The sequence below is a fragment of the Haliotis rufescens genome, unplaced genomic scaffold, assembly GCF_023055435.1.
Source record: "Haliotis rufescens isolate VD_foot unplaced genomic scaffold, xgHalRufe1.0.p SCAF_50, whole genome shotgun sequence".
Taxonomy (NCBI): Eukaryota; Metazoa; Mollusca; class Gastropoda; order Lepetellida; family Haliotidae; genus Haliotis; species Haliotis rufescens.
This window is the reverse complement of record NW_025964224.1, coordinates 3,062,985-3,135,073: the sequence shown is the minus strand read 5'-3', so window position 1 is coordinate 3,135,073 and position 72,089 is coordinate 3,062,985. Positions and strand designations below refer to the sequence as shown.

Below are 72,089 nucleotides of genomic sequence, written 5' to 3'. Positions count from 1 at the left end.
TGATTTGTATGGAAAGAAGCAGGTACTGCAGAAATTTGGTAAAAAGAGGGGGAAAATGGCAGCCACGTGATAGTCTCGCGCCGAAACACACCAACATGTGCAACATCACTTGGGTTATGAAAAACGTTGGGTTTTCATTTACATGCCATCACAATCTTACAGCAAGTGAACAGCGAAAACATGCCACGACTGACGGAAGCCCAACAACTTCAAACAGGAGAACCATCTTCAGCTGTAGCCAGGTTCCCATGTAGCATCAGGCGGCATTACAAGACCGTGGAACGTTATCAGACACTCGGGACAACACCTGACCTTCCCAGTTCTTGTCGACCACGTATCACGACTACAACTACGGCAATACCAGGATTGCATAGAACAACAGCCTAAACAGTGAGGAACCGTTTACGCGCTGAGGGTGTTCGCGCTAGTCGACCATTTAGAGTTGAAATTCTGACGGACCTGCATCGTCGGCTGCGATGTCAATGGTGTCAAGGTCACAGAGTATGACCACAACTGCGATGGTGACAAGTTTGGTGACTAGTCACGTTTAATGCTTCGCCGTGTGGATGGTAGACGTCGTTATTACAGGCTACGCGGGGAACGAAACTGCATACAGGAAGTGAACAGATATGGTGGTGGCAGCGTGATGATGTGTATCCCCTACAATTGTAGTTCTGGAAAATTGGTAGATTCTTCGGCCACACGTCCTTCCCATTATTCAACAAGCAGAGGTCATTTTCAAACAAGACAACGCCCGACCTAACACGGCAAGATTAACAACAGACCTTTTCAGGAATCATAACTTCCAGTCCTGCCATGGCATGTCTAGGTCTCCAGATGTCATGTCTAGGTCTCCAGATGTCATGTCTAGATCTTCAGATGTCATATCTAGGTCTCCAGATGTCATGTCTAGGTCTTAAGATGTCATGTCTAGGTCTCCAGATGTCATGTCTAGGTCTCCAGATGTCATGTCTAGGTGTCCAGATGTCATGTCTAGGTCTCCGGATGTCATGTCTAGGTCTCCGGATTTTGAACTCAACGGAACAGGGATGCACTGAATCAACGACTGCGATCACGTCAGCAACAACCACAAAACCTCCGACAGCTGGCACAAGCACTGAAGGCAGAATGGGTGAACATTACCCAGGCCACAATTCGGGATCTGATTGCTTCCATGGGACGACGATGCCATTCAGTTTTGGACTCTAATGGTGGCCATACAAGATATTGAGAACAGATTACCTTCACCTTCTACTGTTCCATGTGTGTGGAACCTGGGTCAGTGAGAACGATGTGTGCAAATTTAGAACAATCGATTACCATCTGCTGATTATTTATATGATATGTAAGATATACATGTACATCTAAACATCACTTTTGCGAGTGTTTTTTGCAGAGTATATATTCAGATTTATTGCATCAATGGAAATACATTTTGCAGACAATCTGCAAGCACCACAGGTGAACATTCCAATTCCAACTGTGACCAATCTGCCATGGCCGGTGAAGCAGAGACAAAGCGGCCACCCAGGAGACGTATTGAACTTGCAGATTTTCTGGAAGGAGGTGATAAGGTACCTTTTGGATATTTAATAACGCCCATGGCCGTGATCCTGTCCACACATCACGACTGGGGACATCTGGAAGTGAAGTGACAACATCCACTTTCCGTTGTTTGTCTGTCAGTTTCAGACTGTTCCAGAGAGGGGACACTTCAGCCTTCAGCTACATGTTAAAACTGAGGGGGACCTGGACTATTGTCTCCTGAGTGGGGTAGTTTACATAGTTGCGTCCTTACGGCGTGGATTCTAGCATCAGGGGTTTCAGGCTCAGGTTCGCTCTGATTGTTATCCCTTGTTTGTCAATATCATACCAAAGTGATACAAATCAGAGACCTATCTGTCCGACAGTTATATAATTGACATACATTTAATAACAGCGGCGAATCACTTTGGGTTTTGTTACCTTACACCCACACGTCTTAAGTATGGATAGGTGGCATAATATTTGAAAGGAAGTGAATTACAGGAATAATAAGGACTTGTGTTATCTGTCCACTTGGTGATTACAAGTGAAAATTCATAGCTCCACTATCGTGCTGTTCTTTCTGGTTTCATCCTAATGGACTCCATTTATTGCTGTAGACACGGACCCCATCCCCATGTACATACAGACCAATAGCCCCATCGAAGAGAGATCCTGGCCCCTCCTATTCAATGTCAACACATCTCCTAAAACGCTCGGTGAGTGAGGATAGAGATTGAGGTACGTGGGAATTTCAGTGAAATTGTTCCAACAGTGGAGCACTGAGTAAAAGAATGAATGGATTCGAGCCCGAGTCAGCAATAGTCTTTAACACCATGACCTTCACATGTTCGACTGAACAGACACTGACCAGACACACTAACGGTGTGTTGTATGAGCATCAACCCACGCTGGTAGGAAAAGATGTCAGGTCAGCGCACACGTTGTAACACATGACATGATCATATTGTACTTGTGAATCATGCTTCAGTGAATCACCATTGGAGACTTGGCGGGATTCAAGGAGCCAGTAGCCAGGAATCAACACGGGGAGACAATCATGGCCTCTGTCAGGCCAGGAGTCTTCACTGGTAGACACTAATGGTACGCTGGGTATCCTCCAGACAGTGGGACTTATTTTGTTCTTGGAAACCGACGGGAAGACGAACACAGGAATAACAAAGCCAACACTCCTTAATGTTAAAATTTGGTATTAATGGTTTAACTATACATTTTCACCTGTTATCTCCAACAGGAGAACAAAGAGACTTGCGTAATTACAGGAACAATGGGACTTGCGTTACCTCTCTTGGTGATTTCAGGTGAAAATGTACAACTATCGTGCTGCTTCTTTTCTGTTTCATCCTAATTGACCCCATTTATTGATAGGACGCCATGCCAGGCCCTAGTGCATACTCACCAGCAGCCCCATGGGAGAGAGACCCTGGCCCCTCCTACTCACTCGGGTCAAGGCCGCGTGATTTATCCGTGATGGTGAGTGAGTATGGGAATGGTGTATGTGAGTAAATGAATAGATCCATGCCCGAGTTCGCACCATTATTTACCACTTTGACCATCACATTTTCGATTGATGAAACAAGTGGTTTACATAATGAGCAACCATCCACGCTTGTAGGGTACGATGTCAGGCCAGCTCATACATTATAACACATGGACTCTCTGATCCCTTACTATCCTATTGTACTTAAGAATCATTCGTCGCAATTGGAGGCAATTTGCTGAATTAAGGGAGCCTATTTTAGCGTGGAATCAGCAGAGGGAGACAACCACGGGCTCTTTCTGGTCCGGATTCGCCACTGGTAGGCGCTAATAATACATTCTGTTCATCCTGCTCGGGAATACCAACAGAAACCAATCGTAGGCTGGTGAGGTTTATTCTGCTCATGAATACCAATAGGAAACAATCGTGGGCTGATTGGGTTCATTCTACTCAGGAATACCAATACGAAACAATCGTAGGCTGAAGGGGTTCATTCTACTCAGGAATACCAATAGGAAACAATCGTAGGCTGAAGGGGTTCATTCTACTCAGGAATACCAATAGGAAACACTCGTAGGCTGAAGGGGTTCATTCTACTCAGGAATACCAATAGGAAACAATCGTAGGCTGAAGGGGTTCATTCTACTCAGGAATACCAATAGGAAACAATCGTAGGCTGAAGGGGTTAATTCTACTCAGGAATACCAATAGGAAACAATCGAAGGCTGAAGGGGTTCATTCTACTCAGGAATACCAATAGGAAACAATCGTGGGCTGATTGGGTTCATTCTACTCAGGAATACCAATAGGAAACAATCGTAGGCTGGTTGTATTTATTCTACTCAGGAATACCAATGGGAAACAATCGTAGGCTGGTTGTATTTATTCTGTTCAGGAATACCAATAGGAAACACTCGTAGGCTGGTTGTATTTATTCTGTTCAGGAATACCAATAGGAAACAATCGTAGGCTGGTTGTATTTATTCTGTTCAGAAATACCAATAGGAAACAATCGTAGGCTGAAGGGGTTCATTCTACTCAGGAATACCAATAGGAAACAATCGTAGGCTGAATCGGTTCATTCTACTCAGGAATACCAATAGGAAACAATCGTAGGCTGAAGGAGTTCATTCTACTCAGGAATACCAATAGGAAACAATCGTGGGCTGATTGGGTTCATTCTACTCAGGAATACCAATAGGAAACAATCGTAGGCTGAAGGGGTTCATTCTACTCAGGAATACCAATAGGAAACAACGTGGGCTGATTGGGTTTCTTTCTACTCAGGAATACCAATAGGAAAAAATCGTGGGCTGGTAAGAGGTTTATTCTACTCAGTAATACCAAAAGGAACCAATCGTAGGCTGGTGGGATTTATTCTGCTCAGGAATACAAAAAGGAAACAATCGTAGGCTAAAGGGGTTTATTCTGCCAGGAATACCAATAGGAAACAAGTGTAGGTTGGTGGGGTTCATTCTACTCAGGAATACCAATAGGAAACAATCGTAGGCTGAAGCGGTTCATTCTACTCAGGAATACCAATAGGAAACAATCGTAGGCTGAAGGGGTTCATTCTACTCAGGAATACCAATAGGAAACACTCGTAGGCTGAAGGGGTTCATTCTACTCAGGAATACCAATAGGAAACAATCGTAGGCTGAAGGGGTTCATTCTACTCAGGAATAACAATAGGAAACAATCGTAGGCTGAAGGGGTTTATTCCGCTCAGGAATACCAATAGGAAACAATCGTAGGTTAGTGGAGTTCATTCTACTCAGGAATACCAATAGGAAACAATCGTAGGCTGAAAGAGTTTATTCTGCTCAGAAATACCAATAGGAAACAATTGTAGGCTGAAGGTGTTTATTCTGCCCATGAATATTATTAGGAAACAATCGTAGGCTGAAGGGGTTTATTCCTATCAGACATACAAATAGTTAACAATCGTAGGCTGATGGGGCTCATTCTACTCAGGAATACCAATAGGAAACAATCGTAGGCTGGTTGTATTTATTCTACTCAGGAATACCAATAGGAAACAATCGTAGGCTGGTTGTATTTATTCTTCTTAGGAATACCAATAGGAAACAATCGTAGGCTGGTTGTATTTATTCTGTTCAGGAATACCAATAGGAAACAATCGTAGGCTGGTTGTATTTATTCTGTTCAGGAATACCAATAGGAAACAATCGTAGGCTTGTTGTATTTATTCTGCTCAGGAATACCAATAGGAAAAAATCGTAGGCTGGTTGTATTTATTCTTCTTAGGAATACCAATAGGAAACACTCGTAGGCTGGTTGTATTTATTCTGTTCAGGAATACCAATAGGAAACAATCGTAGGCTGGTTGTATTTATTCTGTTCAGAAATACCAATAGGAAACAATCGTAGGCTGGTTGTATTTATTCTACTCAGGAATACCAATAGGAAACAATCGTGGGCTGGTTGTATTTATTCTCCTCAGGAATACCAATAGGAAACACTCGTAGGCTGGTTGTATTTATTCTGCTCAGGAATACCAATAGGAAACACTCGTAGGCTGGTTGTATTTATTCTGCTCAGGAATACCAATAGGAAAAAATCGTAGGCTGGTTGTATTTATTCTGCTCAGGAATACCAATAGGAAAAAATCGTAGGCTGGTTGTATTTATTCTGCTCAGGAATACCAATAGGAAACAATCGTAGGCTGGTTGTATTTATTCTGCTCAGGAATACCAATAGGAAACAATCGTAGGCTGGTTGTATTTATTCTGCTCAGGAATACCAATAGGAAACAATCGTAGGCTGGTTGTATTTATTCTGCTCAGGAATACCAATAGGAAACAATGATGGGCTGATGGGGTTTATTATACTCCGGGATCCTTCCAGGGAAACGGTCATTCGGTGGTGGAGACTTATTTTACCCCGAATCCCTACGGGCAAGAATCATGCGGTAATTGGAACCAATCTTCTCCCATTATCCACTTGGGGGACGATCATGGGAGACATGAACTGTTCTAGAATTCCTCAGGGAGATACTTTTGTCTCCTCACTGGCTCCAAAGGAGCCAGGCATGCTGCAATGAGAACCTCATTTGCCCTGGAAATCTAACGAGAAACCATTTCGGGTCAGATCTCTGTAGGAAACAGGTAACATTTATCCCCCATCTAGATGCGAGCATACCTGTTCTAGTAAACGTCCTGAGTTCCTTTCTGTCAGACAGAATATGTTGAAACCCTCCATTCCGTCCTTGTCTTTGGGACAATACCATCCTGGGCTTGTGATCCATGTGTGAAAAGCAGTTGGTTCACGCGTGGAGCTTTTTTTTCTTTGTTGTAAAATTATATTATACATTATCACTGGCGTTTTCAGTAATGTTTGGGCCGCCTCCGTGGTCTAGTGGTAGAGCGTCCGCCCGGAGAGCGGAAGGTCCGCGGTTCGATCCCCGGCCGCGTCACACCAAAAGACGTTAAAAGATGGTACTTGTTGTTACCCTGTCTGGCGCTCGGCATTAAGGGGCTAGAACAAGGACTGGTCGGCTCGGAGTCAGTATACTGTGTCTGAGTTGGGTATTCATGTTAAACTGCGACATGGTATCTCTGTGTGCTAGCACTATAAATCGGCATCAGTCCGGACTAGTACAAGCAGCCACACACACAAATACACGTGCATGCACGTCGCTATATAAGTGCAATAATCTTTGACGCGACGTTAAACCCCATTTCACCTCACCTCACCTCACCTCACCTCACCTCACCAGTAATGTTTGAGTTAAACGTTAACATTTCGGTGGCGATGTGTTTCTGTATCTTTCTTGTTCTTCGTATTCAGCGCACGCCTGGCCCGTCTGGTTATAGACCGTCATCGCCATCCTCGCTACATCCAGGACCCAAGTTCTCCATCACCTCAAGACACATGCCATCCCGCTTTGCCACCACAGTAAGTTATTTAGGGATGGACATTGTTGGACAACATTATGTAAACAAAACCAGTGTTGCCTATCCCAAACAAGGTGAAACTGACTTACATTTTTGTCACCTGATTCCGCAAACCCCATCTTTTCCACCCATCGTCAATTAGCGATAAACATACTGTGTTTTCAATGTGGAGATTAAATTTAATTTAATTTGTAACCGAGCGCACAGTTTCCACAACTGTGCATTTTGTAACTCATACCTGTACATAATTTCAAAATGCTGACCGACAATGATTGAGGAAGTAGAATTTTTTAAATATTAGCTTCCACTTTGATGCGGCCGAAAATTAGTTATTTCAATCAGAGATGGTTATTGATATTTGAAACCCCTGACTGACCAATCAGAATCGAAGAATTGACCAGTTTCCAAATTAATGATAGAAAATTGTGTAAAAAATGGCAGATAACTAAACAGTACATTGATTACTTTGAGACTTGTCAGGGATGATATGAAAGATGCAGTATACCTTCCCGAATCTGGAGGTTTTATATATATCAGTAGCAGGGCATTGACTTCTTAACACCACCCACAATCTAAAAAGTACCATAATGTTTATTGACATTGTAAAATAAAAAAATGTTATCAGAAATTTCCTGACAGTTATGAGCTCGACATGACGTCACATTACCTATCTCGGGCCAATCATTTCTCTTAAAACCCCAACGCTGTTCAAACCCTGACAAGCAATTATTTTGCTTTGAAATGTAATGCATATTATTCAATGGACCGAAACCTATTGTTTCAATTCGTTTTCTTTATAGGTTGAAGAGGAGTAAGAGTTATTTCCCATGTGTGTGCAAACTTAGCAGAGTGAGTGAGTGGGTGAGTTGGGTTTAACGCCGCTTTTAACAGTATTCCAGTTATATCGCGGCGTGTCAGCTTTATAAGTGAGGATGGCCCCAAGTGATGCAGGTCTCAGACGTTTACCACTTCAGTGAAACCGACGAGCACGGGAATGGTGCTTTCAAAACATAATCGGGGAGAACTGGGATTCGAACCCTTAATCATAGGCTTCTGGCGTGCCCAGGGGACCCAACTCTGCACAGCGAATCGCAGCACCTTAGACGACTTGGCCACCCGTGCCCCTTAAGCTGAGCGGAAGGGAGGACGCCAACAGGAGACCAACATGCACACACGTGAACAGCAAGAACATTGAAGACGAATTACAACACCAATGTATTGTCAAGATTCTTTATTGAGTAATGCAGGCCACTTGGCCCAGAGTACAATACCTTTAGGCCAAGCGTATTTGTGAGTCTTACACTTATTCAATGATATGTGACATCATACATTACATAATACAATATATATATTTTAAAACTTGAATTTGCATACATTTTGTTTTCAGATACAAAGCAAAACCTTTGATTGTTGAATGTGTTCTGAAATTTCTGACGAGAAGGATGTTTATGGTAATATTGTGACATGAGTGAACTCGTCTTCAACAACTAATTGATCACAATGGTAACAGTATATAGCAGCAGCTGGTCAATATAAGGTTTCGCCTTATTTTCACAATACCGCAGGTTTGTATTTTTAAACTAATAGATATAGTGCGAATCGTAGCTGCAACACAGATCCTCTTTATCTTAGATACCTGGTGTGATATTCTTCTCTGACGCTAGTAATGAGGTGAAATAATTATAATGTGACAGGAAATCTCAGCTTGTAATTTTTTTAAACCATTTCTGTATTTCTATATCTACACATCTCTGTTTAATAAAGCGACTAACCCTGTCCATATCCAAAGGAAATATCTGCAAACAGCAGAGTCGATTGTAAGATTCCGACTTATCATGAGCATGTGTTTATGAATCACTATCAAATAGTAATGATACCAGATTGTCGCGAAAAGTTGAGCGCATGTCCGCCCCACCGGTGGCAACCGTCACAAACACATGCAAAGGCAAGTCAATTGTTCACCCGAATGTTGCAACCTTGATCAAACAACTTCTGAGAAAGAGTCGTAAGACGCTCTTTGACATGTTGGTAGAAAGAGCATGCTCGATTGTAACTCTCAAGAAATGTAAACACAAAGGCTGGAGCTGCTAAAATATTGCTCGACATGAAGGGAAAGTTGAAGTCATCTCTCTTCTCATGCAGTCTGTTGGAGAGTGTTTTGTCACTCGGAATCTTTATGCATAGATCTAAATATAAAACAGAATGGGCGGTCTCACTGGTCTGTTTTTCGAGTTCAGGTGGGTAAATCAGTGGAAGGGAATTGGCTATTTGATTGTTATTGAACGATATCAGATCAACGATGTACCTGAAGCTTAAGGTTAAACCAATCCGAACAGAAATGCCGATATCATATGAATAAAGAAACAGATCCGCAAGAAGGGAGAACAATTGATGCCCATGGGGGATGCCTACTTCTTGCCTGAATGTCTTACCCAAAACTTTTACGTAGATGTTATCATTTTTCACAAAATGTCCTGAAAAAGATACGCAACTGTATCTGTGGTCACCACGTTTTGTAACAATAGCCAATTCTGAAGACACTAAAATTTTAGATTTGTCCATTCACCTTTCCAAAAAGTTTTTACATATCTAATTTTCTTTGGAATTCTATAACCGAGTCTGCAAGTAGGACATCCTCTGCAGAGAGCAGAAGCGTAATTGTTTCAATAACTTCACTTAAAAGATTCCCAGGTATTCACTTCCCTCTGTTTCAGACAGTAACTGATTGATGAAGGAGATTAACAAACGTGGGCTCCACATACAGCCCTGTCTTACCACCCAAAAGGTGTTATAAACATCCGACCTGCTATTGCTTATTGTCACACTTACGGAAACATATTTATACATATTTTCAAGAACTTTATACCTTGTACCATGGGTTCCTTTTTGAAAAAGTACATACAACAATTTCGATCTATCAACAAAATCAAATGTTTTGGTTTTCTGAAATATGTTTGACACAATGCCTGGCAAACAAAAGAATCATCAGTTGTTGAATTTCCTCTCTTAATGTTTTGTGTATTATGTATGCATTAGAGTGAAGGGTTAGGTTGTTATCATATTCGGTAAATAAAACATGATTATCTGAAGAATATTTATTACTTCATTTTGTGCTGACATAAATCGTACAAGTGAGGAAGTAAAGATGTGTAGAGTGAGTGAGTAAGTTTGGTTTTTCGTCGCTTTTTGCAATACTAACTCAGTATCACAGAGGGGGACACCAGAAATGGGCTTCTTGTACCCATGTGGGGATTGGAACCTAGATCTTCGGCGTGACGAGTAGACGTTTTAACAACAAGGCTACTCCACCGCCTGGAAGATGTGTAGATGTCGTAGCCAGTGGTGCAACACAGGATCAGCAGATGGAGATGTGTAGACGTCGTAGCCAGTGGTGCAGATGTGGAGGATCAGCAGATGGAGATGTGTAGACGTCGTAGCCAGTGATGCTACACGGGATCAGCAGATGGAGATGTGTAGACGTCGTAGCCAGTGGTGCAGATGTGGAGGATCAGCAGATGGAGATGTGTAGACGTCGTAGCCAGTGATGCTACACGGGATCAGCATATGGAGATGTGTAGACGTCGTAGCCAGTGGTGCTACACAGGATCAGCAGATGGAGATGTGTAGACGTCGTAGCCAGTGGTGCAGATGTGGAGGATCAGCAGATGGAGATGTGTAGACGTCGTAGCAAGTGGTGCTACACAGGATCAGCAGATGTAGATGTGTAGACGTCGTAGCCAGTGGTGCAGATGTGGAGGATCAGCAGATGGAGATGTGTAGACGTCGTAGCCAGTGGTGCAGATGCGGAGGATCCGCAGATGGAGATGTGTAGACGTCGTAGCCAGTGGTGCTACACAGGATCAGCAGATGGAGATGTGTAGACGTCGTAGCCAGTGGTGCTACACAGGATCAGCAGATGGAGATGTGTAGACGTCTTAGCCAGTGGTGCAGATGTGGAGGATCAGCAGATGGAGATGTGGAGATGTGAAACCTTTTTCCTCCTTGTGGAGCAAACACCTTTCACCCGGCGCGGTTAAAATGTTATTGAATCGAAATTATCTTTCCGAAAATGTCATTCTTTTGCAAATGTTTTCATTTGTTCAGAATTCGCCGTGAGAAGTATAATCCCACAAAATTATCAATGGTTTAGAAGTAAAAACATAATTTTTGTTCATGACCCTACTTAAAATGCGACTTTGTTTCGGATCATACATGTATGTGAACATGCAATACGTTTAGTGACCTACTCATCTTCAGGACACCAGGGCTTATCTCGTCAATCTAGAACTGCAATAATGGCGATGTGGTTTAACCTGCGGCCATATCAATTTCAGGGCACGGGTGACACAATCGTTTAAGGCGCCGCAATTCGCTGTGCACAGTTCCGCCGTGTGGGCACGCCCACAACCTATGATCCTTGGTTCGCCCCAATTATGCTTGTATGTCAGCTAGCACCATCCCCGTGCTCGTCGGTTTTTCCAAATGGCCCTGCATCACTCATTCATTCACTCACTCACTCACTCACTCACTCACTCACTCACTCACTAACTCACTCACTAACTCACTCCGTGTCATATACAACAAAACATATGCCCTGAAATAACTGACGGTGCAATCTGTGCTATTCTAGGTATTTCATCGTCCTTTGTTGAATGTATATGGTATACATTTGTTTTGTTTTTGTTTTGTATAACTTTAAATAGTCACGATATGGCCAAAATTGTGACTTTATAAAAACATTCACTCAATAAAAGAGCTGGAAATAATTCAATGCAAGTGAGAAAAGGTTCCAGATTTTATTTCTATTGCTTGTTTATAATACATGTTAATTGCCCTCGGGTTTTTCCTTATCTTTTCAGCAGTAAATAATAGAACATTTGAGCCTTTGTTGTATATAAAACAAAATCCTAAAGCCTTATCATGATAGTTCAATTACTTATGGCATTAAAAATATACTAATCAGTGGTATCGGTTTAATTGCATGCACGTCAGTGTGTGTGTGTGTGTGTGTGTGCGTGCGTGCGTGTGTGCGTGCGTGCGTGCGTGCGTGTGTGTGTGTGTGTGTGTGTGTGTGTGTGTGTGTGTGTGTGTGTAAGTGGCTGCTTGTACTAGCCCGGACTGATGCCGATTTATAGTGCTAGCCCACTCAGATACCATGCCGCAGTTTAACATGAATACCCAACTCAGACACAATATACTGACTCGAAGCCGACCAGTCCTTGTTTTAGCCCCTTAATGCCGAGCGCCAGACAGGGTAACAACAAGTACCATCTTATGACGCAGCTCGGGATCGAACCCCGGACCTTCCGCTCTCAGGGCGGACACTCTACGACTAGACCTGGGAGGCGGTCGTAAGACGCTAGACGAACTCACACTGTGTGAGGGCAACTGTTAACAGATTACTTTAATCATTGATGCTTTAGCTTGGTTATTATTGGCTAGTGCAAATAAATACTTAAAATAACATTGGTTTATCTTCGTCAATGCGCCCTGATGCAACCGGTCTGTCTATTTAATTATGTTGCTCCTTCGTGTGTGTGAATTTAGGTACGCTTAAAACTATTTGACAGTTACGAGTCGGCACCTTTATGTGTGAGGAGTTACTTCAGCGTGGGCAGCAGCATCTCTAGTTAAGCACCGTGTACGCAAGAAACACAACATGTGTACTAGTGACCTAACATGATGCTAAAGTGAACTATTCAACAGCGTCGCTATCATACTGATGCTGATGATGCTGATGATGATGCTGCTGATGATGATTATGATGCTGATGCTGATGATGATGATTATGATCATCATGATCATCATCATCATCATCATGATAGCGACGCTGTTGAATAGTTCACTTTAGAGCCAACCATTTGCTCTTTGATATTTTAAATTTTTATTTATTAAAACTATCAGGCCTCCCAGACGGAATAAATAGTTTGTTATCAAGATCACGTTAACAAAACATATCTTTTAATGAAATCCTTTTTTGCTTTACTGGTTGGCTACCAGTCCCAGTGCAGAATAAATACTGCGAAGTTCTTGATTTGGAGGACATCGGTAGCTGATGCAGGGATCGTGTTTACTTTATATCCACCCTTGAATTAAGAGTTTCATCTATCCGCGACTTAGCAAGATGAAATTGTTACTTATTTTGTTGCTCTTTGCCCCAGATGTGGTAGCAAAGATGCCCGAAGTTCAAACCCATCTGTTTCAAAGAGTCTTTTCTCTGGATAACATAAATGTTCTAGAGATCCCCTCCAGTTTTAGTCAGTGTGACGATTTCCTGGAATGCGGGTCAATCTGTTCACGGGACGATCTGTGTGTCGCTATGGTGCACTATGATGGCGAGTGCTACACCTATGCTTCATCCGTTTCGCCATCTGGCATCGCAAAACCTGGCGCCAGAGCTTACACCAAGCGCAGAGGTGAGATACGTATTACAAGCCTTATGTTTAATGCTAACTTCACATGTCTAATGCATCAATCTATTTCATAAATGTATTGCAGTCATTACACTTCATTGCTTTAATCCAAATGTGATTGTTAAGCACCATTATCATTATCATTATCATTGTGTACATCACCATCCATCTTGCTAGCTTAAATACTCAGCAGTTGGTCGCACAGGAGGGCGACGTTCACTTATACACCTCTAGTGACGTCAACCTGTTGTTTCACGGGAGTTAGTGTGTGAGTGAGTTATTTGAGCCATATAGCGACGGCAAATGCTGATACAGTATCAACAAGACACCAGCGTTATCAGTATCCAACGCCATGGAGTACATGAGAATTTTCTTTTGAATTTAGTGAATATAAAATACATGTATAACAAAACGCCTGAAGAAGAGATCGGCACTGTTGTCTCTTTCTGCCATCAGAAAAAATGATTAAATTTAAAATTAATTCTTACAAAAGGCCCTTCTCTGGAACAAAATAATTCATGGCAGTAAATTCTCGAACTCTGTCTTGGGTATGTCTTAGATAAGCTATTCCAGTAGTTTCTGAGAAAACTTGTCCCCATTGCAGAGACTATGCACTTTGTAAAAAAGCATGGCTCAAAAGGCCGCCGTGACTGTGTATGCTCAAAATCTAAAAACATGTAGTAGGGGAGAAGAAACTCTGGGAAGAAAATAATTTATGGAACTAATTTTCGAACACAGTCTTTTCAAGTATCTCGTAGATAAGCGCGCAAAGTTTCATTCATGTAGCGTCAGTAGTTTCTGAGAAAATATGTCCCCTTTGCAGTCACTACGCGCGGAATAGAAAAGCATGGAGCAAGGGCCATAACTCTGTAAAAAAAACTTTAGGGCACCAATTGTGTGTGCAGTACTTTCCTGCAAAACTTTTAAGATTTACAGTAAATGCTTTAAAGTTATATTGAAAGTATTCAAGACAAATATAAAAAAGCACTTAGTTAATGACATATATGTATATTTCAAACTTAGATACCCGCTCACGCGGGAAAATAGATTTTTCAAGTATGTTGCTGGATAATGTGAATCCCTTGAATTTGAAAAGTCCACACAGTCAACAATATATACCGAACCGCAAAAGAAACGTCACCCCAAGTAAAATTGCTTGAAAATTGTCATTTAAATATATGGGTATTTTTTGTCAAAGTTTCTAAAATTTAACATTACCTTTTCTGGAAAAATGAAATTTGATGATAAAAAATATTTAACATTACCTTGATAAAAAAAAACAAAGCAGAAAACAATAAACCGATCGCCCAAACGCATCACTGAATCGTCCATGGTAACCCGATGCACGTGGAAATTGAAATGCACATACGTTCCCCCATTCCTTGCCTTATAAAAATCCACCCAGATCGGATAGCATTCAAGCGTTATTGAATTGCTACCACATGCCAAGATTGACAAGAAATCAGCAACACCAAGCCCTTGGACGATTGCAAGCTGGACAAACCGCCCGGCAAGTAGCCAATGCATTTCAAGTCCACGTAAGGACCATATACAGGCTCCAGCAACGGTACCAGACCACCAACACTACAGATGACCGACCACGTAGATTGTGCGACAGCATCTTCAAGATCGCTTTGTTACTGCTGCGGAAACTGCTCGACAGACCATGGGGGCAAAGCGGGGACACACCTACGACACATAAGTGCATACACCGTGCGTCGACGATTGACGAGACACCTCCACTGTCACAGGCCACACCGAGGACCCATTCTGACACCAAGTCATCGCCGGGACCGTCTTCAGTGGGCAACACAGCACCAGCATTGGCGCCACCAACAGTGGAGAAGAGTCCTCTTCTCAGACGAGAGCCGTTACTGTATCTCAACAGCAGATGGCAGAGAGAGAGAGAGTCTGGCAACGCCGTGGGGAACGTTATTCGGATGCTTGTGTTGTTGAGAGAGACTCGTGGGGTGGTCCGAGCATCATGGTGTTGGATGGAATTGGTCTTGCACAGAGGGTCGGCCCTGTGGTCTTCCAGAACATCGGCCCAGGGAGAGGCAATGGTGTCACAGCAGCTCGGTACATTGATCAAGTCTTGGGACCACGCGCCATACCTCATTTGGCACGTCGCCGCAACCACGTGTTTCAGCATGATAACGCCCGTGTCCACACTGCGAGAGCAACAACAGACTTCCTCCAGCAGAATGGCATCAGAACCATTCAGTGACCTGCCCTCAGTCCCGATTTAAATCCAATTGAGCACCTGTGGGACGCGATTCAAAGACGGCTGGATGACGTCTGACCAAGGCCGACATTGCAGTTGAACTGCGTGAGGCGTTCCTCAGGGGTTTGGTTCAAGTGCCTATGGCCTTCATCAACCGCCTCAACCATTCCATGTATCGACGTTGCACGGCAGTCATCAATGCACATGGCGGACACATGAGATACTGACTTGTGATGCCATTTTCTCAGAGACTAGAGTGTTTCACTTTCAGAACATTTGACACTTTAATTTCAACCTTCATGATCAGTTTTGCCACGTTTCATCTTTTAGTATGTCTCAAAGTATGTTTACAGTGTTTGGACAAATACGGTTTCTGATGCATATATCCATGGTGACGTTTCTTTTTCGGTTCAGTGTATGTTTGACGGTGAACCATTCCTCACAAGGGATAGACCTATGAGATCTGTCCTCATTTAGATTAGCAGATATTCGTGACTAAACTGACTGTGGCCAATACATCGTCGCAAAATGACCTCATCATGTCTTGTCTGACAACCAATTGTTGGTTTCAATTCATAAAGTTTATTGATTCGTACTTGGTTGTCCCACCTTCTTTGCATGAGATCCCGAGTATAACTTTTGATGGTTGGCTTGAAATTACGAGACAAGGAGTAGAGATCCAGCATCTGCTTTGCAGTCACCTGCTATGCCTATATGACATGGCTACAAGCAAATTGGCCAACAGAAAGATCCTTATGAAGTTCTAAAATGTCTTGGATAAAAGGATGATTCGAGGACACAGTTTTAAGTGCCTGAAGACAAGACAAGGAAAATATTGTACATTGCATTTGTTGCTGAATATAGGTCAAAGTTGTTAAGATAGCTTTGGCTTCAGCAGCGAAGATTAAACCTTTATCTGGGCTTCTTGTGGAAACAGTTACATGGGTCCAATGACAGTCACACTCGCCACTTTGCTACTATCTGCAACCGCGGATACAGTGACTTAGCTTTGGAACTGCTGGGTGACCTAGCCCGTTGTGGCTGGTAGGTTTTGCCTCGTGCCTCCAGTCAGATGACTACCAATGGTACTTTGCCACAGTTGGCAACTGCTGGGTCCACCTTCTCTATGTTGTGCTCAAGTATGGGCAGATGTGCTCATTTAGATCGAGACCGACCAAGAGAACCGACCAACTGGAGGAACTCTGTTGAAACTTTCTCGCTTCGTCGTCCATGTAGACGTATCACCAGAGAGTGGTTATCAAAAGTGGATGAATTGGATGAATGATTTGACGCATGTACATGTCACCTGTCACATTCCCCTTTACAGTGACAACAGGCAACAATGATCAAGACAATAGTTCATCATAATATGAAATGGTACTTTCATTTGGCGTGGTCAGTGCTTTTTCACAAATCGCGAGTGCTGTTTATGTCATCTCACATAGGTGTTAGTCACAGAATGATTGACTTAATATCATTTATACAGGTCCAAAAGTCACCAATCTTTAATGATGTGTACCATCTGAAAATTTCAAAAGTGATTTCCCAACAAAAGACATATTCAGTTTAGGTGCGAATATACCAAGGATTTGTAGTATTCCCCAGCTACTGGTAAGTTGTTTTAGACACTTGGGTCAGATATATTGGTAGGCAAAGCATTAACACCACTAAGATATTCTTTCCAACCTAGGTATTGCAACATACAATACTTCAATACTTACAAATTCAACAAAAGTTAAGTTGGTGGTTATTCTCATTTTCTCGATCATAATGGTGGATTTCTAAGTCATAAGTAGCGGCTCCAGCCGTGGGGTACATGACCCTCATTTCTGCAATTGCTGCTGCTCAAATTAACATTTAAGATTAAGATAGCTCCCATAGCTATTAAAATACACTACCGGGCAAAAGAAAGTTCCCACTTTAAAAAATAGTTGTATAAAAAGCAAAAAAGCTGGTACAGGTTTGAACCCCCGCAGAAAACATTCGCCCAAATGCAACATGACCACAACCACAACGCAGATTTTCGAACGCAGCTTTCCAAATCATGCATTGTTGAAAACGTGCAAAACGTGATTTTGAGACATTGGTCCAAATGCACGTGCGTGATTGTGGCATAAATACCGACGTTGGACAGAGGAGGCATTCAGTAAGCACAAAAACACCAAGAATATGCCCAGACTTACACAAGCGCAACGAGACAGAGCGATCGGTATGCCTAATATGGGGGCTACTCAACGTCAGATAGCCAGAACCTTCAACTGCTCCCAGACCACCATCAGCAAGTTGATAATCCGCTACCAACAGACAGGACAGACTCAAGACCGGCCAAGATCGGGAAGACCGAGAGGGACAACACCGGCCGAAGACCGCTACATCCGGCAGATTCACCTCCGAAACAGATGTGTGACGGCGACGTCAACGGCGGCAACAGCACTAGGGCATGCCATCAGCGGACGAACAGTCCTTCGACGACTTCTTACTGCTGGTATACGAGCCTACCGACCCTTCCGTGGAATGGCCTTGACCCGCCTACACCGTCAACGCAGATTGCAATGGGCACGAAGGGTACGTCGGTGGCAGCGACGTGACTGGGCGAGAGGGCTCTTTACAGATGAAAGTCGGTTCTGTCTGTTCAGGAACGATGGCAGAGTTCGAGTTTTTCGACGAAGGGGAGAGCGACTGATGCCAAACTGCATTAGAGACGTTCACCCGTTTGGAGGTGGAGGCGTCATGGTATGGGGTGGCATTTGTGGCTGGTTATCATCCGAGGAAACCTGAATGCTCAGAGATACAGGGATGAAGTGTTGAGACCTGTTGTGGTGTTCTTTATTCAACATCAGCCAAGAGGATTAATTTTGCAACAAGACAACACAAGGCCTCACAAAGCCCGAATTGTTCAAGACAACCTGAACAACGTTAACGTCAACGTATTGCCCTGGCCACCTTGTTCTCCAGACATGAACCCCATTGAACATCTCTGGGATCATCTTGATCGTCAGCTGAACAGACTCTGTTGAACTTATGGAACAGGATTCCTGTTGGCGTTATCCGCCGACTGACGACGTCAAAGAGGAGGCGTGTGTTGGCGTGCATGGATGCCCAGGGTGGTCACACTCGCTATTGATGACGTGTTACCTGACTACTGTGTCATTAATGGACTCTTCATGCACTTTTTCAATGAACTCGGATTTGTGAAATTTTATATTTGGACCCGCTGACTCTTTCTTTGTGTATTTCGGAGAATGAAATATCGGCATTACATAGAGAATCTCACCCGAGTGTCTTTTGATATCAAATATATCAACACGAGTTCATAAAAGTGGGAAAACTCCGAGGCTTGCCGAGCACCATTCCGATTTTCAAGCCTTTTTAACTAGAACCAGCATGAGATGTGTCTGGACCTTAATCGAACGTAGCAAAGTGTGTTTCCATCGGGCACGTGGTCTCACAAATAAGTGTTGTGATTCAACTGTTGATAACGAAAGGATTGTCGAAGACGTGGAAAGTTTGTATAATGTTACGTGAGTTTATATCCTCGTCGCCATTGTGGCATTCCACTAGACTTTGCTTCATACAATAGCTGGACACTGTTCACTGGACAGTGTTCACTGGACACTGAAACACTGGACACTGGACACTGGACACTGTTCACTGTTCACCGTTCACTGGACACTGTTCACTGGACACTGGACACTGCACACTGGACACTGGACACTGTTCACTGGAAAATGTTCACTGGACACTGGACACCGGACACTGTTCACTGGACACTGGACACTGGACACTGTTCACTGGACACTGGACACTGGACACTGGAAACTGGACACTGTTCACTGGAAACTGGACACTGTTCACTGGACACTGTTCACTGGACACTGGACACTGGACACTGCACACTGGACACTGTTCACTGGACACTGGACACTGTTTACTGGACACTGGACACTGCACACTGCACACTGGACACTGTTCACTGGAAACAGGACACTGTTCACTGGACACTGTTCACTGTTCACTGGACACTGGACACTGGACACTGAAACACTGGACACTGGACACTGAAACACTGGACACTGGACACTGTTCACTGTTCACCGTTCACTGGACACTGTTCACTGGACACTGGACACTGGACACTGCACACTGGAAACTGTTCACTGGACACCGGACACTGTTCACTGGACACTGAACACTGGACACTGGACACTGTTCACTGGACACTGGACACTGGACACTGGAAACTGGACACTGTTCACTGGAAACTGGACACTGTTCACTGGACACTGTTCACTGGACACTGGACACTGTTCACTGGACACTGCACACTGGACACTGGACACTGTTCACTGGACACTGGACACTGGACACTGTTTACTGGACACTGGACACTGCACACTGGACACTGGACACTGTTCACTGGAAACAGGACACTGTTCACTGGACACTGTTCACTGTTCACTGGACACTTGACAGTGGACACTGAAACACTGGACACTGGACACTGGACACTGAAACACTGGACACTGGACACTGTTTACTGGACACTGGACACTGCACACTGGACACTGGACACTGGACACTAGACACTGTTCACTGTTCACTGTTCACTGTTCACTGTTCACTGGACACTGTTCACTGGACACTGTTCACTGGACACTGGACACTGGACACTGGACACTGTTCACTGGACACTTGACACTGGACACTGGACACTGTTCACTGGAAACTGGACACTGTTCACTGGACACTGTTCATTGTTCACTGGACACTGGACACTGGACACTGAAACACTGGACACTGTTTACTGGACACTGGACACTGGACACTGGACACTGTTCACTGGACACTTGACACTGGACACTGGACACTGTTCACTGGAAACTGGACACTGTTCACTGGACACTGTTCATTGTTCACTGGACACTGGACACTGGACACTGAAACACTGGACACTGTTTACTGGACACTGGACACTGGACACTGAAACACTGGACACTGGACACTGAAACACTGGACACTGGACACTGGACACTGAAACACTGGACACTGGACACTGGACACTTGACACTACACACTGGACACCGGACACTGGACACTGGACACCGGACACCGGACACTGGACACTTGACACTGCAACACTGAAACACTGGACACTGGACACTGGACACTGGACACTGAAACACTGGACACTGGACACTGAAACACTGGACACTGAAACACTGGACACTGGACACTGCAACACTGAAACACTGGACACTGGACACTGGACACTGAAACACTGGACACTGGACACTGGACACTGGACACTGAAACACTGGACACTGGACACTGAAACACTGGACACTGAAACACTGGACAATGGACACTGAAACACTGGACACTTGACACTGGACACCGGACACTGGACACTGGACACTGGACACTGGACACCGGACACTGGACACTGGACACTGGACACTGGACACTGCAACACTGAAATACTGGACACTGGACACTGAAACACTGGACACTGGACACTGAAACACTGGACACTGGACACTGTTCACTGGACACTGGACACTGAAACACTGGACACTGGACACTGAAACACTGGACACTGGACACTGAAACACTGACACACTGGACACTGGACACTGGACACTGGACACTGAAACACTGGACACTGGACACTGGACACTGGACACTGGACACTGAAACACTGGACACTGGACACTGGACACTACACACTGGACACCGGACACTGGACACTGGACACCGGACACTGGACACTGGACACTGCAACACTGAAACACTGGACACTGGACACTGGACACTGAAACACTGGACACTGGACACTGAAACACTGGACACTGAAACACTGGACACTGAAACACTGGACACTGGACACTGGACACTGGACACTGAAACACTGGACATTGGACACTGGACACTGAAACACTGGACACTGAAACACTGGACACTGGACACTGAAACACTGGACACTGAAACACTGAAACACTGGACACTGGACACTGGACACTGAAACACTGGACACTGAAACACTGAAACACTGGACACTGGACACTGGACACTGAAACACTGGACACTGGACACTGCAACACTGAAACACTGGACACTGGACACTGAAACACTGGACAATGGACACTGGACACTGAAACACTGGACACTGGACACTGGACACTGAAACACTGAAACACTGGACACTGGACACTGAAACACTGGACACTGAAACACTGGACACTGGACACTGGACACTGAAACACTGGACACTGCAACACTGAAACACTGGACAATGGACACTGGACACTGGACACTGAAACACTGGACAATGGACACTGGACACTGAAACACTGGACACTCGACACTGGACACTGAATAGAGACACAAAGACAGGAGTGAAACAAATGAAATAAGTCGATGATGATAGATGTTTTCTCTGTAAATTTGTCACTGAAAATTAGGTATGCCTAAATTCTAACTCTGTAAATGCCCCTTCAAGGGGATGGACGAGCACTGGTCTACAGACGTCGGGGAGAATATTACGCCGGAACTGCGTACAGGAAGTGGACAGGTTTGGTGGGGGTAGCGTTATGTCGGCGGCTATCTCTTATCACGAAAAACTAATGTTCACCTTGAAAATAACATTATGTTCGATAGCAGTACAATCATGGTAAATTACTTAATCATATTTTGCCAATTATTACGAGATCTATACATATCTAGCAATGAGGGCACGATATTGTCATTAGATCTGTTGTCAGTAGCCGCAAAGTCACCTATAATGAAATATTTATTTCAAAGAAAAACATTAACATTACGTTTGAAAACGCAAGCGACAAAAAACATTTCCGTCATCATAATAATCATAAGCATGTGTTTGGGCATCAAAGCCAAATAGTGATGATACCTGGTGTTCGCGAAAAGGTGAGATTCCCCACCCCAACTGGTGGCATAAACATGTGCAAATGTGAGTCAACTGTTCACATGAACAGAAACACGGGAACATATGGTCAATGTCAAAATAGGGGACTACAAGGACAGGAAATACCTGAAACAGGAATTTTAATGCTTGGATGCAAGAGCGATGATGGGCATTCCATGCTATAATAACGAATATGGAAAGCTGAATTGTCAAAGATCGAAATGATGTATAATATTGTGCATTTCAGCCAAGACATGCCCACCCGACTTCCATCAAGACAAAGAAGCACGGCTGTGCGTGAAGATCGTTGCGAATCCTTACGGAACCTTCAATGAGAAGAGATGCACCGAACAGTCCAAAGATGCCCGTCCTGCCCAGATTCAAACAGCACGGAAACATCGAGCAGTGGTGATCTATGTGGATAAAAAAGGTTATGGATTATATACTAGCCACATAAAGAAACTGTGCACGGAGAAAATATATTCTGGATTGAAATACAACACAGCAAGAACAAAATGATGCAGACGCTGTAGCAGCTGAATGATCGGACCATAAGAAAATGTCAACGGGACCTGAACAACATCTGTTACGATGACGTCAGAAGATCAAAATGGAGTAGGGGGTCAAACGACAAAGTCACAAAGTCAATAACGGGTATGACCACCCTGTGCGTGAATCACAGCAGTGCATCGGCGACGCATGGAGTCCACCAAATGGGCATGGAAGGCCTGGGGAATGGCCTGCCATATCCTCCTCAAATCCTGTGCCAAGTCACGGACGTTATCTGGAGGATGTGAAGACGACGCAGACGGCGCTCCATTTCCTCCCACACATGCTCTATTGGGGAGAGATCTGGAGAAATTGCAGGCCCTGGCAGTAACATGACATTGTTATGGTGAAGGAAATCCATTGCGACCCTAGCCGTGTGAGGACGAGCGTTGTCCTGAACAACCACCAAAGGGGTTCGGTGCCGTGCTGTTATCCCACCCCAAATCATCACAGAGCCACCTCCAAAACGATTCCTCTCCACAATACAGTTGCATGCATAACGTTCTCCCAAACGCCGGTAGACACGTTGGCGCCCGTCACCGTAGGAAATGTTGAACCTCGATTCATCTGTAAAGACTACATTTCTCCACCATATTCGAGGTTGGCGAAAATGATTTCGACACCATCTTAGACGGTTGACTCGATGACGGTGTGTCAGTATGGGACGTATGGCAGGGCGTCGTGGTCGAATCCCGTACTGACGTAAACGATTCCTGACAGTGTTGGGATGGATACGGCGCAGTCCAGGAATTGTCTGGGACGTCGTTACTGCCGTTTGGAACCTGTGTCGGAGATGTGTAACTCGAATCCATCTGTCCTGTCTTGGCGTCGTTACTCGGGGACGTCCTGAACGTGGGTGGTCGGCAACGTCATTTGTGTTCTGATAACGCCTCACCAATGCCGATATCGTGTTACGATGGCATTGGAAATGTGTTGCCACCTGTTGTTGCCTCATTCCCGCTCGGATCATTCCAATGGCTTCATGACACTGTGCAGCTGTCAATCTTGGCATGATTTGCTTGTGATATGCTTGAGTCTGCGCCTGAGAAGTTTTGAGTTTTTGAATGACCACAGATCATGCTTTCCAAAGTGGCAGCGAATTTTGAGTTGCACATGCTGTGTACAGCTGCACAGGATGCACGTGCAGTAACACACTGCACGTCCATAAGCCCCCGTCAATGACGTCATATCGCATGGCACGTGCATGAGCGTTTGAATGTCTCCAATAATTGCTGTGTTCAAATCTATATTTCATATATGGACGGTGTGCCCTTATATCTATATTTTCTCCGTGCACAGTTTCTTAATGTGGCTAGTATATATCAGTTGTATGTAACAAACTGCCTATGGTTTCAATTAACTTAGAAACTGTAATTATGATTGAAGGTCGCTATTTCTTGAAAATAACAATACAGCCTCTATGTGAACAATATGGCACGACCAGTATAAATCAACTGACAGGTGAGTAATATGAGAAACTGTATTATTGATTCTATGAGCCAGGGAATATAAATGTAACTTATTTGATTTTAGGAACCATGTCAAACGTCTTCGTTGGTGGCAGAACAAACGCCAAGGGAGCCTATTCCTGGTTGGATGGCACTGCGATCAGGAGCAATATGTGGTGTCTGGGTAGTTCTTTTGGCCAGAAATGTGTTCAACTTTGGACAAAGGGGGGATTTTGCCTGAAAGATTGTGATTGCTATTCTTCTAAAGAAATATTGTGTGAAGTGCCCCTGAATGAGTAGCAGGAAAGTTGCACTGTACACTTTTATTTGACTATTGTGAGAGCGTCCCGAATCCAAAATATATCCTTCACGTACCTATTAAACTCTCATTAGGTGATATTGTGTTGCGGACATTTTAGTCCATTTACCAAATTTAAAAATTTGTTGGTAACAAACCAAGATATAGCTAATGATTCATTACAGACATTATCATAAGAAATTTTCAAACATTAGATTAATACAATATGTGCTGTGCTGAAATATTACAATTTGTGAAGTCGACATTATATATATTGTAACAACTGATGACTGAATTTTCTCTGGTCATTCATAGGTTTTCAAGGTATTCAGGGATCATATTAAAAATTAACAAGCTTAGCTGAGTTTAGACATGTGTACTAAATGATGTTGTATATTTAAGAAATTATCTTGGATATGACTTTGTCAGATATTACTCTAGGGAATACATGTTATATCTGTAATCAGCCATGACAGCTGGCACTCACATATCCACTTTCAATAACTAGCGCTTCGAAAATGATGATTGACTTACATGTATGCTTATTTGGCATATTAACGATCGGATTTGTGTGGCTGGATTATTAATATCAAAACTAGGACAGACCAAGGAAAAAATATTTACAATGTATGGCTGTTATATTGTTGAGTAAATATCTACTTCTGTAAGTAGCCCCTACAGACACACCTCTGTGTTTTGTTAGATCCGTGTCACATACCTTTATTACATTAGCAAGAGACCCGTGAAGATTCCGGGGTAGAATAGGTCTTCAGCAACCCATGCTTGCCGTAAAAGGCGACTATGCTTGTCGTAAAAGGCGACTAACGGGATCGAGTGGTCAGGCTCGCTGACTTGGTTGATGCATGTCATCGATCCCAATTGCGTGGGTCGATGCTCATGATGTCAAACATTGGATTGTCTGGTCCAGACTCGATTATTTACAGAGCGCCGTCATATAGCTGGAATATTGCTGAATGCGGCGTTAAAAAACAACAAACAAACAAAACATTAGCAAGAGATAACTGAAATAATACAGGCTGTTTGAAAAAGTCAATACCTCAATAAACAACAAAATGATGGTTGGTACACCACAAATATTACTCGCACGTATATGGAAGATTCAAACGAATAATTTCGGTATTTGTAAAAGAAAACTCGCATTTAAACATACATTAAAATACAATCTCCTCCTACCGGGTACCCACTCACTGCTGGGTGAACAGTGGCACATTTCAAACAAAGTCACTTGCCTAATGAGACACCACACGTGGTACATGTGCTTCAGTGTTGGGCAGGACCGAAACCCTAGAAACTCTCCGGAGTCAAGCTGCGTAACGTGGTCACCTATCCAACTACTTACTCTCCGAGACCTACGTTGCTTAACTTTACCTGGTTTGTGTGTGACCTGTGCTCTGTGCAAAGGATCACGTGCCACCACAGGGTTAATTAGAAACTTAATGTAATAATTATAAGCGTTTCGAACTGACCCCAGTGACTATGCTATTCGTATACACTTTATATAGGGAAATAACAATACCAATGTTGTTGTATTTTGTCTCTCCGGTACATATTTCGTACTGTGCTACATGTCTTTACTTGAGTTTGTAACATTGGTATTGCTCGTATATTTTCTTAAAATCTGTAATTTCTACGAGCTTGGAAGATTGGATGGGCCATCCTGTCTATTATGTCGTCTCTTGCGACAGGCAAAGATTACTTTGGGATATCGACGGCGTTTGAATATTACAATGGTCATATGCTGCTGTTGGTAACTAAATAACTATGTATTTAGAAATGCGCCTATACTCTAGACATGGTAGATAAACTGTGTATACTAACTGCGAACGCTACCCGTGAAAGGATAAATGCGGTCATGAAATAAATAAATTGCCGTTTCAAGTAAGGGAACGACAAAATCGAAACTGCACCTCTTAGATGAATATGTATAATGAATTTGTTGTTGACATATTAATCTGAAACCCACCTTCATCTTGTAAATGTTCATCTAATCTTATTTAAAAATTAATAATAAAAAAATAAAAATGAACAGCTGAGAAGAATGCGTTGAACTGCTTGCCAATTATGCATTTTGACAAAAAGATATAATTTTAGTAGTAGTTTATTCAGAAGTAATATAAGCCCCAGACCCAGGTTCCACATGGACTATAGAGATTGTCTCACAAACTGTAGAAGCATATTAAATGTGTGGCTTGCACCACATGCACCACAGAGGTTGACACAGAGGAATTAATTCCCAGCTGCTAGATGTACGCCTAATGACTGATTTAATATCATCCGGCAATTGCATGTATTTCATTACTATAATGGCGTTTATTTAAACAGAAATGCAGAAAGTCAGTCCTGGTCCTGTGAAAAACCATTGTGAAAAGAGCGCATGTGAGGAAAATGTTGTCTCAGACGAGGAAGAGTTCATGTTTGTTTCTGAAATATGAAAGTTTTATTTCCCTCATCGTGTATAAGAATACTCTTCTTGAATAATGCCAATAAAATAAAGTGTTCTGGCAGTAGCGTTTCTTGTACAAGTAGTTACTTTTAGTACAAGATTATGTAAAGGACGTGGTTGTCACTACTCACATCAGATATTATTCATCATTAACAATATAAAACAAAATTAAGGAGCACTCCAAGGAACTACTTCAGGACCCCGCGCCGGAATTGTCTCCAGTATCAGGCTTGTCGCTTCAAACTCAACGGCACCGGACGTTAACACAACTATCAACCGCTGACGGTTCATTGAACTACATACCATAAGACCTTTTTGCTTCAAACAACAAAAGTTACGGTCTAGTGCTCAGGGCGGTCGGTGTTTTCGTTTTTGGGTTGTCAGTGTCGGTGGTGTACAGAGTTGCAAAATCAAATATTTTGATAGAATTGAACTTGGTTCTATCTGTGATTTTGAAAGCCCAAGCACGGGTACAGCACGGGTACGGTGCTGACAAACCAAGAAACATAATCAGGGTGAAATCCACCAACATGGGGACGGTGCTGACAGACCAAGAAAGATAGTCAGGGTGAAACTGAAACCCATAATCATTTGTGTCTGGCATGCTTAAATGACAACAGTGTGTTTCAATGACACAAGTCTGTTTAAATGACACCAGTGTGCTTGAATGACAAGTGTGCTTAAATGGCACCAGTATGCTTGAATGACACCAGTTAGCTTGAATAACACAAGTGTGCTTTTTGACACCCAGTGTGCTTGAATGACACCAGAGTGCTTGAATGACACCAGTGTGCTTGAATGGCACAAGTGTGCTTAAATGACACCAGTGTGCTTGAATGACAAGTGTGCTTAAATGACACCAGTGTGCTTGAATGACAAGTGTGCTTAAATGACACCAGTGTGCTTATATGACACAAGTGTGCTTGAATAGCACCAGTGTGCTTGAATGACACAAGTGTGCTTGAAAAGCAAAGTGTGCTTGAATGGCAACAGTGTGCTTGAATGACTCAAGTGTGCTTCAATGACACAAGTGTGATTAAATGAGACCAGTGTGCTAGAATGACACCGTTGTGATTGAGTGACACCAGTGTGTTTGAATGACACAAGTATATTTAAATGACAACAGTGTGCTGAAATGATCCAGTGTGTTTGAATGACAACTGTGTGCTTAAATGACACCAGTGTGCTTAAATGACACCAGTGTGCTTATATGACACATGTGTGCTTGAATGGCACCAGTGTGCTTGAATGACACAAGTGTGCTTAAATGACACCAGTGTGCTTATATGACACAAGTGTGCTTGAATGGCACCAGAGTGCTTCAATGACACCAGTGTGCTTCAATGACACAAGTGTGATTGAATGACACAAGTGTGCTTAAATAACACAAGTGTGCTTCAATGACACCAGTGTGCTTCAATGACACAAGTGTGATTGAATGACACCAGTGTGTTTCAATGACACAAGTGTGCTTCAATGACACAAGTGTGCTTCAATGACACCAGTGTGCTTCAATGACACCAGTGTGCTTGAATGGCACCAGAGTGCTTGAATGACACAAGTGTGCTTCAATGACACAAGTGTGATTGAATGACACCAGTGTGCTTTAATGACACCAGTGTGCTTCAATGACACAAGTGTGATTGAATGACACAAGTGTGATTGAATGACACAAGTGTGCAGAGTTGCAGCACTTTAGACCACGTCCATGTCCCAGCTGCATGAAGGGATCATAACATTCATGTTAACCACCTCAACACTCCAGTGCCATGAAATGAATGTTTATTGTTTTTATTTTCACAACTTTGACATTCACAGAAAAAACATACTTTGTGCAAATAATACAAAGAAAATGAAACTGTGCTAGCTGATATTTCCTTCTCATGTACATATTTATGTGTTTTACATTTACTTCAGGAACAGTAACTGAGGTATCCCATACCTTGTTTGTGTCTCATACAGTCAGAGCAACACCAAACATCTTCAATACCACGGATTCAATATCAACAGATTTTCAACAACGTCAGCTTTTTTCCCAACAGAGGAAGATCAGCATGTCTGTGTTATTCTTGTACCAACTCTACTCAAACAGTAATAGTCATCAACCTGGCTGCATGCCAGTAAGTCGGAAAGTCTTGACAACAGAACTGATTTTTAAAATGTTTGCAAGCAAAGTCTTTCTTTCATCGTCACACATGGGAGTAGACTGCAGACTGACTAGGACCATAATTAACATCCTCATGTGTCAGGGGAATCAGAGCACTTCTTCTTCCGCCCTTTCACTGGGAGTTTTGCATGATCGTCAAACAAGGTATTCTTCTCTAGAACCGTGTCCTCTGTGATTCTGATCTCTGAAGTATAGAAAATATATGTCACCTCATTAATTGTTTATTTACTTGTTGTTTAACGCCGCACGCACTCAGCTATTAAAGCTACATGACGGTGGTCTGTAAATAATCAAGTCTGGACCAGACAATCCAGGGATTAACATCATGATCCACGCAATTGGGATACGATGACATGTATCAACCAAGACAGCGAGCCTGACCACCCTGATCACGTTAGTTGCCTCTTACGACAAGTATTGTAAGTGAGTGAGTGAATGAGTGAGAGGGTTAACATGGCTTTGAACGATATTTCAGTAATATCACATGTCAGTTTGTGGGAGGAAAGCTCAATGTCATGAACGTTTTAAATATTTACCAATTTGTCAAAATCCATGGCATAAGCAAGGGATGCTACTTTGCCCAGTGGAAGAGACAACTGACCACCCATTCCCCAAAATGAAACCACAGAAATATATGCCACGGGGTCACAACTGTTTACACAGTCATGTATCAGTGATTTGTATGCAAACTCCACTCTTGTTTCATTAGGGTGCAGACCCGTGATGATCCGAGTAAGAATTGATCTACAGCAACACATGCTTGCGTGATTCCGTGACTAACGGGATCGGGTGGTCAGGCTCACTGACTTGGTTGATGCTTGTCATCGTATTCCAATTGTGTAGATCGATGATCGTGATGTCAATCACTGGATTGTCTAGTCCAGACTCGATTATTTACACACTGTCATTCTATAGCTGGAATATTGCTGGGTGCGGCGTTAAAGAATAAACATACAAACAACATCATGACATCTTCCGGGGGCAAGAGAGTTAACTGACTTTAACAGTCCAGTTTCAACCCTTGCCGAACTAGGCAACCCGGACTTTGGATGTGACAAGCGAATGCCTTAACCACAAGGCTACCCCATTGCCCCTCTTAGGTATCAGCAGACACAAATTAATATGCTGAGAATAAATATGCCATGATACAATTTCGGTCCAGTAAACTCAAATGTCTTTGGCACAGACTGAAATGTGGGTCTCATTCCCAGTGCTTGATTGGTATTATTAATAGGCTAGCGTGGTGAAGGTGGAATATTGCCGACAACAAACTTCACAGCTAGCATCTCGTACCGTATGTTCCGTCCTCCCGAGCCTTTCCCTGCACAACCGTCTTCTTCAGTAGTTTCTCCGAGTCCTCTGCTACAGTGATCAACTGAAATATATAGAGGCAGAGACTGCAAGCATATACATGTTCTGAATCATAGACAAACTACCGTATCTGCCAAAGTAGCGCCAAGGTAGAATATCTTGTCAATTATTGGTTACGCGTGGCCTGCCACTCCGAGGATGGTCTCTGACTGCATTCGTCTGTTGCCAACGTTGCCATAAACACCAAATGGTGTTTCTGTGGACGTTAAATTGTCTTGCAACATCACACTGACTCGATCCTACTTCAAGCATACCAATGGCTCGCAGACACTCATTTACGGACAGGCGTGGCATTTCATAAAGTTAAATAATTGAGTAATTTTGTTGTTTTTCTGAATGGTTGTTGTCAGAACGATGCTAAACAATGCATATGGAATCCCGTTAACTCACATGTTTTTATACCCATTCTTGGGTAGTGAAATGCATGGGGCTTACATAAAATTCAACTTTTGCATGGAATGCATGCTTTTCTGTAGCAGTTAAGTTTTTGTGACTTGACTCCATACATGTACTACAATATTGAAAACCAAACATTACTTGTTTGAAAAATACACTAAAATATTGGTTTCACAGGAACTTTTGTTGTTGAGTATAGGAATAGTGGTCCATATAGGATTAGCAGGCCAATACGAGCAGACTACCAATTGCAGGGAGAGTTGATCAATAGAAATGTCATTGTGTGGGTTGTCATTGTGTGGGTGTATTCATATTGACCTGGAATGGGTCATTACGCATGATCTGTCCCAAGTGAACTACTTTTGTAAGACCCGAATCTTGGTCATTCTGACTTGCAAGTTAAACAAACAAACAAACAAACAAACAACCTCTGTTCCTTTTCAGAAAATGTAGATAAATGTGCAGTGCCTGATGATATCTACACAGATGGTCTATTGTTGGATCACATGCTAACAACAAACAGAACCTTACAACTTGATCCAATTTAGTGGCCTCCCAGGACAAGCAATTGTGTGTGGACCTGCTATAACAACCCTCCTCAGCTTGTGTCAAATTATACGTATTTTTACCTCCTTGATTTTGTTTGCATCTGTCTCCTGTGTGTGTTTCCGGAACTCATCATTAATCTTTGATCTTCCAACTGAAGGCGAAGAAGAAACCATACACAATATTAACCATAACACACAGTTAATGTGCAACACATACTTCATGATTACTTTCTGTAAGAAATATGTTCCTTTTTGTTTGATATGGAGGTGAGGTGAGATGGGGTTTAGCGTCGTGTTCAAGATTATTTCACTTATATAGAAATGTGCATGCACACGTGTGTGTGTGTGTTTGTGTGTGTGTGGCTGCTTGCAAGAGTCAGGACTTATCTTGATTTTATACTGCTAGCCCACTGTGACACCATGCTGCATTTTAATATGAATAAGACCTTAATATGAATAAGACCGCTTCTGTGGTCTAGTGGTAGAGCGTCCGCCCGGAGAGCGGAAGGTCCGCGGTTCGATCCCCGACCGCGTCATACCAAAAGACGTTAAAAGATGGTACTTGTTGTTACCCTGTCTGGCGCTCAGCATTAAGGGGCTAAAACAAGGACTGGTCGGCTCGGAGTCAGTATACTGTGTCTGAGTTGGGTATTCATGTTAAACTGTGGCATGGTATCTCAGTGGGCTAGCACTATAAATCCGCATCAGTCCGGACTAGTACAAGCAGCCACACAAACACACACACCTACATGCACGTTGCTATATAAGTGATATAATCTTGGACGCGACGTTAAACCCCATTTCACCTCACCTTTAATATGAATACCCCTCCCAGACGCAGTATACTGACTCCGAGCCAACCAGTCCTTGTTTTAGCCCCTTTATGCCGAGCGCCAAACAGGATAACAACAAGTACTATTTATTCCCATCTTTTGGTATGATGTGGCTGGGGATCAAACCCCCTCCCTTTCACTCCTTCAGGAAGATGCTCCACCACTCCACCATAGAGGCATGATTGACATGCAAGTGTGTATGTTTTAAGATTTGACCTTTCGGCATCACTACATCATCTTACAGCATGATTAGAATCCCATGACACAGCTAAGTTGTTCAGAAACCACAGACCATTACTAGCAGGCATCCTTAAACAATAAGAATTTGTAGTGCACAAGAAAAACTATTTCTACTACCTATATATATCCTATGAGGCCAAAAGATTATAAAAAGACATATATTTTTTTAGTGTAAACAGCTACATATTCCTGTGCTCAAACAGACATAAGATGCTCTTTCTTGAAGGTTCTTGATGCATATGTGTGTCTGAGAACAAAGAGCTACATCTCTTTTAAGCTAAGGAATACTCAGAGCTACAGATAAAGATTATTTGTGTAAAATACCAAAAAATATATATTCAAAACCAAATTACTCTCAATTAACTTGCATAGAGAAATGCATGCATTAAATGAAAAACTCAAATGTATAAAAACAGCACGCATAAATATCCAATGATGATTTTTCAGCATGCATACAAAGGAGCTAATTTGCAAAACAAAATTTAGAGCTAATTTACTTTCCGAGTCAATTAAGCCTATATGTTTAGAACAGTTATCATGGTTACATACATCTAAAACATTATTTCATTTTTTTAAATCTTAAAATGTTCACTCTTTGGGGGAAAGAAACAAAAAATATGAATAGATGAGTGAAAAAATATTGGTTACCCAAAGGAAAATGTAAAAACCCAATTAAACTAGAAACCCTACTGTAAAAACTCAATTGCTCAAAAAGTTATCTGGAGCTCTGATACTTATGTTGGTGTGATTGATAGTAATGCAATAAAAAATCCAAATAGGCCATGTTGGCTGGACCTGCAAGAGCGACTCCATCGCCCTGGAACACCTTCTTCCTGGCTCGGTGTAAAGACCGGAACACTGACAGTACCTGAAAAAATACGAGAATCTAAATATACAATAAAATTTCAGAAAACAAAATTTCGAAAATACATGACATAATATGAAAACAGGGCATGATTAACTGATGGCCCGTTAGCCTATGGCCAGTTAAAATTACGAAAGCCTTGCTGAAACAAAGTAGATGGCCCGTCTACCTTGTCAAAATTTCACCTCTTCTCTGTGTATGCTTATTAATTGCACGCTGCTCATGAATCACGTAATTTCACTGAGAAAATATTTAGGGGGGATAAGGTTGTATGATTGGTTAACTCAAAGATCATCCTGGGAGAATGACACAACCGGCGTCATTTAATAACGTTGTGTACAACAACATCTTTATTTGCTCATAAAATCTACACAAAAGGAGGCAAATGTTGGTAAAAAATTAATCTCAGAGTGCATGAAATGACGTTTTAGAGGTGAGGTGTTCGAAAAAGATTTAAGAGCCCTCTGGGTAACCCTTTCCTGGCCTCCAACATTTAGGTTTGGAGCTGACAGTTTGGAGAAGAACCAGTAACTTTTGAAAGGAACAGGCCCTGCTGACTACATACAAATTTGTTGTTACACTTGACCCCTGTGACAACTTTATACATATAAGGTGTATTCATTGCCTTCTACAAACATTACTGAAGATACTTTTAACATCAATGTAAACAAGTGAATAATGAATATCTAGAAAAACAAAGTAAGAACCAGAATACAATTAGTTTCAATCCAAAAGGAACACATACCAACATTTAGTGTTTATTGAAAATTACCTTCTCAGGATAAATTACATGAATCAAAGCTTGGCAAATACCAAATGATATAGAACATTAAATTTTAGTGTTAATGCTATTGTTGCAGTGTCCAAACCAATTGAACAGCAAATGTGAATTTGTTTTAACTGCTTTCTGTTCACAAAATAAGTGACTATTTTGAAAATGTCTACATTTGCGCAAAGCGTGCGTAAAATGGTCTTAATCAACCCTATCAACAAAACCGGATTTGTATTAGCCTGTACACTTGTAGGAATGTATGAGTTTGGACAAATACAGCTACATCAAATGTTTCAATTCCACGTAATTGTCAGTATTAACTAACCCTGGGGTATATCACCAAATGTGGGCGTGGGTCTTGTAGTGGAAATATATAGGTTCGGATTTCACTGTTATTTAGCTATGAACAGTTACGCAGTTTCGACCTTATCAGTCCAATTTAGCATGCGTTGATGTAAATTACAATTAGAACATCTGGAATATTTCACTGTAATGCAGAAAACGGGTAGACATCCCGTTGTTTATGAAATTTCTAAATATCACCTTGGCCCTCGACATGTGAATATGTTTACACTCTTCTTCGCTTGAAGGAAGAAAAGACAGCATTTGTGTCAAGTCATTACGCACAAGAGCGTCTGCTTCGTCCTTTATGATGTATGGAATTATATTATTTTATCGGCACTATCATCCTAACATATAGTATACATAAATGCAAAAATCTAAAAATTCTTCAATATATTAGAAAATAAGGATACTGTAACCTATTTTACATAATATTTATTTTTATTGGTGACGTTATTGTGATAGTTATAAGTGCAAGGTAGCTTGAGCTATTTTGTACAAAACTAGAATATTTAGAAACGGAAAAGAAATTATTAATGAAAACATACAGTGTAATTGCGCACTGAATAAACATGGATTATGTACACAAGTATTGTTTGTAGAAGCTAGATTATGTTGGAATCTACGTGAGTGGTTTCATCTACTCGTATTGCAAAACGTAAACACACCGGTAAATACTATTTGCTAATCCGACTTTTTTATTCAACCAGCTTCCCTAGAAACGAAAACAGGATGGAAAGTATGCCACTTTTTTACGTTAATTATCCCGTAGAAAGTGCTTTTATTGTAATTATTTTTGTACTTTAGTTCATATAAATGTCCAGAAAGTGTTTGCATTGAAACAAATACGAATTTTAAAGATATTCTGATCAGGGACTGTGATATTCACGGAATGTGAACTGTGATGTCAGACAGATTCAGTGATTGACAACAATCCAATGCTAAGAAATACTATTTGCCGTCACACAGAGGCGAATAAGTAACCGATCATGGTTAATGTGAAATTTCTTAATATGGTTAAAATATGCCTTGTTAATTTTTTTTAATAAATCTGTCTGATATGAAAAAATAAGAAATTTTCGCAGACTTGCGAATATTGGCATGAAACAGATGAGCTCTGTGGGTGGGCTCCAATAGGTTTAACTGACCATGTTGTTGCCATTCATTATGGCACTTCTATTTTTATGTCAGTTTTTATGGTCTTGCTTAATTACTAATGTTAATGAATTGCCTTGATATTTTCCAGAAAAAATTGAACATTATGACCCTAACAATACGTATCGTCCAGTAACATATTTTCGAACGACACCTATTTTCAAACAGCCGTATTTGATATTGATTTGTCACTATAAGAAGAGGTTTGACATCATCAAAGCTGTCGCCTAGAGAGTGCACGTGTTCGGCCTCTCAACATTGGGTTCATATGAAGTACTGTACACCTGTCAGAACATTCCCTTGTCAGTCAGAATTTTGGTGCCTGTGGCATGATAAAAGTAAGAGTAAAACCTTTGTGAACACTATAATTTGACAAACATTCATATTTTGTGAATAGGTTTCAAACTTTCAATTACTTTTGAGTTTTAAGGCCGACCTGCACAAATAATGTTGAGAACTGTGCACAAAAACATGCCTGTTCATTCATGGAAATCCCGTAAAGTACGAAACCAGTCAGGTGTTCGAAAATAGGTGACAGTCTGGTGCAGCAGATGTTTACAGACGAGGTAATAGAATCAAACCTTTCGTCAAGGATTTGTTTTCTTTCAGAACGTAGCTGAAGACATCACCTACTGGTTTGAAGCAGATTTTTTTTTTTTTCACTCATCCCTCATAATATCAGCAATGTCATCCTAACTTTTCAAAATTAGGGTATGTCAAGACATATTTGTCAAGTATCAGTCCATGCTGTTACCTGTCAGTATATAGTAGCAACAGCAAACAAATGTGGCGGATAGAATGTATTTTCATGTATACAATACCCATATTGAAATGTACCTCACCCCCTGTGGCCCTATTGAATTATTCCTCAAACTAAGTCAAATGGCACCCATGTTCTTACTATGACTGACCAGACTGACCAGACTGACCTGTTTAAGGAGTCTGCCAATGAGCCCTGGAGGATTTAAAGTACACCTTTACTAGTCCAAATGGTCACAAATCATGAAATATTTCTTAATAGTTCATGGTTTTACCTATGACTTACAAAAGGGGGGTCCCCGTAATATTAATTTTGAGAGTCCCAGCTGGCAATATGAAGGTCCTGTGAAGTGATGAAATGGTGTAGTGTCGGTACATTTAGATCATTTGTGTAGAGCCTGGAATGAATCAATGATCATGTGGACAGTGGTCATGATTGATGGATGAAATTACGGACACCCATAACTGCTCTTGATATGCTGTAGGTACAATGGATATTATTGTGCATCTTTTTGCTATCGCTAAGTAAAGATCTGAGGATATCCCATTACGGGTCACGTCAGAACGACCTTTCATCTGACCAATCAAAGCGTCTCTTACCAGATCATGAAAGTGACAGTCGGAATGTGTTTTCGAATCATGCAACCTCGAAAACGTTAACACGGGTTATTCCGAACGACAGTTACGGCTGGTACGACTGATTCCGTCAAAATTATCGTCTGTCTCTCACTTCCGTGGGATAAACGTTTGAATGGAGGAGGCTTTGCACAGTACGTGGGAAGCACTGCCATTCAATCTCAACCATATATGAGACATTCCAGAATGTTCGTTTGTTCAGTTTTCAAAATTTTAATCAAGAAATGTGTCAATATATTTTTCAAGCGTAGTCTGAAATGGAAGTCGCCAGGTTGAAACGAGTGCTGTAAAGCTCGAGAAAGCTGCTTTCTAATTGGCCGATGTGGACTTCTTGTTAGTCATTTCAGTGGTCGGTCAAAGGTCGTTCTGAAGTGACCCGTAATGGGATGTCCTCAGATCTATGTTTTGCGGCAGCTAGAACTTAGATCTGATTTTAATGAGATTGATTCATTTACTGCGTCCAATCTCAACATTTGCGTGTACTGGACGCACCTTTGTGCGTCGCATAAAACCCGGTAGTGAAACCTCATTCTACCAAAAAGTGGGTTTGTGTTCAATGTCTGTTGCAGCACTCAGCAATTTTCTTGCTTTTTGATGGCAGCCTATAAATAATTGCATCTGGACTGTTTATGCATTAACAACTTATCTCCAAATGAGCAATCTTTATTTCACCAAACGTGCATATAAACATTGATTCCTAAGTGAAAAAAGAAACTGGTTTCATGGGGCCACCATCTTGTTTACCGTATCTGCATCTGGTTTTCATTTTGAATGGTTTGTCTCTCTGTCAAATTATTGAATCTGAATATTATATGTAATAATATACTAGTGAATGATAATCCCAGGCAGCATTGGTAATTCTACCATGAATTTGGAAATTACTCTTTCTGATTGGTTAATCAGAGGCTATTAAATCACAATAAACCCCCACTGATTGAAAGAGCTGGTTTGACGTCGGCATCACCATGGGAGCTAACGTTCATAGAATAGTACTTTTCAGTCATTGTCGGTAGATAATTATATCTACAATTAGAGGTTATAAAATGCAATGTTGCGGTTACAACAACACTCATAGGATGTGTGGCAATACATTTAATGAAGAAAACACGAAAGAAATCTTCAAAGAGAATGTATTTTAGGTTTTGGGGACAACAGAGAGCTTGGAATTTTGCGCTTCTCTGTATACAACTGTGACATCATATATTTTGCATCCCAATGAGCGATATGACTGCATAATGGTGAATGTGGTGTACAACGAAAGCTTTGCAAAGCTTGCTTAGTTTTGTTAGCTGATGTTAACTGACCAAGTTGCCGTGCCTGACGCTGAGTGTTCAATTTAGCGTGGTTAAATCTACATTGAAAACATAGCATGTTTATCTGCAAAAAGTAATTCAATATACAGATGCTGACTTTTAGAGCTTACAAGATTTGCATTGTTCGGACACTTGACCTCTTTTGCTTATAAATGATGATCGATCCGTGTTTTCTAATTAACACCACAAAGTAACAGTGTTACCTTTCCAACAGGTGGAGGTACCTAAGCCTGGCTTCAGTGTGACACCAGCTTGGGATCAAGATGCCAATCACAAAGTAACAGTTTTACCTTTCCAACAGGTGGAGGTACCTAAGCCTGGCTTCAGTGTGACACCAGCCTGGGATCAAGATGCCAATCACAAAGTTGCCAGTTGTCCACAAGTTCGGCATCATCTCCCACAGCCAGCGCGTAGAGCTGCAGGAGCGCCTCCTCAAACAGACCTACCTACAGAGCATCAAGAGCAGGAAGGCCATTGCATCTACAAGGTGAGTCAGGTGTGACGTCTACAAGGTGAGTCGGATGTAACATCTACAAGGTGAGTCGGATGTAACATCTACAAGGTGAGTCGGATGTAACATCTACAAGGTGAGTCGGATGTAACATCTACAAGGTGAGTCGGGTGTAACACAAACTGTAAATGTCCCTTGTACGTGAAGTTGAAAGTCTGTGTACTGTGTATCTCCAGTGCCTCCTGTAGGGTGTGTGTATGAGCCAACTGAAGCAAACAAAACAATACACTTCGATGTCATTGGTACTAGACCTGTATGGACTTCGATATTTAAGTTGATGCCTAGACCTGTGGATTCAACTGCACCAAGTCAAAAGTGACGTGCCCTTGTACAAACTTTTCACTTGATACACCTACGGGGTATGTACTATTGATCAGACAAGGCTGGGCTCCTTGACAGTAGACTTGTGACTGTACTGTATCAGGCTAAACAGGAACAGGTGTGAGAACAATATTCATTAGCAGCGCCTTGCCCTTATTTGTGCAACTATACCCCGATATCACCATAAGGTACTGTCACTCATCAGGGACGGTTTCCACGGTGATAATATTCCACTGGGTCCTGATTGTCTGTGATGAGTGTGTTTTGTTTGTAGAAACCCACTGGAAATATCCGAGGACTTTGTGCAGCTGTACAATGCTACTGAGAACATCACTGACAGAGAGAGACTGGATGAAACCGCCAGGAAGATCTTAGAGAGGTCAAAGGTGAGACTTGACCCATTTTGTGTTTTGACATTCTTCAGCCAACACTTATTAAATTTCATTTTCACTTCAGGGATTCCACATACAGGAGCCGAAAACCACAATCATATGTGACTTAACATAAATATCTATATTTGATTGAGTAGAAAAATAAATGATACAGCTCCAAAACTATAAGAAGGAGTAAATGTTAATGACTAAATGTTTGAGATAATATTTGTTCAATAAATGTTTACAGGCCACTACAAAGCCCCCGTTAAACAGAACAAACCCATATTAGCAGTACATACATGCATCTTGCTGTAAGAATATAAAACATTCTACTTTAAACCATGTGAATCATTATTAACATATATTTTCCCCCACAAAACAAACTGATCCAAATTTGACCTATCTGAACTAATCGTTTCCCTTAAACTTCTGTAAACACAGAACAAGTACTGTGTGGCCCTGCTGCTGTAGTGGTAATCCAGCTAGTGAGTGAGTTACAATGGGTTTTTAACGCCACTTTTAACAGTATTCCAGTTATATAGCGGCGTGTCAGCTTAATGTGGGAGGAAAGCTCGAAGTGATGCAGGTCTCAGGTGTGTACCACTTTGGTGAAACCCACGTTGTCGGGTATGGTGCTGTCAAACCTAGGAACAAGGTCGGGGCAACTAGGATTTGAACCCACAATCATAGGTTTCTGGCGTTCCCAAGGTACACAACTCTGCATAGCGGAGTGCGGTGCCTTAAATGACTGGTCCACCTGTGACCCCATTATTCAAGATATAGTCTTTATGAATGTTGTCGTTTATGTGAACAAGGTGTCACTGTATTCTCTCATTGGTCTACTTGGACATTTATCTGAAGGTTATAGTGATGATGTCCACAGCTCACACATTTTTCATGTTCATATATGTATTTAGATTCACCATCCTCGGCTGCCATCAGCACCCAGCACCTCATGTTTGTTATAACTGAACTGAGGATTGGGTGGTCAGTATTACCATGACAACATGATTATCTTTCATCATGGTTGAGGGTAGTCAAAACAAGGCATGGCAAGTCACTGTGCAGAGTTGTTTCCCTTCTACCAGGATCTGACGAGCATGGGTTCAAATCCCTGATTTGCTGTGATTACAATTTTTGGTTTCTCAGCACCATGCATACCTGTTATTGGGTGTTTCACCAAAGTGTTTGGCATCTTTGCTGTGTCACCACCATGCATACCTGTGTATCTTTGGTTTGTCAACACCATGCATACCTGTGTATCTTTGGTTTGTCAACACCATGCATACCTGTGTATCTTTGGTTTGTCAACACCATGCATACCTGTGCATCTTTAGTTTGTCAACACCGGCTAACCTGTGTGTCATCATAACCCAGTTTGAAATTCATTGTTTTCTTTGCTTCAGAATCAATGACAGTTTCACAACCAACCTGATGTATCTGTCGTATTACCTCAGCCTCCACGTGTACACACCTTATTAGTGGTATTTACTTTTCAGCGTCGAGCTGGCGTGAAGGACCAAGGTGAAGGTCAACATGTAAATCTTCCAATGGCATGGACGGAAATGGCACAACTTGCACAGTGCAAGGGACGCTTTCAAGAAGGTGAGCAATATCGGGATTGAAAGATTGATTAAACTATTTATACATCACAGTTGTCCATAGTCAAATGGCATTACAATTAAATTATCAATAGTTAAATCGCAGACATAACAAATACCGTATTCGACGTAATAAGCGCCCCGCTCTAATAAGCGCCCACGGCGATATTTGCTAATAAATTGGCAAGTGAACAATCCCAATTAGCACCCCTTCCGATTGATCAATGTACACAAGTACACATTTATTCGTGTAAAATACACGTGTGTTATATGCACCCTTAATTATGGGCAATTAAATTCAGGAAAAATATATCTGTCATATATAAACAGTCAGGCCGTTAGCATAAACCATGAAATTTATCTTTCAACTCTGTTTTTTCCACCAAAATAACATTCTAGTAAGAGCCCCCTATTTCTAATTCTGAGAGCGCCCTGGGCGCTTATTACGTAGAATACGGTATGTGAGATGGCGAACAGTGTGGTCCGCAGTACACATGGAAGTGCTTCACACTAATTGGTGGTCAATCACCATCACAGGCCTAGTCAAGTGCTATCTCAGCGAGGGTGGCTTAAGCTCTATATACACTGTCTCAATGTGATGTCTCTATATACACTGTCTCAATGTGATGTCTCTATATACACTGTCTCAATGTGATGTCTCTATATACACTGTCTCAATGTGATGTCTCTATATACACTGTCTCAATGTGATGTCTCTATATACACTGTTTCAATGTGATGTCTCTATATACACTGTCTCAATGTGATGTCTCTATATACACTGTCTCCATGTGATGTCTCTATATACACTGTGTCAATGTGATGTCTCTATATACACTGTCTCAATGTGATGTCTCTATATACACTGTGTCAATGTGATGTCTCCATATACACTGTCTCAATGTGATGTCTCTATATGCACTGTCTCAATGTGATGTCTCTATATACACTGTCTCAATGTGATGTCTCTATATACACTGTCTCAATGTGATGTCTCTATATACACTGTCTCAATGTGATGTCTCTATATACACTGTTTCAATGTGATGTCTCTATATACACTGTCTCAATGTGATGTCTCTATATACACTGTCTCAACATGATGTCTCTATATACACTGTCTCAATGTGATGTCTCTATATACACTGTCTCAATGTGATGTCTTTATATACACTGTCTCCATGTGATGTCTCTATATACACTGTCTCAATGTGATGTCTCTATATGCACTGTCTCAATGTGATGTCTCTATATACACTGTCTCCATGTGATGTCTCTATATACACTGTCTCAATTTTATGTCTCTATATACACTGTCTCAATGTGATGTCTCTATATACACTGTCTCAATGTGATGTCTCTATATACACTGTCTCAACATGATGTCTCTATATACACTGTCTCAATGTGATGTCTCTATATACACTGTCTCAATGTGATGTCTTTATATACACTGTCTCCATGTGATGTCTCTATATACACTGTCTCAATGTGATGTCTCTATATGCACTGTCTCAATGTGATGTCTCTATATACACTGTCTCCATGTGATGTCTCTATATACACTGTCTCAATTTTATGTCTCTATATACACTGTCTCAATGTGATGTCTCTATATACACTGTCTCAATGTGATGTCTCTATATACACTGTCTCAATGTGATGTCTGTATGTACACTGTCTCAATGTGATGTCTCTATATACACTGTCTCAATGTGATGTCTCTATATACACTGTCTCAATGTGATGTCTCTATATACACTGTCTCAATGTGATGTCTCTATATACACTGTCTCAATGTGATGTCTCTTCCTCCTGTACAGAGTGCCTCGACATCCTGATCACTTCTCTGGATGTGTCCCCCTTGGAGAAGTACCACATTCCAGCCCTCTTCTTCCTGGCAGAGACCATGTTGTACTGGCTGCGGACAGAGGCCGTACATCAACCTTTCCTCCGCACCGCCGAAATCAAACTCCTCAGGGTATTATTCCAGCGTCACGTGTTATCCCCTTGCTGTTATAGGAGTGTGTTAGCTCACATCACATATCACTGAGTTTGAGTCCTCTATCAGCACCAGCGTCAAGTGTTATCCCCTTGCTGTTATAGGAGTGTGTTAGCTCACATCACATATCACTGAGTTTGAGTCCTCTATCAGCACCAGCGTCACGTGTTATCCTCTTGCTGTTATAGGAGTGTGTTAGCTCACATCACATATCACTGAGTTTGAGTCCTCTATCAGCACCAGCGTCAAGTGTTATCCCCTTGCTGTTATAGGAGAGTGTTAGCTCACATCACATATCACTGAGTTTGAGTCCTCTATCAGCACCAGCGTCAAGTGTTATCCCCTTGCTGTTATAGGAGTGTGTTAGCTCACATCACATATCACTGAGTTTGAGTCCTCTATCAGCACCAGCGTCACGTGTTATCCCCTTGCTGTTATAGGAGTGTGTTAGCTCACATCACATATCACTGAGTTTGAGTCCTCTATCAGCACCAGCGTCAAGTGTTATCCCCTTGCTGTTATAGGAGTGTGTTAGCTCACATCACATATCACTGAGTTTGAGTCCTCTATCAGCACCAGCGTCACGTGTTATCCTCTTGCTGTTATAGGAGTGTGTTAGCTCACATCACATATCACTGAGTTTGAGTCCTCTATCAGCACCAGCGTCAAGTGTTATCCCCTTGCTGTTATAGGAGAGTGTTAGCTCACATCACATATCACTGAGTTTGAGTCCTCTATCAGCACCAGCGTCAAGTGTTATCCCCTTGCTGTTATAGGAGTGTGTTAGCTCACATCACATATCACTGAGTTTGAGTCCTCTATCAGCACCAGCGTCACGTGTTATCCCCTTGCTGTTATAGGAGTGTGTTAGCTCACATCACATATCACTGAGTTTGAGTCCTCTATCAGCACCAGCGTCAAGTGTTATCCCCTTGCTGTTATAGGAGTGTGTTAGCTCACATCACATATCACTGAGTTTGAGTCCTCTATCAGCACCAGCGTCACGTGTTATCCCCTTGCTGTTATAGGAGAGTGTTAGCTCACATCACATATCACTGAGTTTGAGTCCTCTATCAGCACCAGCGTCACGTGTTATCCCCTTGCTGTTATAGGAGTGTGTTAGCTCACATCACATATCACTGAGTTTGAGTCCTCTATCAGCACCAGCGTCACGTGTTATCCCCTTGCTGTTATAGGAGTGTGTTAGCTCACATCACATATCACTGAGTTTGAGTCCTCTATCAGCACCAGCGTCACGTGTTATCCCCTTGCTGTTATAGGAGTGTGTTAGCTCACATCACATATCACTGAATTTGAGTCCTCTATCAGCACCAGCGTCACGTGTTATCCCCTTGCTGTTATAGGAGTGTGTTAGCTCACATCACATATCACTGAGTTTGAGTCCTCTATCAGCACCAGCGTCAAGTGTTATCCCCTTGCTGTTATAGGAGTGTGTTAGCTCACATCACATATCACTGAGTTTGAGTCTTCTATCAGCACCAGCGTCACGTGTTATCCCCTTGCTGTTATAGGAGAGTGTTAGCTCACATCACATATCACTGAGTTTGAGTCCTCTATCAGCACCAGCGTCACGTGTTATCCCCTTGCTGTTATAGGAGAGTGTTAGCTCACATCACATATCACTGAGTTTGAGTCCTCTATCAGCACCAGCGTCACGTGTTATCCCCTTGCTGTTATAGGAGTGTGTTAGCTCACATCACATATCACTGAGTTTGAGTCCTCTATCAGCACCAGCGTCACATGTTATCCCCTTGCTGTTATAGGAGAGTGTTAGCTCACATCACATATCACTGAGTTTGAGTCCTCTATCAGCACCAGCGTCACGTGTTATCCCCTTGCTGTTATAGGAGTGTGTTAGCTCACATCACATATCACTGAGTTTGAGTCCTCTATCAGCACCAGCGTCAAGTGTTATCCCCTTGCTGTTATAGGAGTGTGTTAGCTCACATCACATATCACTGAGTTTGAGTCTTCTATCAGCACCAGCGTCACGTGTTATCCCCTTGCTGTTATAGGAGTGTGTTAGCTCACATCACATATCACTGAGTTTGAGTCCTCTATCAGCACCAGCGTCAAGTGTTATCCCCTTGCTGTTATAGGAGTGTGTTAGCTCACATCACATATCACTGATTATGAGTCCTCTATCAGCACCAGCGTCACGTGTTATCCCCTTGCTGTTATAGGAGTGTGTTAGCTCACATCACATATCACTGAGTTTGAGTCTTCTATCAGCACCAGCGTCAAGTGTTATCCCCTTGCTGTTATGGGAGAGTGTTAGCTCACATCACATATCACTGAGTTTGAGTCCTCTATCAGCACCAGCGTCAAGTGTTATCCCCTTGCTGTTATGGGAGAGTGTTAGCTCACATCACATATCACTGAGTTTGAGTCCTCTGACAGACTATGAATGGCATAATGTGTGCAAAAAGTTGAAATATTATGAGAAAGTGAAATTTAATTTGAAAAAGTCATTTTTTAAGTGTGTTTAAAAATGTAAAAATAATTTATTGGGGTGGGGGTTTTAATAGTTTGGAATTACATGAATCAAACTTACTAATTGTCCTGATTTCTGTACCCCTGTTTTAAGTGTGTTTTGTTGACCTATTCTTTGCCTTTGACCAGATGGGCCAGTTGGTGTTCACGCGTCTGTTCTACCACCACATGGCCGGACAGCTCCAGGGTCACACAGACTTCAAGAACAGACTCTTCACATACCTGGATGGTGAGTCGTTGCTGCGCTGTCCATCACTTTACATTTCAGTCTTCTCTGAGACCACATTTTCACTCAACTCAAACATATTGGGTAGATTTGATTCAGTCGCAAAAACATTGGCTTGTGACATCTTGCACGTACAATCAGAAACCAATATTTTCATATGTTCATACATTTAATGTTACCCATTATGTATGCACTAGTAGGCCTGGTATCTATACGATACTTGTATTGTGGTACAGAGCTCAAGTATCACGATACATTGAATTTTCAGCGTATCCCTATGGCGCTCATATCTTGAGAGACGTTCACTGTTTCCAGTAGGATGGTATGGAAGGAGAATAACTTGTTTATTGTGTTAATCAGCAACTTGTTATTCTGTCATGTGAATTGAGAGTTATCCCCCTTGATGACACTTCAGTCATGGTTCAGAGTGTGTGAGTGAGTTGGTTTTATAGCAGCTCAGAGAAGTCTATGTTATTCTGTCATATGAACTGAGAGTTACCCCCCTTGCTGTGTCGCTGCAGGACTACAAGACTGTCAGGAAGCCTACAGCCCATACCCCAACGCTCTGTTGTCAATCCGCTACATCATCGAGGTGGGAAAGATCGTCCTGGCGGACGCCATCATTGAACCAGGGGAGGTGAAGGAGGGGGATCGGATGCCCCCCAAACACAACATGGAGGCGCTCCACTCAGTAGGTGGTAACTCGTGTGTGAATGTAAATGTTCATGATCAGTTTAGGGGACAAAGAAGGTTTCATGCACACTCTTCTTGTCATCAGATCTGACCGACATAGGGACTGAATGGCAACAATGGGTGGTTAGTATGGTTATTCTTCAACTGTAAACCACCTGGCTGTCACTGTAGTCGTCCAATGTGATTTCTTTCAGTGAGTGAATAATAGATCAGATCGATAATCAAGATCTATATTGGAAAAAAACAGGTCTTACTTTGCGAAGTGCGTCAAATCACATGAGCACCTTCATTAGAAACATGAAAAGATTTGGAAAATATTTGTTGACGCCGAGTTGGCAGTACACATGCTTACAAATCCTTCAATCGACCAAAATCTGCACAGTAGTTGACGAACCTGATGTCGATTTCGTTATGTGATTTTCATCTTGTTAGTTCAGCCAAACTGTAACTCCATAATTCCTGCCTAGTTCAGTAAGGGTGGAAACTGGACTTTTACAGTCAGTTAACTCTCTTGCCTTGGGAAGATGTTTAAAGGGAATACAGTGGAGTGCATGTGGAGTTCATACTCATATACTCACTTCTTTCTGCGTCTGGGGGCACGGGTGGCCCAGTCATCTAAGGCGCCGCAATTCGCAGTGCAGAGTTGCATCCCTTGGGCACGCCAGAAACCTATGATTGTGGGTTCCAATCCCGGTTCGCCATGATTATGTTTCTAGGTTTGTCAGCACCATACCCGTGCTCACCAAAGTGGTTAACATCTCAGACCTTCGGGCTTTCCTCCCACATTAAGCTGACACGCCGGGATAAAACTGGAATACAGTTAAAAGCATCGTTAAACCTAACTCACACTCTTTCTGCGTCTACAACAACTTTATGTTTTTGAAATAAATTGACACATCGATGGAAATAACTGATTAGGGTTTTACAAATTCCTCAAATAAGAAACACTTTATTCTGACTACAGGCAACACGAGAGCTGTATGAGAAGCGTAGCCGTGACGACAGCCACTCCATGCATAGTGCAGCTATCAGCAGTAGCGTGCACGACCTGAGCCCCACCCTGTGGCACGCCCTGGACGTGTGGCGCTGCACCAACCACTTGGGTGGGGGCTTCCACGAGGCTCTGAAGGCCCTGGGTCACTGTGGGCTGGGGCTGGCTGATGAAAGCTGGTAGGGAGAAGTGATTAATTGTTTCATGTCAAAGTGTGGCATCTCTGATGTGTGTCTTTGTTCACTCATAACTAGGTTCATTTCAAGGCATCAAATATCCAGTCAGAATAGGTCTTCAGCAACCCATGCTTGCTGTAAAAGGCGACTGCGCTTGCCGTAAGAGGTGACTAACATGATCGGGTGGTCAGGCTCGCTGACTTGGTTGATGTATGTCATCGTATCCAAAAAGCTTGGATTGATGCTCATGAGGTCAATCACTGGATTGTCTTGTCCAGACTCGATTGTTTACAGACCGCCGTCATTGAAGTCAATGAAGTTGATATAAAATGTAGTGCCAGAAATACACTGAACTTTTCTTTAGCCAGATGTCATAACTGGACATTCTGACATACTTCAGTTCGGATTTGTCAACATGCCTATTCTGGTGTCACCCGCTAGAGGTAATGCTCTTACTTTGTGGGGGGTTGTATGTCGCTATTCATGGTTGTATAAATAAGCTACAAAGTTGTGCTTTATTTACTCAATGCTCTGTTGTATATAAGCATGTTCTCTGTTCAAACAACATTTAGTATGTGAAAACACCTCCAATGTTGATAAGATAAAATAAGATCACCAATGGCTAAAGTTTGATCAAGGGATATTTCATAGATCATGAAGATTTTGGAAGATATTTAGTTATTTCGCTGCTGAAGATTATTTCTTTTTTTACAACCGGCTCCAAAAAAAAATTCTATTCATGTCCATCCATGAAAAAACAATTAAATGCCTATGAATAATTTCAAAATACTGATATTCTACCTTGTTTATATTTTGTGATCTGTTATCAAGAAAACAATTCACTCACAATATGTAACTGTGTGCAGTGGATTTCAAGCTACAAATGACTATACAGTGACACCTTGTTACAGTCCAGTACTGGTCACAAGTATATGGTTATTGGTCATGTCCGTTTACTACCAACACATGTCCTCCACAGTAAATATTAGGAATACAGGATTTCCGGATTAACGTTTTTCGGATGAATGAGGTTTCAGTGTACAAGGTATTCCAACTTCTAAAACTTTCATCAGAAACACATTTTTTCTTTACATTGTGCACATTGAGTACATTGTAGTTGCATGTCAATCCACAAATCCCATCAGTGATGGCAAATGAAACCATTTCACTATCTATACATTACATAACTAAGTTTTACAAGCTTTTGGGGATTATTTAATGTCATAATGTCAGATGTCAAAATGCTAACATACAGTCAACTACATTTATTACGATCACACTTATAATGAACTGACATATTATAATAAACTGTATTTTTGGTCCCAGTCATTTACTGTATATTTTATCATATATAATTGATGGGTATAGCGAACACTTGTCAGATATCGTCAACTCACTTTGTAGCCCTGTGTGTACTCCTTCGACGACAATGTTTATGTATATTACAAACTGTCAGTCTCTGAGTGGCTCTCGTGTCACCAGTCAGCCTATCAAAACATCCACGGCAATCTGCTCCTGTTTCAGGCGGCAGATAGCAATTGAAGGCAAGTGATTAACTGGATTAAGTCCTGACACCTTGTCCTCAATGAACAATTGTAAAACTGTGATTAGACTATATCCTTTCAAGAGGCTATTTGAAGTTATTTATTAAGAAACATATAGTGGTCGCGTGACTTGATCCAATATGTCTGACAGTCGAAATGCTTATAATGAAGTACAGTTTTAACGAACTAAAACTAGTGGTCCCTTTGAGTTTGTTATAACCGTGGTTTACTGTACTTGAAACCCCCAGGGTTGACGGGATGATGGCCCTGAACGTAGACTAGTGGTCCCTTTGAGTTTGTTATAACCGTGGTTTACTGTACTTGAAACCCCCAGGGTTGATGGGATGATTGCCCTGAAGGTAGACTAGTGGTCCCTTTGAGTTCGTTATAACCGCGGTTTACTGTACTTGAAACCCCCAGGGTTGACGGGATGATGGCCCTGAACGTAGACTAGTGGTCCCTTTGAGTTCGTTATAACCGTGGTTTACTGTACTTAAAACAACCCCCAGGGTTGATGGGATGATGGCCCTGAACGTAGACTAGTGGTCCCTTTGAGTTTGTTATAACCGTGGTTTACTGTACTTGAAACCCCCAGGGTTGATGGGATGATGGCCCTGAACGTAGACTAGTGGTCCCTTTGAGTTTGTTATAACCGTGGTTTACTGTACTTGAAACCCCCAGGGTTGACGGGATGATGGCCCTGAACGTAGACTAGTGGTCCCTTTGAGTTTGTTATAACCGTGGTTTACTGTACTTGAAACCCCCAGGGTTGACGGGATGATGGCCCTGAACTTAGACTAGTGGTCCCTTTGAGTTCGTTATAACCGTGGTTTACTGTACTTGAAACCCCCAGGGTTGATGGGATGATGGCCCTGAACGTAGACTAGTGGTCCCTTTGAGTTTGTTATAACCGTGGTTTACTGTACTTGAAACCCCCAGGGTTGATGGGATGATGGCCCTGAACGTAGACTAGTGGTCCCTTTGAGTTCGTTATAACCGTAGTTTACTGTACTTGAAACCCCCAGGGTTGATGGGATGATGGCCCTGAACGTAGACTAGTGGTCCCTTTGAGTTTGTTATAACCGTGGTTTACTGTACTTCAAACCCCCAGGGTTGACGGGATGATGGCCCTGAACGTAGACTAGTGGTCCCTTTGAGTTCGTTATAACCGTGGTTTACTGTACTTGAAACCCCCAGGGTTGACGGGATGATTGCCCTGAACTAAACTAGTGGTCCCTTTGAGTTTGTTATAACCGTAGTTTACTGTACTTGAAACCCCCAGGGTTGACGGGATGATGGCCCTGAACGTAGACTAGTGGTCCCTTTGAGTTTGTTATAACTGTAGTTTACTGTACTTGAAATCCCCAGGGTTGACGGGATGATTGCCCTGAACATCGTAGCCGAGGCGGCTAAGTCCAACAAGACGGCCATGAAAGTGCTGCATCGCCTGGCCCAGGGGCTGAGGCCAACTGATGAAGCTCTCACGCCACCCCTCAGCTCTCGATCAGGCAGCTCAGGTATGGGCGACTTTTATTATGCTTCATGTAAACATATTGCCTCCCTTAGTTGTGCCAGGATCCGCAAAACATAGGTTTCAATCCCAGATTCTCCCTAATTATGATGTTTGGTCTGTGAACACCGAACCCTGTGATCTTGGGTTTCTTGAAAGTGGTAACCTTGTGCCACTTGCATCACTTCAGGCTTTCCTCCAAGGCTGTGATGTTTTTGTTTGTTTTGTTCTTGTTGTTTAATGCCGCACTCAGCAATATTCCAGCTATATGATGGCGGTCTGCAAATAATCAAGTCTGGACCAGACAATCTACTGATTGATATCATGAGCATCGATCTAAACAATTGGAATACGATGACATGCATCAACCAAGTCTGCGAACCTGACAACAAGCATGGTTTGCTGAAGAGCAATTCTAACATGGCCCTTCACGGGTTTGCTGTGATGTAACTGAAATTCTGTTGACAACTGTGTTGACATCCACCCAATTGGGATACAATGACATACATCAACCAAGTCAACGAGCCTGACCACCCGATTACGTTAGTCGCCTCTTACGACAAGCATGGGGTGCTGAAGACCTTTTCTACCCTGGATCTTCACGGGTCCCTTTGTTTGAAATATCTTTTAAAATATCAAACTTAATATGATAGAAGTATTTAAGAGGCATTCAGAAGTTGAAAGTAATAATAACTTATTTTTAACTTTTTTGAGTGTCCCAAAAAATACACATATGAACAATAAAAAGATAAGAGCTTTTTGTTCAAAATATGTTTTTCTCTACAGAAATGTTCACAATCTCAAGTGAGGATGATACAAAATCATCAAAGTCCAAAACAAGCATCAGTTCCAAACAGTCACTGAGCGACATCTACGAACGCAGCGAGGAAAGTGGGATTGAAAAGAGGCGCCACCATTCTGACCAATCACCTCACAGCACTGACAAGTCACAAGCCATGCCACCAGATCCCCGATCCACAAGCAGTCCGGCTGCCGAACACCAACCCTCAAGGCCGGCCCTTAAGAACACTGCCGACATGAGGCTTCAGTCACGCGAGGTGTCCTTCGATGATGTGGTCATCCACCGGACTGACCAGGTCACAGAAGAGAAGCTGCCTACAACCAGTTTCTCCAGCGGGTCCAAACTGACCCGAGCTACTCTGCACAGCAATCAGAGCTCCATGGCGGCCACCATGGGAACAGGGTGGCGGGCGGAAGTGGGGTCCAACCTACCAAGTGCCAGGATGTCGGAGGCAAGCTCAGTACCGACGTACACCAATTTTGCTGTAAGTGTAGTGAGTGCGTGAGTGAGTTGGGTTTAACGCCGCTTTTAACATTATTCCAGTTATATCACGGCGTGTCAGCTTAATGTTGGAGGAAAGCCAGAAGTGATGCAGGTCTCAGACGGTTACCACTTCGGTGAAACCCTCAAGCACGGGTATGGTGCTGTCAAACCTAGAAACATAATTAGGGTGAACTGGGATTCGAACCCACAATCATAGGTTTCTGGCATGCCCAAGGGAAGCGACTCTGCACAGCAAATCGCAGTGCCTTAGACAACTGGGCCACCCAGGTCCCCTGTAAGTGTAGACTCTATTTTGATGTGTTGCATGAGAAACCAATCTATGGGCAGATAACTAAATATTTTGACACATGCTCTCTGTTTAGCTTTCCGAAGCAAATTGCTCAGTGCAAAAGTAATAAAAAATTGCTAACAGTAATTTGAGTTTACTGTAGGATATAATGGCTTTAACTTTAATGTTTGCATGAAGTTAAGCATTTATGTTTTTATAACTTGTGGTAGAAGTATTTTCAAGTAGGTATCGTCAATTGTCAATTAAAATAAACAAATGACTGCAACTAGGGCTGGGACGGGTAACTCGGGTATCCGGATCAGGTGGGTACTGAGTACGACCCTGGTACCCACAGGACTACGTGATATATTGGTTAATGACAAAAATTATCTAGAACTCTATGGTTACACTACAAGTCACTAATGTTCGCATTCCTTCTGATTTTTCATATGGTTGAATAAAGATATAACTTAATTCAGCTTCAGTGTATGAATGACCAGATTGTTTATACATGTATCTAAATACGTTTTGCCAGGGCTATGCTAAAAATGTTCCCAATCAGACATTTTGAGACATCTCCTGAGACCTTCAGTGGGTCCTGAGGTAGGGTAGGGTAATAGGCCGTTGGGTACCGGGTAGTAAATTTGGACTCATCCCAGCCCTAACTGCAACTCCTCAATTGTGACCGACTGATGGACACTTGATGTTGTTCCCGTCTTGTCATGACAGATGCCGGAGATGTCTGGCCTCCATGGCTGGCACTGGGAGGTCGCCACGACCTACACTGACGTGTTGGCTGATATCTGCATCCATGGCGCCAGCGCCAGCATTCAGCGCATGGCAATGGCTGGCACCAACAAGGACCTTTTGGAGCCCATGAGAAGAGGGTACACCACAGTGCCGTTGCCTAGCGCTGGCCTGATTGACTTGGTGTTCTTCAAGCCCTTGCATGAGATCAGGGATGGAGGTTTGTAAAGTCTTCTGAACAGAAACATTTCTGCTCTTCATTCAATGTGATAGTGATGAGATCTTAAACAATAAACAAAGAGTGGTTGGAGTTTATTATACAGTAAAACACTGCAGGGAGAATAAACCATTTTAAACCGTTATATTGTATGTCACGGCTACTCATAAGAATAATCGTTAACTTTTTTACATGGAATTATCCCTACCTACATTTGAAATTGGTTAGAATAGAATCAATTTGTTTGAGCGATGTCCCTTGACCCAACCTAGGTCCTATGTATACTGATTATGCATAATCCCAAACAGGAAGTGATGTAAACCACATAATCGATACCGCGATAATATAGTTTCCCGCCCTTGAGTCGCTAATGACAGGTGCATGTACTTTGTTTACCGAGCTTAGTAAAGAATATCAGCATCAATCAACCCTAACTGATGTGTCATAAAAGTTGGACAAAGAACAAGAAACATTTTAATAGGGTGAAATATTTAATAGGTTAGTTAGTGTTCGCCATTACAATCAATTATAAATAAATTATTGCGATAATATGGCTGAAAGATAACATGTCACCCCAGCTCCTGTGTTGTAAAGCTTTGACAAAATCTTAGTTTCTGATGCCTGATGTCATGTAATTCTCCTGTCAGGTCCAAATGATTGGAGCTGGAGGATTCGGTACGGTGCCATCCAGTCTTTAGTCAAGATTTGCCGATGTCTGGCCAAAGACCAGAACCGGGAAGGACTCCGGAATGCTGCGTGGAACACTCTCATCAAGGCACACTCGTATGAGAAGGACGATCGTGTCCTGGAGGCTCTCAAAGTGGGACAGGTGATAGGAATTGACCTTGACATTACTGACATCTTCTATGGACCTCTTCGTCACAGCCTTCCAAATTGTACTTACCGTATTCGACGTAATAAGCGCCATGCTCTTATAAGCCCCCACGGCGATATTTGCTAATATATTGGCTCGTGAACAATCCCAATTAGCACCCTTTCCGATTGATCAATGTATACAATACTTATTTATTCGCGTAAAATACGCACTCGTGTGTTATATGCACCCTTAATTATGGGCAATTAAATTCTGGAAAAATATATCTTTCGTACATAAACATTTCAGGCTGTCAGCATAAACCACGGAAACTGTTTTTTTCGACAAAGTAATATTCTAATAAGAGCCCCCTATTTCTAATTTTGAGAGCGCCCTTGGTGCTTATTACGTTGAATATGGTATTAGGAATATGAGGAGAATACTAACTATATGAAACCTGCAACTTATTAAGTCTTTGAAAGGCATTCAGAAGTGAAACACATAAGGAAGAGAATTTATGGATGTCAACTTCTTTATTATGAGGAACACAACGTTTCAAAGTATATACTTACTCCTTCATCTGTTGAATGGATGCTATGAGGCAGAGAACATACATATGTACCTGTGAGAACAACAACAGTAATAATATAACAAAGGTGGAAACTTAACAAGGGAAGCCAACAGGCACTAATAGGTGATTAGCAATGGACAAATGGAAGCCAACACTTGACAGTAAATTAGAGCTGATAGATGATAGCAATGGACAACTGCAAGTTATTATAGTCTCTCAGAATGTACAGACAAGATAACCAAATATTTCTGTCTGGAACTAACATTTCAATTTACTTGACAAAATATATGTGTCACATCATATCATGTGTGCTTTACAGTGAACAATTTCTGTCTTTATGGGATACCCTCATTTCTTGATTTGTTTCACTCTCTTCTGATAAAAGACAATCTGAGACAAACTGGACTGACTTTGCCCTTGTGTTAATGCTTACCCTACCTGAATGTTAGAATGATTGTGAAAGAAAGAATGAATATTTCAGCCAGCACATTTTACAGGAAGATCTATGTTCTGATAGAGACAAAGGAAAATGTTAAAAATGTACAGAGTTAGTAGTGTCTGATAGTTAATGAGCCTCTTCCAACCTCTGTCTTTCCTTCAAATTTGTTGGAATATTTTTAAAGACAAAGGAGTTGCCTCCTTTAACTGTGCCAGGATCAGCTGTCCTCTTTATCCCCATTGGCCCACTCACTTGAAGATGTCTGATCCAGGTCCACACAGACATAGAGAGCATCCTCAGCAAGCAGCTGCATGTCCAGCCCTCCTCCATCGGGACCCGCATTGCCCGGGGGTTGTCTGTCGTATACCTGCCTCCCCTCCCCCCACCAGGGGAGCACAGGCCACTCAAGAAGTCCCCCCCTAGAAGGAAGGTCCCCCTCAGACATGAGATTGGGCCCAAGACGTCACGGCAACCTTTGAGGACTTCTCTCAAGTAAGCAATCTTCCTGGCTTGTTTTAGAGTTAATGCTTAAAGGTCTTCATAAAGCGCTACAGTTAGTCTTCCAGATCTAAGGTATCATGTGGCATAAATACATCATGATGGAAGATCTTTTCTTGCATATGACACTTACCTGTCAGAATGGCTCCGAGACATTACGGTGTACAATTACAGTCAAACACTGTTGTGTCGAACTTTGATGTGTCGAAATTATGTTTGTCTCAAAGTGAAATTTGGTCCCTGCGTATTCCTTCTTTTATTTACGTAGGTTGCTTCTACTTCGACACACCAGTGTTTGACTGTGTGTCAAACTAAAATATTTTTGTTCATGTATATGACATTTTCTTACCATTTTCCAAGTAACAAATCCACACGATTTCTAAACCTCCAAATATATGTTCTTATATGAACATTATGCTATACTGAACCACAAAAGAAAAGTAACTTCATGAAAATATTTCATGAGAGTTTCCCATTGAAATATGATTGCTTTTTGGGCAGGTTTCTTGTTATTGACATTTGTCTGTATCCAATTTTTAAGTTTACGGCCCAAAAGTGACATAAATATGAATATAATGGGTCCCAAAACACAGCTCAACAAACCAGATCTTGTATGCAATATGCAGTCAAGACCTGCATCTGTATTGACATTTTGACCATGGACGAATGTCTCTCTCTCAGGACCCTCACAAAAACTGTATATGTTTTTGTGTAATTCTTTGTGTAATATTTTCCTGTCTGGATTGTGTCATGCCTTTTCCCAAATTTCCCTGGAGATTCCCTCCTTGACAGAAGGAACTACTCGATCCTACTGGATGTTTTGTGGTGTGGAATGTGGGTGGGTATTTCCCAGGTGTTGAACTGTGTCTTGTGTATTCTTTGACAGGCAGGAGATAATGTTGGCTACTGCCTTGTACGAGCCAGCTGTCAACTTCAACACCCGCACTGACTTTGACCTGCGGAGGATCGTGGAGGACCAGGTGAGCTTTACTCCAGGAATCTCATTGTAATCTCAGTACCTGTGAAGATCCAGGGTAGAACAGGTCTTCAGCAACCCATGTTTGCCATAAAAGGCGACCATGCTTTTTGTAATAGGCGACTAACGGAATCAGGTGGTCAGGCTTGCTGACTTGGTTGATGCATGTCATCATATCCCAGTTGCGTGGATCGATGCTCATGATGTCAAAGGCTGGATTGTCTGGTCCAGACTCGATTATTTACAGATGCCGTCATACAGCTGGAATATTGCTGAGTGTGGTGTTAAACAACAAACAGAAACAAACACAATGTATCCGAAATGTATTCCAGGATAGAATTGGTTCCCACAACAAAATTGGAGAAGGGTTAGGCTCAGTGAATTTTGTGTCATTGAACCTTGATTTTATGGGACGATGCTCATGTCATCCACTTGTGTTTCTGGCACAGCTAGATAATGTCCAGGCCGCCATGATATAGCTGTAACATTGCTGGTGATGAAACTCACTCACTCACTCACTCACTCACTCACTCACTTGCCCATCCACCCACCCACCCACTCACTCACTCACTCACTCACTCACTCACTCACTCACTCACTCACTCACTCACTCACTCACTCACTCACTCACTCATTCATGTTCCACAGTGGCGGAAGGATCTCCAGACCCAGCTGGAGGAGGAGGAGGTGGAACGTCAGAGACATCTTACAGAGCAGCAGGAGGAGGCCGAGCAACATCAGCGACAGAAAGCAGACCGGAAGTTCCAGAAGCTGCACAAACTGGACGAGGCGTCTCCCAGCTCCTCCGACACCTCCCTGGCTTCACAGACCTAGTGGGGGCTGGTGTCTGGGGTGGGGCTGGTTCCTGGGGGTCAGGTCACATATGACTGGCGACTTGGGTTCAAAGGACAACTTATCATATTGGGCTCTTGTCCTGAGCAGCGCCGTTTACTTGCACTCCTTGATGATTAGGCATGGATTGTTATATCCATAATTGTTATACCGAACGTTGTTATGTTTATGATTATTTTGTATGTATGTTCAGTAGGTTCAACTGAAGGAATGACATTGTAATAAGTCATTTTGAAACTTTTCCTATCTCACGCTATACATTTCACATTCTTTGTGGAAATCACGTGTTCAGTGCATGTATATCAATCAGCATGAAAAGCATGCATGACCAGACTGATGGGTCTGACCACGGTGATGCTAGGTGTGTTCGGGTAAATTATTTTTTTTAGAAGCTGGAAACCTTTGTTTAGGTACGTTTCCACTTAGGATTGAAAGAAGAATGAGAAATGCATAGCGTGAGATAGGAAAAGTATCATAAATGTACAATTTATAGTAAATGTACAAAATTCTGGAAGGCAATATGCTTAATCGTGATGAATCAAAGTATTTGTCTCAGCATGTTCAGGACTGTTATTATTACAAGTGAAAAGCTATGTGATACTTTTTATTTACGGTTTGCTGTTGCGTATATATTTTTTTCTGGTTTGACTCAGTAATGTGTGCTTAGTCTTGCATTTTACATCCATTTTTACTTACGATGTATCTCAACTGCGTGGATCGGTGCTCATGATATCAATCACTGGATTCGTTACAGACCGCCGTCATATAGCTGGAATATTGCTGAGTGCGGTGTTAAACAACAAACAAACAAACAATGTATGTGATCCTAAATGTATAATAAATGCATTCACTAATTCGTATATCTTTGAGTGCATACTAGGTAAATGATTTGAAGTTATCATTACACATGTATTGAAATTGTATGCCTTTTTAACTATCCAACATACACGGAGGGGGCAACAAGAAGTAAAATATTTCTAATTAATCACCTCTTTGGATCAAGTCTAATTATTGGTGTCACGTGTTATAGTTCTCAGTGTGGCCTCGGCTCTGTTCCATAAAGTGATCACAGCGCTATAACGATTATATTTACCGGTATTTGCTTCGCCTAACCGCAGTCAAAGCACCAACACCACTTTGGGGGGCAGGGCCCTCGCAGGTAGTTTATTCTGCACAGTGATCTTATATGAAGTATAGATGTGTTTCTATTTGTCTTAGCATTTTAACCTGAAGTGGAAAGGTACTTATATGTTGGTGTAATATTTGACTGATTTACTTTTCTGACATTCTAGTCCAACAATTATGAATAATAAATAATGTGTATCTGACAATCTGTATAATTGTTCTTGTTTGTAATAATAGCCGATCACATTATTCATATTTGTTTCCTGTAGATGAGATCACATGATTGTCAGTATTGTGTTTCTTCCAATAAAATCCTTTCCAATGCCAAATTGTTTACAAGAATATATTGTCATAACTTTTCTGAACAATTTTTGCAGTTTTTCCCTTGTGTGATTCTATCTGTGATACCGTATCTCCTATATTGGAGGAAAGTGAAGCTTTAACAAGGTTGAAATAAACACCTGGTACAGTCATAAAGTTGGGTTTTTTATGTAAAAAACAGACAAAGACAGTTTGAGGACTTACTTAATACAAATGCAGATGAACCAAGTCTGGGATTTTATCCCCCCAAAAATTATTTTCACAAAAATTCTTGAAAAGAATAATTATGCTTCTTTTCGTTCGAAGACAAAAATATATCTTTTACAAAAGATTTACCTTGTTGCAATGTGTATTTAAGAAAAAAAATGTCCCTAGGCTCACAGTTTTAATGAAAAATACATCTGGTTTTGCAGCTGTTCCTGAAACGATATCTTGGCCGTTCCATACAGGGATCTTAGCACTGTGTGTCCGTGTTAAAGTATGGGAGTTGCAATCATCTCAGTGCTAAGATTGTTTTGTGGAATGGGCCCTTGTCTCAATACAAAATCCCAGGGTCCCCCTCCCATCCCCATCCCCACCCCCGCCCCCAGTATATCAAATTAGTGGTCCCTTACTTCATCTGAGGTCTAAGTTATATTGTCTGGTTCAAAATTATTGAGAATTTTAATGTCATATTCAAGGAAGCATACATAAATATCAATATTGACAGGTGTGTATGGTCAAAGGGAAGCAACTCTTCTTCAATTTAAGAAGGTGCAAAATTAGAGTTATCTCCCTTGATTATGGAGCAGACGACTTTTCCTGATATATGTCAGAAATGAGTTCAGAGGAGAAAAGAAGGTTGATTCCACAGCTCCATGGTGAAGGCATCACTGATGCTGCTACATAAGCAAAGAGCACAGATACTCCTCTTTCTACAGTGTATAGAGTTAAGAAGAATATTGAAAATGGTTCAGGAATTGAGCACAGAAAAGGAGCGGGGAGACCTCGAAAACTGGTGTTTGGTGATCGTGTGAGACTGGGTATTTTTAGCTTCTATAAACAGAAGGGCGAGTATCTCAAATATCCAAAGTGAAATGGTAAATAGAGGGACAGTAAATGTATCCAAATCTACAGTAAGAAGAAATTTGAATGAACTTGGATGGGAAAAAAAGAAAGGAATTGCCTCTCCGCTCTTGAAACAAGAACACAAGGATAGACGTGTAGAGTGGTGTTTGGCGCATGAAAACTTTGACCGGAACTGTGTTATGTTCACAGATGAGAGCTCTGTATTGGTGTATCCTAACAATGTTAAAATGTGGACAAAATGCCTTCCGTTCCATTGTACCAGAGACCAAAGTACAGTCCGAAGTTTCACGTTTGGGGAGGGATATCTCCACTTGGAACGACGCCCATGTGTGTCTTTGAGGGAAATTTAACCAGTGGAAGGTATACAGACATTTTGGAAGCTCACCTGATCCCAAATGCAGATGTTTTTATGGAAATACTTGGATTTTGCAACAGGATAATGACCCCAAACACTCCGCAAGACATGCGCGGCAGTGGCTTGTGGACAACAATGTGACCGTTTTGGACTGGCCTAGCTACAGCCCGGACTTAAATCCTATAGAAAATGTGTGGGGACTCATGAAGGAGTCGGTCAACCAAAAGGGATTGACAAAAGTTGATGACATGAAGCGCGAGGTGGGGCGATATTGGGACTCTCTCACCCACGAGACTCTAACCTTTCTCATAGGAAGTATGCCCAAACGTATAAAACTGTGTTTGGAAGCAAATGGTGGTCTGATAAAATATTGATTGTTACTGTGATGTGATTAAAGAAGGTTTGCTCACTTAAAATATGTTGTTGTTTTTGTTTTTTTTGGTTTTTGTTGTTTTTGTTTGTTTGTTTGTTGTTGGGGGGGGGGGGGGGGGGGGGGGGGGGTCATATTTACAGTTTTAAAGATTTTTCGATTCTCAATAATTATGACTCATACTGTGTTATATTCAGTTTGGGATTAAGAGGAGAATAAGTCCCCAGTAAATCGTTATGGGTTGGTAGTTCAACAGCACTTGGTTGAAGGTGCACGTCATCAGAACCCAATGCTTGACTCGTTGCTCATGCTCTCAGTCACTGGTTTCTTTGGTCCAGACTCCATTATTTACAGGCTCCCTGATATAATTTCAATATTTCTGCCTGCGCCGTTGAACACTATTCTCTTACTAACATGTGATATTAAGTGTGGAGGCCAGAGACATGGTAACATTTCTGTATCATACACATGTTTACAAAGTTTACGTCAGGAGTCCTGCATTTCCCTCGATCGCACTGAGAATACAAAACACTCGTTTCGTAATCGCACGCACGCATGCACACATATTGAAATAAGAACTGATAACATTTCTGTAAAAATCCCTTTGTTTAAAGTTAAAATGATTTGCATAAAACACTAAATTCAAGCTCCAGTTTGACAACAGTGTGCATAATACTTCGTGGTCGGGAAGACGCATTGAGGTTTTTATATGTATCTGGCGTGTTAAGATACAATGAGCTCCCAATATCCGGCAACAGCTTGGTATTTGTCCATGGTCTCGTGTATTTATGAGTTTCAATTGTATAGCACTGTAATGTCAAGTCGCCTCGAGATACACTGGTAACATTGATCAAAATTCAATATAATGGCTTCATGTTGGAGAGACGCCTACGTCATGGATTAAGGCATCTAAGGATGTAACTACCCCGTGTTGAGAGACGCTGGTCTAACTAATCATCACTAATTGGGGATTATAACATTCACAGATCAAGGATTTGGTGAGTCAACAAGATAGGTAATATATGTGTCTATATATCATTGTGTAAAGCATTTGATCTTAGTTTTACTCGCCATTTGGTAAATAGCATCTGGCTTCATTCAACATGGCATCCCGACCAAGGAGTTAGCTGTTAATATCAGTGAACTCTGTTGTATGTCTGCCAGGTACATATATGCACGTTTTATACACCCAAAATTGAAAACTTTGATAACACTTCTTTCCAAATGATATTAGTTTGACCATAGTTGGGCAATGTCAAAATCCGTGTAGCCTTTTGATGGGGGAACAGCTAAATGGACATGGAAGTCAGACAAATGATGTTAATCCGGATTAGAGAGCGTCAATTGAGCGTCAGTCCGGAATCCAGAATGAAGGAAGACACTAAAATATTCTGTTATTATTGGTTAGTCTCGCCACTCACTTAGACGTGTGATATTTCACGAAAATAATAATTTGAATGTCAGGAAGAATTTTTTTAAGAAATTGCATAATAATGTATTTGTTTAAATTGATAATATTTTATTGAATTAACTGTATCATGTTTCCAGAAAATGGCTAAATCGGTGTCAGGGTATGAGCCTATGGATGGTAAGTTTGTTTGTTTGTTTGTTTGTTGTTTAACGCCGCACTCAGCAATAGTCCAGCTATATGACGGCGGTCTGTAAATAATCGAGTCTGAACCAGACAATCCAGTGATTGATGTCATGAGCATCGATCCACCCCATTGGCGAGTCTGACCACCCGATCCCCTCAGTCGCCTCTTACGACAAGCATAGTCGCCTCTTACGACAAGCACGGATTGCTGAAGACCTATTCTACCCCAGATGGTGAGTACACGACACAGCTGAATACTACTCAACATTTGACAGGGACACTGTGGTATTTGATAGTGTTACCACAAAGGGGACATCAGCGTATTGAATGTGTACTGGGGGTTAATTAGGTTGAAATGTAGCGTCACACGCTGAAGCTCCTTGTCGAGACTGTATACTATTTGTGTGACATCCCTCTGTCATCATTGACATTCAGTCTCCAACACTGCACTCAGAGTGTCCCAATCAAACGTTAAACAGTACATCTTCATACAGTATACATCCAGGTCTCTCTGCACATAATGTGCACGTGCATTTATTGCGTGTGCCGTTATGACGTGACGGTGTAATGCTATTATTAAAGTGTATCTCATTAATGCCACTAATCACCTTTGTCATTCGCATTCATTTCTTGTCCTCTGGTATGTGTACTTCTTAATATAGGTGTCAATGGCCTACGTGAAAGATTCACGGTGTCTAACTTTTGTCTAAATTCTTTTCGACCATAATATATGTTTGATAATAAATGTAATAAAACGCCAAAACTAATGTCGAACAATTGAGGTGAGGTGAGGTGAGGTGAAATGGGGTTTAACGTCGCGTCCAAGATTATTGCACTTATATAGCGACGTGCATGCACGTGTATGTGTGTGTGTGTGGCTGCTTGTACTAGTCCGGACTCATGCCGATTTATAATGCTAGCTCACTGAGATACCATGCCGCAGTTAAACATGAATACCCCACTCAGACACAGTATACTGACTCCGAGCCGACCAGTCCTTGTTTTAGCCCCTTAATACCGAGCGACAGACAGGGTAACAACAAGTACCATCTTTTAACGTCTTTTGATATGACGCGCCTGGGGATCGAACCCCGGACCTTCCGCTCTCCAGGCGGAGGCTCTACCATTGGACCACGGAGGCGGTCTCGAACATTGGGAATTATATGACATACATGATCATATGAAAACGAAGGTTCTATCCGAATTTCGCCATTCACAGTGTAACGAGAATATATGTGCATCTAGAAATTATCCCAGCTATATCACGGCACAGCAAAGTTAGAGAGCTCTTGAAAACATAGATGTTGGATAAAAGTCTGAGTCCTTTAGCTTGGGGCAACTTGAGTGAGTGAGTAAGTGAGTATGGTTTTGCGCCGCTTTTAGCAATATTCCAGCAATATCACGGCGTGGGACACCAGAAATTGGCGTCACACAATGTACCAATGTCGGGAATCGAACCCGGGTCTTCGGCGTGACGAGCGAACGCTTTAACCACGAGGCTACCCTCCCGCCCCTGTGATTATATGACCGTCCATTTGACTACTGTAGGATATAAATAACATTCACATTTGGTAGTATTTGATATCATTGTTTCCTATGTGCCTCTCTCATATAAAAAGATATCAACGAATCAGATATTGTTGGAACCAATGAAATATCTCTATCTTGAATGGATGGATGAAGTATGAAAAGAACCCAATTTGGCCTGGTAAAGTTATGGCAGTTTTAACTTTTGTTAATAATGTTCGTATGACTGAGAGAGAGAGAGAGAGAGAGTCACCTGCAAGTGTTGGACCGTGACATCACCATGCCCTCCATAGGGATGAGAGTTAACAACGTAGGCAACAACGTTATCGGTTCCATTATATGACGTAATTATTCAGACATCATCGCCGTTAGCCTGATTCGAAACACAAATATCGCCTACATACTAACCCAAAAAGGTAACTATATATGTTTAATATCAAGAATCAATTAAAAAAATTTTTTCTAACTTTAGAGATTGCATTAATACATAACTCATGAAGAAATCTCCTCGACTTTGAGGTCGTGATTCACAGTTAGCACTTGCATATTAATGCACGGCGCACAATTTGGATGTTTGCGTGTTTGTTGGGAGCCTGATGCAACACGATGGTCAGGTGCTCATAACGCTCACATAATTTCTCTTCATGCGAATTCTTTACATGAGTGTGTAGAAGAGAACAAACCTGTCAATATGAATTCTGAGATGAAAAGTTCTAGAAACTATCATTGTTTCCAATTACAGATACAGTAAAATACGGTTATAACGAACTCAAGGGGACCACTAGTTCGTTATAAGCATATGTACAACATAAATTTATATACAGCAAATGGGCTAGACCAAGTAATAGTTCGTTACATCCGCCAGTTCGTTGTAAGCGTGTTCGTTATAAACGTAGTTTACTATCTATGTTTCGGGGGCAATTGGCTAAGATCTATAGGACAAGTTATTGAAATGGTCTGGCCTTAGACTGAAGCACATGACATCTCTGGATATGCTTTGTGTCTGACAGTTTCTTGTTGTTACAGAGGGTGAGGTGACGCAGTCCGAGGCAAAGGATGGTGAGATTCATCAGTCAATGTATTATTTCTCCTTTTTGTCCAGCAATTCTAATTTTGATTTTTCACCCTCGCTAAGATATGAGCCAGATGCGAAACTTCGTAAAAATGGGGACAGATTTTTGTTTGATATATGATTTGATATATGTTGCTAAAACTTTAGGATGAAACTGTCCGTTTCTAAGACATACTAACATCTCGCTACCATCTGAGGCATATACAGGTATCACATCGAAATATGCCTGTCCTTGCACGTAATGTATAGATGAGAAACAAACATCCTGAGTATAACTCATGACAGAGATAGTGCTCACATGTGTTCTTCAATACTAAATGTATGACAGTCAGAGCGTGGGGCGCCTCTTGGCTCAAGGGATCCGTATCGCGGTTTCCGATCTCAAATTGACCTGGCCTTGATTTCTCGAAACTTAAGTTAAAAAACGGACTTAAGTCTGAGTTTTTTCTCAAATTTGAGAAAACTCAGCTGAACTTTAGCTGAGTTTGATTCGAGAAATGCAGTTTGAGATTTGAGTAAAAACTTAAGTTTGTTATCTGCCAGCACCAACACAGGAATCACCGTTTCACTTGACTACAACCAAACGTGATGATTTCGATAAGAATCGATAAATAGTTATGCCCCTGATACAAAATGTTTCTTTCCAGTGTTCCTCAACGTCATCAGCACCTTGGGCATCATGCTGTTCACTGGGATGATAGTTGTCGGTAGGTCACAACTTGTCTCATGATGCACTGGACCCGTGAAGATCCGGGGTAGAATAGGTCTTCAGCAGCCCATGCTTGCCGTAAAAGGCGACTATGCTCGTCGTAAGAGGCGACTAACTTGATCGGGTGGTCAGGCTCGCTGACTTTGTTGATGCAGGTCATCGTATCCCAATTGCGTGGATCGATGCTCATGATGTCATCCACTGGATTGTCTGGTTCAGACTCGAATATTTACAGACCGCCGTCATATAGCTGTAATATTGCTGAGTGCGGCATTAAACAACAAACCAACAAACCAACCAAAAAAGCCTACTAGATATGCCGGACGGAAACCTTTAAAACTAAATGCACAATACATAGCAAGCTGACCAGAGAAACTAAAGCAGAAAGACAAAAGAAACTTGTGCAGAGTGCAAGCGTAGGGTCAGAGCCTGGCGGGCCCACTGAGGTGGGCGAGTTGGAGAGAGAGTGTTGGGGCTTTTACGTGCGCTTTCCGACTTTATACGTATTTCGCACACGGTAACCAGGTGCAGGGCTAGGCTTATTGGATTGTATTGTATTGTATTGAGTGAGTGAGGTTTTACGCCGCTTTTAGCAATATTCCAGCAATATCACGGCGGGAGACACCAGAAATGGGCTTCACACATTGTACCCATGTCGGGAATCGAACCCGGGTCTTTGGCGTGACGAGCTAACGCTTTAACCACTAGGCTACCCGACCGCCCCTTGTATTGTATTGAGGGCTTGTATAACTCTGAGGGTTTGTAGTGTACTGTCTGTAAAGTTAAAAGCTGAAATGAAATATCTAAAATATCTAACTAATATGTACAAATACTTAAAACTTGACTTGGCCACATGTTAAATCCATCTCCCTCTTCCAAGCCGCGTTATTCTTTTGAAGAAAAAATAATGTTAATACAAGTACAAGTAAACTCGGTATATACAAGATTTTTAAAGATTTCTTTGCTGTGATATCAAAGTCAAGATATGTATGCCCCGGAGTTACCGTCCTGCCTTTGCCAAATTTAGAAATTCAGACGTGGAATCGTAGCTGGCAGATATCTCAAGTTTTTAACTTAAATGTTAAAGAGTGTGTTTTAACTGTAATGTTCATTTTGAAGATGAAGAACAAGTTTTATTTCAATGTCCATTATACGATGACCTAAGATCTGCATTATTTACGTTATAAAGGCTAAAATGTCCAATATATTGTATGTTAATATTGAAACGCAGAAAGAGTTTGTTATCTGTATATATATCATTTAGATTTGTATCGTCTCCCATAACTGGGCGGTGGGGTAGCCTAGTAGTTAAAGCGTTCGCTCGTAACGCCGAAGTCCCGGGGTCGATTACCCACAAGGGAACAATGTGTGGAGCCGTGATATTGCTGGAAAATAAAAGCGGCGAAAATCATACTCACTCACCAACTCTCTCATAACGTATATACACTCTACATGTACATATTCTCATAACACAACACATGTGAGTGGGGCTGTCCTATTTTTTACTTCCTTTACTCCTATTTTATGCACGTGTTTTATGATGTACAGCGGTGTGACGAAAATATAATATCTATATGTCTGTCCCCCTCGTCCCAGCTGTGATATTCTTCAACGAGTGCCCGACCCAGCCGTACCTCGCCATCTATATGATAGTCCAGGGATCTGTGTCCATCACGATGCCCATACTGTTCCTCGTCAAGTACCGACTCGGCGTTGGCATCAAGCGACTCAACTTCCTCACCTATGTCGTCACTGTCGCCGTCCTCTCCTTCGGTTGGTTCTGCGCAGGTAATCATATATCTCCTTATGTCGAACTCCTGAATCTCGAAGGCATGCATAATTCGAATCATGTTTCTGAACTCCGTTTTCAGTAAACAATGAAGGACGTTTGTGGTGTTTCTTTTTCTTTACTCGAACACCAATGGTGATTATTCATGGTTGAGATTCGTTATAAGCGAAGTCGTTATGTCCGAAGTTGACTGTATATGCAGCGTTGAAATTGTTCGAATGTTGTGATATCTCGAAGTTCGGCGTAAACCAAATGTCTAATTTGAGGAGATAGTTAGAGAGGGTTTGGAAGCTGGATTTGTAGAATTTATGGCAATGAACTAATGTGTGCGTGCATGTGTGCGTGTGTCTGTGCGCGTGTGTGTGCTTGCATGTGTGCGTGTGTTCCAAAACATTTCGTAACCCAACTCCATATGCTATTTATATTCGCTTCTATTTGGTCAAGTTAATTTCATGAAATACCACCAGAGCTTTAAAACATGTCGAGTTAAAACGACCCACACCTATCCACGAAATCGACTTAAATGCGTATCAGTGCAGCCACTAATCTTTACTGAGTAACTTATATGTCACCGTGCTTGCAGCGTGAGACTATCTACTTACGCCATGATCTAATTAGATGACGGACCCATGAAGATCCGTGGTAGAACAGGGCCCACTTGCACAAAGCGATCTTATCGCTAAGATGATCGTAACTCCCATGCTTTAACATAGGTTTACGATAGTCTTAGCACTAAGATCGCTTTGTGCAAGTCGGCCCTGGTCTTCAGCAACCCATGCTTGTTGTAAGAGGCGGCTAACAGGACCGGGTGGTCAGGCTCGCTGACTTGGTTGATGCATGTCACCGTAGCGATCCCAACTGCGTGGATTAATGCTCATGACATCACTCGATTATTTACAGACCGTCAACAAACAGGTGGAATATTGCTGAGTGCGGCGTTAAACAACAAACAAACATAATTAGATGAGGACCTTATTACACACACACACACACACACACACACACACTTCCCCCCCCCCCCCCCCCCCCCCCTCATTCTGCACATTACAGGTAATTCGGACATTGCTTGACCTTGCAGGGACCTACTGGCTGATGACAGCGGGATGTCCGAGTACCTTCCTGTACCGGTCAGCGATTGGCTTCCTGGTGCCAGTGTGGATCATCGCCATCATGTGCATCGTCACCTTCACGTGGGCGTGCTGCAGAAAGCAAGAGTAACACTGGAAACGTCCTGACTCGGGAATATATGTCAATTATTACCTGCCTACTTATTTAGATTCAACACACGTTAATGTGGATGTAAACCTCAGCCCTTGCACTGCTGCTTATACAGTAAACTACGGTTATAACGAACCCAAATGGATCACTAATTGTATTTCGTTATAACCGTAGTTCGTAAAACACATATGCACAACATATATACAGCAAATGGCCGGGACCAAAATCTAAATTTGTTATATCCGTCAGTTCGTTATAGGCGTGTTCGTTACAAACGTAGTTTACTGTATGCGTTTAATTATCTTTATATTTGAGACGATACTACATTACCGCAAGTCCAATTGTAACAGTGATACGGTATGCCAAGTTGACGGTGAAATGAACGTCCAAAAATGCCCGGGCTTTATTTTGGTTGGTTTTAATTTAACATCTGCCCACAGCGTGTTACGAACGTGCATTCATTACCCAGAAACGTGTTGGTTGAGGAAATCAATAACGTTTTATGTCCATTCTGTGACACCGTGGCCATTTATAGTTTTACAGAGTATGTGAAGGCTGTAGAACAAATCTGCCAGGTTTACGTATCGTAAATAAAGTATCTACATGGGCGTGGTGTACACATATTGTTCACAAGCAGATGTAGACGTTATTACTGTATATGGACGTTAATGTGAATGGCGCTCAAAGGGAAGCATGTGAACCCTGGGCAAGTCTTCATGATAATGCCCTTCTGTATATTTTGGTATTCTCTTGCTTAAAGCAGTATTAAAGTAATTAAATACATGGATTTTTACAACCGGATCTATTTGAGTTCCACTGAACTGGTACACACAGTTATTATATACAGTTATCTTTGTAGATATACGTGCCAGGTACTGATGCTGTAATCTGACGATAACAAGGATGTATTGAGATGTCATTACAAGTGATGCTGTATAAAATACTGCTCAAAAGAAGTTAGACAACACCCGACTCTGCTGTTCTCTAACTTCTTTTGAGTAGTATATAATTGATTCGGAATAGGTTTTATAGCTGTACATAGATGCGCCTGTCTTATAGACTTGATCATTGTTTCGTTTAATGTATGTTATTCAGTTGGGCTTCTACTACTAATGTGTTTTATTCTGCGTGTTTGTTAATAAATATTATTACTATGCTATTGTGTTATATTTGGCAATCTAACCGGAACACACCAAGGGAGATAATCATTGATTTATCAGATCTAAACGTTTCTTTCATTTATGTAACCATGTGGCAATAAATGCAACGAATGCATATCATCTGTAGCATTGTGTTTATTTACACAAAGTGAAAGATTTGTGATTTTATGAACTTGTGAACCTCGCAGTCATTTGCAGAAGACGAGCATTCAGCACTACACAGGGCTACAATGGGGATCAGTTGGCTCCTGAGAGTTTCTAGGGCTTCGGTCCTGCCCCAAACTGAAGCACATGTACCACATGTGACGTCTTCTTGGGCAAGTGACTTCGTTCGTAATGTGCCTCGGTTCACCCAGCAATGAATGGGTACCCGGTAGGATGTGATGGCAATGTGGTTGTTAACCTTCTAGCGCCTAATAGGCAGCTTGGGTTGTATACTCCCTAGGGAGCTGAGAAGGATTCTTGAGTGCACACTGATCCAGAGACCAAGGTAATAATAGCACGATTGGTGTGGAAATATGCACAATAGAACTATTATTATCATATTATGTTACCGGTAAGCACATCCAACTATTGGCCCGGTCCCAGCGGGGAGACACAGATGTTTACTGACCCGTGACGGTTAGAGAGGGCTGTACCAATAATGCATTAATATCGCTTTTCATTTTTTTCTGCTAAACTATTGATGGTATTAACTATACCTTGCACATAGTCTGTGATTTTTGTTTTGTTTGTTTGTTGTTTAACGCCGCACTCGGCAATAGTCCAGCTATATGACGACGGTCTGTAAATAATCGAGTCTGGACCAGACAATCCAGTGAATGACATCATGAACATCTATTCACGCAATTGGGATACGACGACATGCATCAACCAAGTCAGCGAGCCTGACCACCCGATCCCGTTAGTCACCTCTTACGACAAGTATAGTCGCCTTTTACGGCAAGCATGGGTTGTTGAAGACCTATTCTACCCCGGATCTTCAAATAATATGTAAACAGCTACAAAATTGGTATTACAGGAATCCAGATAATTAACTGGATCCAGTATCTACTCACATTGTCACATTGGAAGTCTGTTGGTAATCATTCAGGAGATAAACCGCGTTCAGGTTTCCCTGTATAATCACCAAATCAGTCTTCTGATCTCCACAAATACCGCCCCACACCATGACACCTCTCCCGCCGAATGGATGGACCTCTCGAATACACGCCGGAGCCAAACGTTCCCCTCTGCGTCGATAAACTCGTTCTCTGCCGTCATTTCGAAACAAGTTAAACCGACTTTCATCTGTAAACAGCACTCGACGCAAATTTCTCACTTGCCAGCGTCGAACCTGCCTCGCCCATCGCAGTCTCAGGCGTCGATGTTGAGCAGTCAGTACCATTCCTCGGAAAGGACGATACGCTCGGATTCCAGCAGCACGAAGTCGCCGTAGTACTGTACGTTGGCTAATGGGATGTCCCAATGCTGTTGCTGCCGTCGCCGTCGCCGTCGCCGTTACGAATCTGTTTCGCAGGTGAATGAGCCGTATCTGTTCGTCTTCCAGTGGTGTTGTCACTCGGGGTCGTCCGGTTCTAGGCTTGTCCTGTGTCCTCCCTGTGTGCCTGTACCGTTGAATCAGCCTGGCTACTGTCAGTGGTGTACAACCAAACCTTCTGGCAATTTGGACCTGTGTTGCCCCCATTTCGGCCATACCGATGGCTCTCTCTCTGCTCCTGTGACAGTCGTGGCATTTCTTTTGTGTACTTTCATCACGTGTGGTTATACCCTACAGACGAACGCATTTATACAGCTAACATGCACGTTGCAGTTTATGCCATAGGCGGGAAACCTGTTTCATCATTTTTATGTCACCGCACGAGCGCCGTCAAAGGTGGCGCGTTCGGGTGAGGTGTTTTTGGTACCTGTTCCAGGGCAGTCAAATCCCCAATACCTACTTTCCACTAGTTTTCGCTGTTTTTAGGAAAATT

At 42.1% G+C, this 72,089-nt stretch overlaps 5 protein-coding genes across 8 annotated transcripts in view; 4 read left to right on the top strand and 1 right to left on the bottom strand.

Annotated features, from left to right (window-relative positions):
• The window catches only part of LOC124120962 (outer dense fiber protein 3-like), an 11,189-nt gene extending 3,277 nt beyond the window's left edge, over positions 1-7,912 (top strand). Inside the window, exons 2-6 of one of the 3 annotated variants that reach the window (XM_046483894.2) lie at positions 1,442-1,574; positions 2,145-2,243; positions 2,914-3,018; positions 6,836-6,943; positions 7,743-7,912. In XM_046483894.2, coding sequence (XP_046339850.2) covers positions 1,497-1,574; positions 2,145-2,243; positions 2,914-3,018; positions 6,836-6,943; positions 7,743-7,757 — 405 coding nt within the window. In that variant the 5' untranslated portion in view covers positions 1,442-1,496 and the 3' untranslated portion in view covers positions 7,758-7,912. The remainder of the gene's footprint in view (positions 1-1,441; positions 1,575-2,144; positions 2,244-2,913; positions 3,019-6,835; positions 6,944-7,742) is intronic. The other 2 variants (XM_046483895.2, XM_046483896.2) reach the window with 2 other exon arrangements.
• Positions 7,913-13,029: 5,117 nt separating this feature from the next.
• Positions 13,030-25,580, top strand: LOC124120947. Its single transcript, XM_048384764.1, has 3 exons — positions 13,030-13,358; positions 22,749-22,931; positions 24,584-25,580. Exons 1-3 carry the CDS (start codon positions 13,067-13,069, stop codon positions 24,796-24,798), a joined length of 690 nt encoding a protein of 229 aa, XP_048240721.1. The 5' UTR covers positions 13,030-13,066; the 3' UTR covers positions 24,799-25,580.
• A 3,445-nt stretch (positions 25,581-29,025) lies between these two features.
• LOC124120951 (complex III assembly factor LYRM7-like) lies at positions 29,026-35,083 on the bottom strand. Its single transcript, XM_046483873.2, has 5 exons — positions 34,996-35,083; positions 33,611-33,683; positions 31,824-31,894; positions 30,721-30,802; positions 29,026-29,611 (listed from the first exon to the last, which is right to left on the bottom strand). The coding sequence occupies exons 1-5, from the start codon at positions 35,056-35,058 to the stop codon at positions 29,499-29,501; spliced, it is 402 nt and encodes a 133-aa protein (XP_046339829.1). The 5' UTR covers positions 35,059-35,083; the 3' UTR covers positions 29,026-29,498.
• Positions 35,084-35,494: 411 nt separating this feature from the next.
• On the top strand, positions 35,495-59,406 carry LOC124120954 (transmembrane protein 232-like). 2 transcript variants are annotated; one of them, XM_046483878.2, is made up of 15 exons: positions 35,495-35,533; positions 38,872-39,144; positions 39,764-39,875; positions 41,363-41,468; positions 43,288-43,445; positions 46,110-46,209; positions 46,728-46,897; positions 47,864-48,069; positions 50,979-51,127; positions 51,907-52,406; positions 53,424-53,661; positions 54,306-54,487; positions 55,754-55,974; positions 56,867-56,960; positions 57,605-59,406. In XM_046483878.2, exons 2-15 carry the CDS (start codon positions 39,008-39,010, stop codon positions 57,788-57,790), a joined length of 2,559 nt encoding a protein of 852 aa, XP_046339834.2. In that variant the 5' UTR covers positions 35,495-35,533; positions 38,872-39,007; the 3' UTR covers positions 57,791-59,406. The 2 variants fall into 2 exon arrangements, with proteins under 2 accessions (XP_046339834.2, XP_046339836.2); XM_046483880.2 differs by having other exon boundaries at positions 35,505-35,533; positions 38,959-39,144.
• A 2,517-nt stretch (positions 59,407-61,923) lies between these two features.
• Positions 61,924-69,169, top strand: LOC124120955. Its single transcript, XM_046483881.2, has 6 exons — positions 61,924-62,045; positions 62,596-62,635; positions 65,195-65,227; positions 65,888-65,947; positions 67,546-67,737; positions 68,817-69,169. Exons 2-6 carry the CDS (start codon positions 62,599-62,601, stop codon positions 68,954-68,956), a joined length of 462 nt encoding a protein of 153 aa, XP_046339837.1. The 5' UTR covers positions 61,924-62,045; positions 62,596-62,598; the 3' UTR covers positions 68,957-69,169.
• The last annotated feature ends 2,920 nt before the right edge of the window (positions 69,170-72,089 follow it).

Bases quoted from the DNA above. Each gene is read 5' to 3' on its own strand.
- LOC124120955 (XM_046483881.2), top strand. From the start codon at position 62,599: ATGGCTAAATCGGTGTCAGGGTATGAGCCTATGGATG. The intron at 65,948-67,545 runs GTAGGTCACAAC...CCCTCGTCCCAG, and splicing joins CACTGGGATGATAGTTGTCG to CTGTGATATTCTTCAACGAG. The intron at 67,738-68,816 runs GTAATCATATAT...TTGACCTTGCAG, and splicing joins CTTCGGTTGGTTCTGCGCAG to GGACCTACTGGCTGATGACA.
- LOC124120947 (XM_048384764.1), top strand. From the start codon at position 13,067: ATGAAATTGTTACTTATTTTGTTGCTCTTTGCCCCAGATGTGGTAGCA. The intron at 13,359-22,748 runs GTGAGATACGTA...TGTGCATTTCAG, and splicing joins AGCTTACACCAAGCGCAGAG to CCAAGACATGCCCACCCGAC. The intron at 22,932-24,583 runs GTTATGGATTAT...ATTTGATTTTAG, and splicing joins GATCTATGTGGATAAAAAAG to GAACCATGTCAAACGTCTTC.
- LOC124120951 (XM_046483873.2), bottom strand. From the start codon at position 35,058: ATGCTGTCTTTTCTTCCTTCAAGCGAAGAAGAGTGTAAACATATTCAC. The intron at 31,895-33,610 runs GTCCAGCCAACA...CTTCGCCTTCAG, and splicing joins CGATGGAGTCGCTCTTGCAG to TTGGAAGATCAAAGATTAAT. The intron at 29,612-30,720 runs GTACGAGATGCT...TCTATACTTCAG, and splicing joins TCGGGAGGACGGAACATACG to AGATCAGAATCACAGAGGAC.
- LOC124120954 (XM_046483878.2), top strand. From the start codon at position 39,008: ATGCCAATCACAAAGTTGCCAGTTGTCCACAAGTTCGGCATCATCTCC. The intron at 46,210-46,727 runs GTGAGTCGTTGC...GTGTCGCTGCAG, and splicing joins ACTCTTCACATACCTGGATG to GACTACAAGACTGTCAGGAA. The intron at 52,407-53,423 runs GTAAGTGTAGTG...TTGTCATGACAG, and splicing joins CGACGTACACCAATTTTGCT to ATGCCGGAGATGTCTGGCCT.